The 69,889-nt window shown below is 33.9% G+C and overlaps 3 protein-coding genes across 3 annotated transcripts; all 3 read left to right on the top strand.

Annotated features, from left to right (window-relative positions):
- Positions 1-25,345: 25,345 nt before the first annotated feature.
- LOC100372585 (uncharacterized) lies at positions 25,346-36,269 on the top strand. The gene is made up of 3 exons (XM_006820582.3): positions 25,346-26,154; positions 33,238-33,425; positions 35,459-36,269. The coding sequence occupies exons 1-3, from the start codon at positions 25,510-25,512 to the stop codon at positions 35,532-35,534; spliced, it is 909 nt and encodes a 302-aa protein (XP_006820645.1). The 5' UTR covers positions 25,346-25,509; the 3' UTR covers positions 35,535-36,269.
- Positions 36,270-42,966: 6,697 nt separating this feature from the next.
- LOC102809012 (tripartite motif-containing protein 2-like) lies at positions 42,967-47,534 on the top strand. Its single transcript, XM_085504847.1, has 3 exons — positions 42,967-43,079; positions 46,379-47,490; positions 47,526-47,534. Exons 2-3 carry the CDS (start codon positions 46,402-46,404, stop codon positions 47,532-47,534), a joined length of 1,098 nt encoding a protein of 365 aa, XP_085360973.1. The 5' UTR covers positions 42,967-43,079; positions 46,379-46,401.
- Positions 47,512-60,890, top strand: LOC146737868 (E3 ubiquitin-protein ligase DTX3-like). The gene is made up of 3 exons (XM_085504259.1): positions 47,512-47,646; positions 56,100-56,284; positions 58,612-60,890. The coding sequence occupies exons 1-3, from the start codon at positions 47,563-47,565 to the stop codon at positions 58,685-58,687; spliced, it is 345 nt and encodes a 114-aa protein (XP_085360385.1). The 5' UTR covers positions 47,512-47,562; the 3' UTR covers positions 58,688-60,890.
- The last annotated feature ends 8,999 nt before the right edge of the window (positions 60,891-69,889 follow it).

The following is a 69,889-nucleotide window of genomic DNA, read 5'->3' as shown; positions in this document are numbered from 1 at the left end:
GTGGATCGTCCAACACGCCAACCAAGGCACGCTTTCTTGTTCAATTTATTGTGGACCATATGTAAATCAAGATGACACCCCTTTGTTTACACTGCTCAGTTCTTATTGGTCGAAACCAGAAGAATTGCGAGAAACTACCACATCAGGTGCGACAGGAATGTTATGCAAACTGACAGAAATGCAAAACCGAGTTTGTTGACCCGGCTAACCAAATTCACTAAAGTTTATTAACCTCAGATTCATCCTGATTCTCGGGAATCAAGTCTTCGGTACCATAGTATTTGGAGACAAATCTCACCCCGGGTAAATTCTTTGTCGTCCAATCAGGCTGCTCCCCTTGCGAAGAATGTAACAATTCGTGCATGCAATATATGTATTAAGTATTTCTTTATTTCTCCACCTATAACAAGTCACAAAGTATTCCCCTTTCTATGTAAATCATGTATGCATTTAAAAGCTTATAAGCCTAACAGGGAGGGCGTAATACTTGGAAATAAATTAAACTTTGGATTCCTGACACACGTCCCGGGTTTGAGAGGTTACTATGGTAAAACAATTTTACAATATGAACCTGCAGACAGCAGGGAGCACAAAGTTTAAGGCATCGATGTAAAAATGCATACATTAACCTATAAAACTATTAAGATGGACAGTCTTCCCTCAATCTACGGCATTTCTGCTAAGAAAGTCGGCTCCGATATTATGGGACCCTTTGATAGCAATAACACGATAGTTGAAGGACTGGAGGTACATTGCCCATCTCATAAGGCGTCCATTATTCATTTTCGATTTATTTAAATAAATAAGAGGTTGATGGTCAGTTTCTATCCAGAATTCTTTCAGAAGCAAGTATTGTTGGAATTTTCTTAGCCCCCAAATGACTGCCAGACATTCCTTCTCAACAACCGCATATCTAGATTCGGTCGAACTAAGTTTCCTACAATTTCTTCGTCGTACTGCAGTAAAACAGCCCCCAATCCTTCATTAGAGGCATCCGTTCTAAGAACAAATATTTTGCGAAAATTCGGGAGGTGTAAAATACGATCAGAGTTCAATGCTTGTTTTAATTTAGTGAAGGCAGTTTGATGTACATCTTCCCATTTTAATTGTTTTGGTTGACCCTTTTTTGTAAGGTAATGTAAAGGGGCGGCAATGGCTGCAAAATTTGGCACAAACTTCCTATAATAGGAGCAAAAGCCCAAGAAAGACCTCAGTTGGGTGATCGTTTTCGGTGGGTGCGTTTCCTTTACTGCACTAATTTTGTCAGGAACTGTTTGTAACAAACCTCGCCCAACAATATGTCCAAGAAATTCTAATTGATCATAACCAATGTAACATTTGGAGGGCTTGGCTGTAAGACCTGCTTGGTTCAAGCGTTTAAGGACAGTTTCAATCGTGCTAAGATGGCCTTGCCAAGTAGAATTGTACATCAAAATGTCGTCAATCAAATTAACTACATTGTCCTGCAAACCCTCTAGGATTATCCGCATCATTCTCGAAAAATTTGCAGGACTATTTTTGAGTCCAAATGGGAGAACTTTATAGTGCATGTTACCCTGGGGGGGGGGTCTGAAATGCCGTCTTTTCTTTAGCATTTAGTGACAAAGGGATTTGCCAAAAACCTTTTGTTAAATCGAATTTAGATAAATAATTTCCTGCATGTAAACGAGCGAATAATTTATCGGGGTTAGGCATTGGTTCTGCATCGAAAACCGTAATTCGGTTAAGCTTGCGGTAATCGTTGCAAAATCGAATAGTGCCATCTTGTTTTTTTACTAAGACCACTGGTGATGAGTAAGGGGAGTTGGATCTCTTGATAATGTCGAGTTCTAACATATCATCGACTTCCTTTTTGAACACATCTTCGGAGGCCAGAGGAAGGGGGTATTGTTTGGTAAAAATTGGTTCACTTGTGCTCAACTTGATATCGTACTCAACAACGTTTGTACGTCCTGGTACGTCAGTCAAAACTGTTTGATGTTTGTTAAGTAAACATGAAATATCTTGTTTTTGAGAGAGATTCAAGTTCTCGTACACGTGCACATCTTTTATAGACTGGTTACATATTTTGGGTAAAAAATCTATCAATTCAGTAAAGTTCGCCCCCGGGCCTTCAATCCCATGATCCAAAGGATGACTATCAATAAAGGCAACATTGACTTTCATGAATAGTCCGGGTGTGTCAGACTTATCTTTAGTCACAGAGGGCGCTCTCTCTTCGTACCGCTTTAACATATTAGCGTGGAAAAGTTTAATTTTCCCACCTTTGTTAATTCTATAGTCACAATCCCCCACCCGTTCCTTCACATCAAAGGGGCCCTGCCACTGTAAATGTAGTTTGTCGTGGGCTACTGGCAATAAGAGAAGAACCTTATCATTAACTTGAAACTGTCTATTCTTCTTAGTTTTATTAAAGTGATGTCTATATATATCACTAGATTTATGCAGCTCTTTTAAAGCCATTTCGCAAGTTTGTTCTAGTCTGTTTTTGAGGTCCAGAACATAAGTATATGTAAGTTTAGTTTCAGGTTCTACATTCTCATTAGTCCAGAGCTCGCGCAAGATTGCCATGAGGCCTCGAACAGTACGGCCATACAAAAGTTCAAATGGCGAAAACCCTAAGCTAGCTTGAGGAGCTTCCCTATACGCAAACAGGAGGGGGCTTATATAACGATCCCAGTCATTGGGCCTTTCTTCGCACATCCGGGTTAACATTCGTTTTAGAACACCATTAAATTTCTCAACCAATCCATTAGTTTGCGGATGGTAGGGTGATGTTGTCATCTGACGCACGGACAACAGTCGGGATACTTCCCTCATGACATCAGAAATAAACTGTTTCCCCTGATCTGTCAAAATTTCTTTAGGGATTCCAACCCGACTATACATGTTGACTAACTCCTCCGCGACAGTTTCAGCACGTATATTTTTGAGTGGAGAACCCTCGGGATATCGAGTGGCATAATCCACGAGTACTAAAATATACCGATATTTTCGGGGATTATCAGACATAATGGGACCCACCAGATCTACGCCTACGCGCTGGAATGGTATGCTGATTAATGGCATGTGTCCTAAAGGGACCTTGTCTACCCTTCCCCGGGGCGTAGTTTTCTGACATATGTCACAAGATTGACAGTAACGTTTTACATCAGCATGGAGGTTGGGCCAAAAAAACTGCGACATAATACGATCTAATGTTTTCCGGTGTCCCAAATGTCCTCCCATAATCGAGTCATGCGCAACTTTCATAACTTGTTGTCTATGTTTTTCAGGGACTACAAGTTGACTTGTTTCTTGGCCAAAATTTACTCTAGGAGATTTATAATAACGGTATAATAATTTCTCTTTCATTCTAAATTGAACTGTAGCGAGTCCACCCTTTCTATTTCGTTGAATTTGGTTCGACTTGCATAGTTTAAAAATTCTATCTAACGTTCTATCTTCCTGTTGGGCAGCTAAAAGCGTATCAGTATTAATTAGATTATCAAATTCATCAGTTTTAGCTACGACGAGAGGGCTCCGTTTCCGCTTTTGAGCAAAAATCTGGGCACGAGTTTCTACTGCACCAGCCTCGATTATACGAGAGCTCGATTCACGGGGGGTCTCATCCGGGCCCATTTGTTCAGACTGATTAATATTTTCTTGTGGCAACGAGTCACAACGGCGAGTCGAGCCTCTTTCAGTTGTAAACGAGTTAACAACTGGTATCATTTGATCTACACTCTTTGAACGGTGAGGGCGTTCCGTACCTTTCTGCGTGTTTTCGCAGGTCAGGAGGGCTTCTGACCCTTGAGGCGCGATGGAGGAGACTATCTCAGGATTTGGGATGTCTACATTCTTTTGGGAAGTGTCGGAGTCATTTTCACCGGCACAAGTTTCATTGATGACATCCGTCTCAATGGCCAAATTGCTATCGTACTCCACTGCGTCGTTTTCACAGGTAGATTTATTTATTGGAATTGCACCAGTGTCATTAGTTTTTTTCCTTGGAATCGCGCCAAGTTGAGCTGAAATCCTCGAAGGACTACTCTCATTTTGGGTTATAATCTTTTTTCCAGACTTTAGACTACCCAATTTATTATTTTGCATAAAAATCCTCCTGGGACTATGCACGCTAGTTTTAGCGCGATTGTTGTCAAAACTAGTCTTGACTGTAACCGGGGTATTACCACCATGAAAGTCTGCTTTTAAGACAGACGCTTCCATCTCACACTTACAAGGCAATTTAGCACCTGGGATTTGACCAATAACCAAATCACACACAGGTGTTTTAAGACACAACGCATTAACATCGCCAGAATAAAAAGGGGTGTCGACATATAATTTAGCCATTTTATTTTGTTCGCCTGTAGAACGATTCATAAACATACAGGACTTTTTCTCATCGGTAAATTGGTGGGGCTTAACCAAACTTTCACGAATTATCACACCATCGCAACCCGTATCTTTAAGGGTTCTAACCACGTAACCATTCACCTTGCCGATAGCTATAGGCATTCGGCTATTTCCAATTACCGGGTCGGCGGTAGTTACAGAAACCAGCGACGTAACAGGTACCATTTCATACAATTGGGTATCCTGCGTACAGGTCGCCTCTTGGGGAGGTCACTGTCCGACGCTTCGGGAACTAAAGACTCGCTACTAGACTCGGGTTCCTGAAGTTCATCCCCTACTTTTACTAGACAACTATTGCTCATGAGGGGTTTTCCCGTAACGGAATGACGTGACGCATATCATGCCCACGGCGTCCACACCGTCGGCATTGGGCTACACTCGGAACTTTGTTCGCAAATTGATTCTGATTCGCATTGCAACTATTTTGTTTCTGAGAATTAGATCGGGAAAAATTATTGGAAACTTTATTAAACGAAGAATCATATTTTCTTGCTTCTTCGTACATATCAACCTTTTTTACAAGATCTAAAATTGGAAGTTTATGGTTCTCGCGAAGTAAAACGCGGATCTCGGGGGGACTACAATTAAGCAACTGCTCTTTTAACAACAACTCGCGGAGGTTGTCGTACGTCTTTCCGATAAGTGACATTTCTACCCCATTCGTTGCATTCCCACTTGTTTTGGTTCGCATAAATTTCAAAGCGTCTCATATAGGAATCAAGATCTTCCCCCTCTTTGTATTCAGGTAAATTAGGGCGTTTTCCCGGGACATTATTGCGTCCGTTCCCCTGCAATTTGGCTTGTTTATTTATGCGTTCCAAGTCGAAATTATGTTTTTCGCGCTCATACCGAATATTCTCTTGTGCCGTAACTTTCGCTAACTCAATCTGTTCTCTCGCTCTGGCTTCCTGTTCTCTCGCTCTGGCTTCCTGTTCTCTCGCTCTGGCTTCCTGTTCTCTCGCTCTGGCTTCCTGTTCTCTCGCTCTGGCTTCCTGTTCTCTCGCCTTCGCTTCCACGCCTCTGCGTAAGGCTCTATTTTCACGGTCTACTTTCTTCCACTCTTTTACCTCCTCTCTAACATACCGATTTAAGTCCTCCCCCTCATAACCCATAGCCTTTGCTTCGTCAGTAAACGTGTCGATAGCTTCCAAAGCAGTTTTGGGTTCATTCCAAGTACAGGCGACAGATCTCCCAGGGGACTTAGGTTTTATCCCTGAAGTCATAATGACAACTACGATATCAACCCAAAGTGGAAATGACCAGAACACGGGATTGAAGGCCGCAAGGGGGAAATGGACAAAGCAAAAAGATTGAATTAGACCAGCGATGGCAACTTAAATAGTACTTAAAACTAGACAATACAAATTGTTTTAAAACAGAACCAAAGTGCAATTCAATAACCTGACGTAATAACGTTTTCAGAAACAGTGTATAACACGTGTTGTAAATACGTATGATAAAGTGTTCGTTATACAAGGGTAGTATCATTTGTGGATATTGTTTCTTTTTAACAATATCCCACCGCTGCCACCAATGTCAAGAGGTCTATATATATATTTGTATTAAATCTGCAATAATTCATACAAAGCGAATGGGAATGCCAAACAGTGATTCGTATAACTTAAACTATATAGATCACACTTGTTGTGGGTTCTTTTTACGGGCCATAAAGGCATTGGAAATCATTAAGATGGTTATCGTTACAAGACGACAATGATCTCAGGCCAATAACAATTGGACATCTAAGAACCATAGAGAATTTATAAATAAGGGAACGAACACATTCATCATACACGCACAGCACTAAATGACACCAAATTTGAATTAACTGCAATGTGCGTACGCACACTTTAATACAAGAGCAAAAGTTTGACAGTAAATACACAAATAGCTTCACAAAATCGGCTAATTAAATATTACTGCATTGCCTAAATATTTTAGACGGTTCCGATAAACGTAACCGCGGTCGAAATATGCAGGTAAGGCAAGGGGAAACTGAAACCTGGCTGTTTGTGCGTGTAAAGCAGATGTACTATACCGGACGTAACGATGTCGAACTGCAGCAACAAACGTGGCGACAAACTTCAGACGGTTTCCAGGGGTGGCTCACCTCACGAGGACGCTGTGCAGTACTATAGCTGACACCAGGACGACCAGAGAGTGAATTCTCAATCCGGAGTTCAATGGTGACGTTATCTGTGTTATACCGTACTTCTGGTGGATCGTCCAACACGCCAACCAAGGCACACTTTCTTGTTCAATTTATTGTGGACCATATGTAAATCAAGATGACACCCCTTTGTTTACACTGCTCAGTTCTTATTGGTCGAAACCAGAAGAATTGCGAGAAACTACCACATCAGGTGCGACAGGAATGTTATGCAAACTGACAGAAATGCAAAACCGAGTTTGTTGACCCGGCTAACCAAATTCACCAAAGTTTATTAACCTCAGATTCATCCTGATTCTCGGGAATCAAGTCTTCGGTACCATAGTATTTGGAGACAAATCTCACCCCGGGTAAATTCTTTGTCGTCCAATCAGGCTGCTCCCCTTGCGAAGAATGTAACAATTCGTGCATGCAATATATGTATTAAGTATTTCTTTATTTCTCCACCTATAATAAGTCACAAAGTATTCCCCTTTCTATGTAAATCATGTATGCATTTAAAAGCTTATAAGCCTAACAGGGAGGGCGTAATACTTGGAAATAAATTAAACTTTGGATTCCTGACATTATTATTATTTTTTTCAATTTTCACGAATTGTATCTTTAAGTTAGTAATAGTATCACTCTTAGTATCTTTCTGATACTATCCCTATTGTGATCTCACTACTTGTATCTTATTGATACTCACGCTACTAAAAACAATCTTATGTTTTTACTACCAGTGTCTGTAACGTATTTACACTTTCACTACTTGTATATTAGTGACACTATTACTATTATCTTCACGCCACTTTTCACTGCATGTTTTCTGGTAATACTATTACTAATATTATTGTAATACTTTACTATTCATAACGTCATTTTACTTCCTCTCTTGTATCTTAGCAATACAATTACTATCAGTATCTTCCGGATACTGTTACTCGTTACTGTTATAGTTTTATTACTAATTCTTTTTCAGTTAACTTCTAGTATCGTTGTGATAAATTTTCTATTAGTATAGTTTTGAAATTTTACTCCTCGTTTCATTGTGACATTTTACAGCTAGTAACTTTTTGAAAATTTAACGTTAAATATCGTCGTAGTACTTTGTAAAATAGTATGGTGTTACTTTTGCTTCTTGTAATGTTGTTATATATTTAGTTCTAACGTCATCGTGGTACTTATACTACTAACATTGTCATAATTCTTTACTACTAATATCATTGTGGTATATTTTCTTCTAGTATCGTCATGATTCTTTTACTACTATTACGTTAATTATATTTTCACTCCAAGTACCATCATAAATATTTTTACAACTAATGTCGTCAACTTCTGGTATCGTTGTAATACTTGCACTACTATTATCGTCATGCTTATATTACTACTAGTATCGTTGTGATACTGCTGTTACCATAATGACACTTTTCTACTAATATTGTCATGATACTCTCACTTCTAGTATCGTCAAGACACTATTTCTACTAGCATCGTAGTAATATATTCACTACTAGTGTTATTTTTATTACTTGTACCGTAGCAATTATGGTTTACGTCTAGTATTATTATGATACTTGTCCTACTTATATCGATGCAATAGTTTTAGTAATAGTATCGTTGTGATAGATAAGTGCTAGTAACTTCTTGATACCTCGTCTGAATATGATAATGACACAATCACATTTGTGATGAATAATACTGATAGTGAGGTTGTTAAACATATCACTTTGTGTTAGGCAGATGGTAATGTCATCAGAGAACATACTATTTACATTTTAATTATTTTGTGAATACATTGCATACTGACATTTACAATTATGAATCACATTATTGATATAACAGAGATGACTAAAATTAAACAAAACTGCTCACAAGACCACAATCTCAAATTTGGAAGAAATATTAATTGTATCATGTTATAACAATGGCAAACCTGTTATTAATATACAAACTGCTTCTACAAATGTTATGGAATTAGAAGAAACTTTCTGTTTTTATAATCAGAATGATTGTGTATTTTGTGTTAATAGATGTTATAAATGTCATCTATCTGGACATGTTCTTATGATTTCTACTTAATTATATCACTTACAATTATGCAATTCAGAATTGTATAACGATTTTTGCTATTTGACAAAATATATCAAAAACTATGAATAATATTACAGGAAAACTATTATTGGTATCATATTGTATATAAATATAGTTCATTTCATATTTTTTCAATGTATCACTTTCTTTCTGTTCAAATTATGAATATAACGTATTGCGGAAGCAATAGGCTTTGTGTCTGGAACGCAAGCGATAGTGCGCCATCAACGGAGCTGATGTGCGTAATGTGATGTCACTTCTTGTTGCGCGAGGTGTGACGTCACTCCATCTTCAAGGCGTCACAACAGAAATGTAAGTGGTCTTTCTTAGTGTGGTAAATTGTGGAAATAATATTCATTTTATATTGATCTCCGCTTCACTTGGTATACTTATCAACCTTAATACATCCAAGATTTGAATGAAGGTCGTTTGGTGTGGTATATCATTTGAATTTCATTCCTAGAAGCGTTTTGAATTTGTAGTCTGCGGCGGTTTCTCTTGCTTAATTCGACCGCCATTTTATTACGTGTAAGGTGAAGGATGTGTGCGGCAAAAAAAAAACAACCAAAAAAAAACAACAACCAACGGTTCTTATTTTAGGACACTCGTTTGTAAGGCGACTCAAATCTTTTGTGCATGAGGACCAACAGCAATATAATGTGTCACCAACTTTCGATTTGAGTCAAATGGTTATTTATTTCCATGGTGTTGGTGGACGAACGGTATCGTCGCTGGTAAACTTTGACCTTGGTGTGGTGAGCCGGGTTTCGCCGGATATTATGGTCTTAGAGTTAGGGTCCAATGATCTGTGTGACTTTTGCGTGGAGCCATTGCAAATCACATGCAAAATGGTAGACCTCGTTCATCAAATGCATAGGGAATTCAGGGTAAAACAAATAATTGTCAGGCAAGTCATGCACAGGATGAGACCATTTCATAAGTTTCATATTTACAATGCTAGGGTAGATATTTTAAATCACGCGTTAAAGTCTGCCTTAGAGGAACTTTCATTTGCCATGTTTTGGAAGCATATTGGCTTATGGAATTCTTCTCTAACTATAATGTTACCAGATGGCATTCACTTGAATAAATTGGGTAATTATGGATATTATCGAAGTGTTCGTGGGGCACTCTTGCAGGCATAGAGGTTTTTAAAGGCAGCACAGGTTTAACTGGTGGTGGTTAGGTAGTTGCTAAATGCAGACTGTTACATGAATGAGTTTCTGCTTTTATTTTAAATTTTGCAGACTGTTGATCTTATCTCTATTGCAATTAAGGGTTGAATTTCTGTTTTTATTTTTATTTATTGGACTGTGGATACTATCTCTATTACTTGAGTGTGATTTTTGTTTTTGTTTTTATTTAAAATTTCGCAGACTGTTGATCCTATCTCTATTACATGAGTGTGGAGTTTCTGTTTATTTAATATTTTGCAGACTGTTGATCCTATCTCTATTACATGAGTGTGGAGTTTCTGCTTTATTTATATTTTGCAGACTTTTGATCCTATCTCTATTACATGAGTGTGGAGTTTCTGCTTTATTTTATATTTTGCAGACTGTTGATCCTATCTCTATTACATGAGTGTGGAGTTTCTGCTTTTATTTTAAAGGTTGCAGACTTTTGATCCTATCTCTATTACATGAGTGTGGAGTTTCTGCTTTTATTGTAAAGGTTGCAGACTTTTGATCCTATCTCTATTACATGAGTGTGGAGTTTTCTGCTTTTATTTTAAATTTTTGCTGAATTTTGATCCTATCTTGATCACACGTGGGAGTTTCTGCTTTTATTTTATATTTTACAGACTGATATTGTAAATGTTGCAGACTTTTGATCCTATCTTTATTACATGAGTGTGGAGTTTCTGCTTTATTTTATATTTTGCAGACTGTTGATCCTATCTCTATTACATGAGTGTGGAGTTTCTGCTTTTATTGTAAAGGTTGCAGACTTTTGATCCTATCTCTATTACATGAGTGTGGAGTTTTCTGCTTTTATTTTAAATTTTTGCTGAATTTTGATCCTATCTTGATCACATGTAGGAGTTTCTGCTTTTATTTTATATTTTACAGACTGATATTGTAAATGTTGCAGACTTTTGATCCTATTTCTGTTTCATGAGTGCTTTAATATTAAAATGTTTTGCTTGATCCTAGCTCAGTACAAGTAGGCAGTTGATTCAACATCTTGCTCTAGTTTCTGCCTTCAAAATAATTGTTCACTAAGTAGTATCATCTGTTTATGTGCATCTCTGCACAGATTCATAGAGTATGTTTTGTAACAGTAATGCTGCTTAGTATCTTTATCATAGATCATGGCACCTGCGCGAAAGCGTAACACACTGAAAAAAGTTGTGTCACCACCACGGAAGCGTACCATGGCAACCAGGAGAGGGAAAACCAAGCAATCTGTTCCCATTGAAACAACAGCCATATGTGATGTTGGTGCAACACCAGTATCAACACAGGATGTGCCAGCACAGCCTTCTCCTAGTGTACCAGTGAGTCAACCAAGCACATCACAAGAATTAGCAGAAACAGCAGCACTTATTCAACAGTCTACTTCAGCATTACTCAAGGGTATTGAGACATTTACCAACCTACCAAACTCGATGCAAACAAGTCAAGCTAACACACATGGGTAATCGGTTATTGCAACACCAACAACTTGTACGAGCATCCCAGCTACTACAACAGTAGTTGAAAATGCTGTTCTGAATACAGTTAACGTAATAACAGGTTCCTGTCCACAATATTTGGTACAGGAGCAGGTGGAAGGAGGGAAAGTTAGTCATTTTACAAGTGTAACTGTTCCATTAGGCGCTTGGGTGCCAGACAAAGTTAAAAACAAAATTTGGTGTAATGAGTTTGTTGATTTGGGTAGTTTTTTGTCAAAATTTGACAAGGATCAGTATACATTATCAGTTATGAACCCTTCTCAGAGTGACAGTCCATCTTTCCGCCTGAGTCCTACTGAAATTGACTTAATTGCAATATGGTCATCTGCTTTTCAAATTTTCATAGCAATTTATTCAGCTAAGTTTAATTCTGATACACCTGGTTTTATGAAATACATGGATACTGTCAGGGAAATAGCAACTGGAGGAGGAGATTGGAAGTACTATGACACGAATTTTCGCAAATTACTTCAACAGGCAGCCTTACCTTGGGGTCAGTTGCACATTGAGTTGTATTTGAGAGCAAAACAATCTCCTCGCCAGTCTTTCCCAAACAGTTTTCAGTCCTTTCGTTCCCAGCGCTTCTTTCCAAGAGGAGCATGTTACAAGTACCAGAGGGGAAAGCCATGCTCCAGATGCAACTACCCTCACACATGTTGCTGGTGCTCTGGATCACACCCAGGTTTGGAATGCAAAACCCGCAAACGGGATTTGCAAAATGGACCTGGCGTTGGATATAGCTCAATCAACCCCAGTTTTCCCTATATGTCTATTACCCACCGCAATAAATATTGAGCAGTTACAACTAAGGTTATCTGGCTATGACCCTATTCTGGCTCAATACCTTATTGATGGTTTTAGTTGTGGTTTTTCAATGTATCACTTACTTTCTGTTCAAATTACGAATATATAGTTATAGAGGTGTATTTGAGTTTGAGTATAAGTAATCTGGATTTTACTATAAGCAGACATTGAGGCTTGCTTTCCAAGCGGGCTCGTTTTCTGATTTGTATGCGACGTTATTTGTACTTGCCTTAAAAGTCGTTATTAGTTACATTTAGTTCAACTATGATTTTTTCAGTACTTATGTATGTTATATCATTTGTGTTGTATTAGTCATTTACTCTTTTTACTCGCTCACATATTCTAGTTATAATGAACATTCTAACACAGTTCAACCATATCTTGGTATGCAGTGTACGGGACAGATACACATAAATAATTTAGATATTCATATTTCTCTATTAAGGTCAGAGTGAACATCCTAACACAGTACAACCATATCGTGGTTTGCAGTGTATAGACAGCTACACTTCAATAAAGCAAATATTCATATTTCTATATTCATGTCAGAGTGAACATCCTAATCCAGGACAACCATATCGTGGTATGCAGTTTACGGGATACCTGAAGAACGATGATGAAGGTCGGGAATTGTTAAGCTTATTGAAGATTGCTTTTCATCGTCGACTCACTTTTGCTATCAGTAAAGACAACACTGTCATTGGGAATTGTATTACTCACAAGCAGTATAATTCAGTGTAAGTACAGACACCGAGTCACGTGTCAATGTTATTCATCTGGTTCACCTTTATTTACATATATTAGATGAATTATATCAGTGTGTTCTAATAAAGACAATCATTGCAATAGATTGTTATACACTATTAAACAAGACAGTTACCGAATTATATTGTGGATTTAGTGTGAATCACGTATTACGCCATATACCGGCTATTATTATTAGTCACGTGAGAAAGAGGGTAAATAAAATAACCAAATTGTTAGGTTATACATGCGATACGTATTCGTCACTGGTAATCCAATAGAGAATAATTTTGATATATCATCTTTTCTCAATGTATGACAAGCTTGTCATGTGTTTAATCACATCACGTGGTTCCTTACGGTGTGAATATCCAGGTAAAAAATAACTGTATTTTAACAACCACTACATATTCCACTTTTGCTCATTCCAGTAGTCACATGTCCTAACACATCACATGACTGAAATGTCAGGTTATACATTCATACATACCGTAGATAATGAATACGTATTTATCACTGGTAATCATAGACACACTAATTCAGCATTTCTTTCATATAATTGTATGTTATGTTTACGAGATGCCCCAAACATCCACATTGCATCATACTATTTCGTAAATTAAGTTCTGGTCAATATTGCTAATAAAATGCAATACAATAAAACATTTCGATATAGTATACATTACGTTAGTGCGTATCAAGATCTTCTCTTCACTAATGGCCTGGCCTAAATGTACAAAACAGGATATATCAATATTTGCCGGAGTGCAATCCTGATAAAACCGCCTGGCGATTGTGATTGAACTTTCCTAAATAACCAATATCTGCCTGAAGTGCGAGACCTAATATAGATTTAATACTAGTAAATAAGGTAGCATTCATATATATACAAGTGAAGCTGATTTGTGAAATAATAACACATTGGGTTAATTATACCTATCATAAATTAGCTCGATCATTAAAAATTAATCGGAGATGCATGGACAGTATTTAGATCCTTCGGATAATTCTCTTTTCATAGCGCGTAGCTCAGTGTAATGATACGTGCTTGGGAATTTCAGCTTGGTTGTATGTATCCAACTTTTTTTGCTAAGTATTACAATTTTATTAAGTTGTGCAAATTACATCATAATGTAGAAACAGAAAAACGTTGGACAATTAACATATGTAGAAAAGGGAACTACAAATAACACTCAGTTTCATAGACATACACGTTGATTTAGATGAATCTAAACTGACAAATGATCTGTAATTTAGTAAATGAAAATAAATGAACAATATCCCTAACATAATAAAAAAAACACTAGTTAATCAGGCTCTGATGCATTACAAACATAGATACACTACACATGGCTTGCCCTTTTAAAGTGTGCTCAATTGATAACATTTACGAAAAGTCCAACATAATAAGGTAGTCGTAGAAAATTATAAAACGGAGAAAATTGTTTCAAAGAAAAAAAGCTCATGAAAATAATAGATTTTCTTATTCATAGAAAATGACATAATAAAAAAAGTAGTTTTCCAGCATTGCATTTGATCTCACAATTTTCTACATAAAAAAGGTCTTAACCAAAATGTTACGAAATTTTCCCATACACACTGTAGACACGAAAAGAAAAAAATCCCTCCAAAGTCTATACAGGTTTGATAGAGATCGTTTAAAGATTATTAGTGTTATCGTTTCTACAAGAAAAGTGTATAATGATGACATGCATTTTGCCAATAATATGACTTCACATTACGGCTAATAACCAAGATGAGTCATCCATTTCGCTGATAAGGAAAATTATTTAGATTACACATTGTGAATGTGCATTTCTAACACCAGAAACCCTCCTAAATAACATGGTCTAGTGTAGCTCAGTGTAGAAAGCTAAAGAGTGTGCCTTCCTTAGATATCATGGATGTTTGCTTTTTTTGCTTTCTGGTGTGCATAATAGCTTGCAATAACCTCTCACATCATTTGTTAGTAGAATAGAATAGAATAGAATAGAATAGAATAGAATCAGCAGGGGGCTCTAGAAGTCAGATTGATAATGAGCATGACCTTTTGACCCATATTAAGTTTGAATTGTTAGAATGCTTACCTGGAACGATAGCTACCTGTAGTAAAATTATTTTCCCAATTCCACACGAAAGTGAAGCATCTTATATTGATTCGAATGAGTATATGGACAGAGACCAATTGGTTATTAACTGGATACTAACTTGACAAAACCCATATATCACCCATTAATATTAATGGCCACACTCAATGCATAGGTGTGAATTGAAGTAAAACTACACAATCACACTCATATGGGTGAACACATATTGATGTGGAGATTTCAATGGAAATTCAAACATTCACTCATACTCATTTTTATACAATATAATCAATATTTAAAATTTTGCTATGCATGTTATCTCTTACAGTTGGTTCTCATCAACTGGTAAATGGAATGAGTACTGTAGAAAATTACGCGAACAACTTGCTGCTAAAGGAATCAAATAATCAACAGCCATGAGAAGGCGTTCTTTATCGACCATCAGGAATTGTGTTAACATATAAATTGAGTTGACCAAATGTAATATTTGCATAATAATTCCTATCATCGGATTAACACTGTGAGCGCTATCATTCTCCCACCAAAATGTTCATGTAACATTTTGCATATCTTTTATGTATTTTCATGGGAAAAAAATTCTATTGTCAACTGGTGTTGATCTTAATTTCGAAAAATTATTGGATTTATTTTGTGATTATTGACTAATAAGTACATTCTAAATTTCAAGTACACAATAAATTTGTGGATACAAATTATTATTTGATCCCCACAACGTCCTGCATATAACAACTTTCAATTAGGAAGGCATTATATATATTTGGTTGTTCGATAATATGTATGACAGTGTGAGAGGAATATAACTAATATTTAGTTTTGATTTTTGCTTGACAGATTCAAACAAATTTCGATTTGAACGATTGACATGCCTCAGTCATTTACGTGAGTGTATGAATGACTAATAGAGCAAATACATATCTGAATTTATCAAAAAAGGATACTGCCTTCTTAGGTTGATAAAATGTGCATTATTTTTCTTTCATATTAATGCACAAAGATAAATCATGAAATATAATAAAAAGGGGAATATGTAAGAGGAAGGTGAAATTATTTTGTAACGACTCAATACCTGTCAAAGATAAAGTAATATTTATTAGTCATACAAGGCTTGGGTCATTTACACATATATAATTTAGAGAGTGTGTTGTGCTGTGACAACAAAATATGAAAGGAAAACGGTGTGTTACTTTAGTCATTGCACATAGCAGTATATTAATATCTTGAAAACACATCTCCAATTGGCCAATTGGCCAACTGCCCCTTGGCCCAGTACTAACTTGACAAATTTTTGCAATCAAGTGATGTTTACAATCTTGGCAATCAGACAGAATCAGTTACTAGTATATTGTCAACAAAACAAAGTTACAATATATAAACATTATTTCACATGTGAATTTTTTGTGTAAATGTATACATTTTTTGCGATTTTATAATTAAACTTTTTGAATGTTACTATGAATCCCATATTTTAACTTTTACTAGATTTTACACTTTCACATGACTTTGCAAAATGTATTTTGTCCCGAAGTAAATTTAGTTTAAAGTGTGTAGCAACAGAACTGAAAAAGGTTTTGATGCCAAAAGAAAATTACCCACTTGCTTTGCCCCCGTATTTTATGTAGGCCCTGAGGCATGTATGAGCCGAGCTATCGATAGTGAAATTGACATAAACTACAACAGAACGTTATCCTAAAATACACGCGACTGGCCACCATCTATGTTGACGTGTACCCTTCAAAATTAACGTAAACCCTCCAGAAATAAATATAACAGAAATATTTTATAATAAACAAATGATAATCAGACGAAACACATCTCATTAGACTTTGATTCACGTATAATTTGGATTTTGGGAGGAATGCCATTTTATTTTGTAAGTACTGAGACTTGAGTACTCTTTTACGAAGGGGGAATTTAAACAACCTTCAGCTATTTAACTGAAATATCTCGGTAATATTTTTGATTTATGATAAATGCACACTACAGGTATTTTAGGTCAGACACTTTTTCACAATTGTATGTATCTGACCTACGCAGTTTTCGTTTGATTACTGGTGGTGGTTCTGTGTGTCTTCGAATTGAGAGAATGTCTTCTCGTCGAACAACATGCTTGCCACCAGATCTAGTGAATTTTGGAGACGGTACTTTCTGACAATCTTCTTTAGTACTTACGGTGATTAGGGTATGGGTAGATTAATTAATGTGATTCAACATAACAAAAAAAACAATGTGTGGTTATGGTCTCTGTGATTGCTTCACAAACCATTGCGTATAAATGACATTGACTTTATATTGTATTTCCTTCTACAAGTCACTTCGCCATGGGCGTCTTTCGCGGTCAGTAATATTTACATTACTATTTAATTCCGGCCCTACAATCACACAGTGGATTAAAACGTTATAAAATGTCTTAGCCGACAAAGACAAGCAACTCAGGAAAATATATTAAAGGACGGTTATTATTATCACGGGATTACAGATGGGAAAAGTAAAGATTAATTGATTTGAGATACAATCAGACTTTTAGCTTTTCACCAGTAATAGTGACAGTATTTGTGCGTCACGGTTTTCGATCTAAATATTTGAGTTGACTTTCTACTTCTTTGTGTTGATAAAATTTAAAATACATACCAATACGTACAGAAGCCGGGGATGTTCTTCGTGACTATGATAATCATATAGATAACATTGATAAATAGTGTATAAGCTCGTAATTTACAAATGTGTATTTGTATGTGGCCAACACTTGGTTACCATGCACATATCATGTCCCACATCACAACGACCTTAAAATTGTTTGTCTGCCCACTATCTTCTATAATGGATATAATATTGTTATCAATGACGCAGATGGATAGGCCCATACCTAATTTGCATATGTAGACAATAATGCAATTGTTATATTCAGGTCTGCCATACTTTTTTCAAATTTGAAAAAAATACTCAACAGCATCAACAAGTAGTGGAAAGCCTTCCATCAATTTGCATAGTTGTATAGACGAATTATTGCCTTAGTCACTTCACATACAAATATACAATTTTTGACATTCTAAAACAAATATTAGATATATCGAGTCAATGGTCTTTCATGTAGATTCAATTCTGAAATAAACTTACGGATCATAGAAACAAAATTAATAAAACTCGTGCCTTATTAGTTGTAAGCAACAAAATAATTGTCTGGAAAATGTCCAACATTATATAGACTCATTATCACAACTCACTCAAATAAATGTTATTACACTTTGATGGTAATTACATTTATAGTTGATCACATTTATTACATTTGTAGTCAGGGTATTACATTTATAGTTGATCACATTTATTACATTTGTAGTCAGGGTATTACATTTATAGTTGATCACATTTATTACATTTGTAGTCAGGGTATTACATTTATAGTTGATCACATTTATTCCATTTGTAGTCAGGGTATTACATTTATAGTTGATAACATTTATTACATTTGTAGTCAGGATATTACATTTATAGTTGATCACATTTATTACATTTGTAGTCAGGGTATTACATTTAGAGTTGATCACATCTATTACATTTGTAGTCAGGGTATTACATTTATAGTTGATCACATTTATTACATTTGTAGTCAGGGTATTACATTTATAGTTGATCACAATTATTACATGTGTAGTCAGGGTATTACATTTATAGTTGATCACATTTATTACATGTGTAGTCAGGGTATTACATTTATAGTTGATCACATTTATTACATTTGTAGTCAGGGTATTACATTTATAGTTGTTCACATTTATTACATTTGTAGTCTGGGTATTACATTTATAGTTGTTCACATTTATTACATTTGTAGTCTGGGTATTACATTTATAGTTGATCACATTTATTACATTTGTAGTCAGGGTATTACATTTATAGTTGTTCACATTTATTACATTTGTAGTCTGGGTATTACATTTATAGTTGATCACATTTATTACATTTGTAGTCTGGGTATTACATTTATAGTTGATCACATTTATTACATTTGTAGTCAGGGTATTACATTTATAGTTGATCACATTTATTACATTTGTAGTCAGGGTATTACATTTATAGTTGATCACATTTATTACATTTGTAGTCAGGGTATTACATTTATAGTTGATCACATTTATTACATTTGTAGTCTGGGTATTACATTTATAGTTGATCACATTTATTACATTTGTAGTCTGTGTATTACATTTATAGTTGATCACATTTATTACATTTGTAGTCTGGGTATTACATTTATAGTTGATCACATTTATTACATTTGTAGTCTGGGTATTACATTTATAGTTGATCACATTTATTACATTTGTAGTCTGGGTATTACATTTATAGTTGATCACATTTATTACATTTGTAGTCTGGGTATTACATTTATAGTTGATCACATTTATTACATTTGTGGTTGGTATTATATTTATGATTAAGAAGTTACGACAATATAGTTAGTATTACAAACACTACGATAAAAACTGTCCGACATTTTAACAAGAAAAATCATATTTACTGTAGTTAGTGTTTATACACGAGTTGTTGAACACACTACATAGTTTGTAATTTTATTCAGGTTCTTTCAGTCACAAATCAAGATTAAATAAAAGGCAACAATATGGAGAATATAGTTTCATTTAACATGTTTATTTAACATTGTTTGCGTGCATACTGTTATGATAGCGACTTCACGTTTGCACATTCGGTTCACACGCTGTTAGACTATTGTTTAGAATCAACAACTTGCATGGTTAGGGTGGAGATTATAAACATAGATTACAGGAATTTTATGAATAGATTTAATAAATAGATTGATTGAGATTTTATTTTTAGTATAGATTTTGTAAACGTTTGTATGGGGAATAGAGAACGGTAGAGCGATGGGTTACCTCGGCCGATTGATTGGGAGAATAAAGCTGGACTATCTGTAATGAACTTATAAGTATTCTTTTGGGTCGAATCTGGTACCTCTACGTGTAAGTGACATCAGCCAAGCGAGACTAAGTTCCTTGATCCCCGAACACAACGCCAGTGTTCATGACAATACCGTGCAGAGAACCGTGCATACCACACTTCGTATTCACTGTGATTTGATTGTATACATGATATTTTGTTTTTCATTCACTCTGTAATGCCACCCTAATCCCTGCAACATTATATTTATATTCACCTCTCATTCCATTGCTTTACGGTATTTTATTAAGATGTAGGGGCTAATATTGTAAGTGACAATAAGCATCAACTTCAATAAACCGTATCGGTAGAATGGGGAGGAATTAATCTCGGTATTTGTATATGAAATTCGGTATTTATATTATTTTGCAACTACCTCATTACTACAGTGACATTTCGATTTAAATGATCATTTCCATTTTGTACCATATGTAGAACCTTTATCACTGATTATTGTGATAACAGTGAAGAATGATAAAATCAGTTGTATGGTAACAAATTCTAGAATATGTGAGCATTGAAGCTCTCCTACACTGAAGCTAGTGTTGTTTTAATCATCAAATTAAATATACATTTTAATGTTATAATCAATGTTATTATGTGTATCCTTTCAATTAATTACATAAAATTTCTGACATTATTTTGATTTGAGCCAGTGATAGACGATGAAATAATACAATCTAGTAATATGAAACAAACATTCAAGGCGGAACATGTAGCGTGGTGAGGTCGTCTTAGATCAAGTGCGGCATCGCCGATGTACGTGAACACATTCGCCGGCAGTTGCTGATCAATCAGTTCAGGAAAAACAGAACAATACACGAAACTATTCAAACAATCAATTCGAGATTGGCGATATGGCAAAAAAACAAACATTGTATTAGGTTTTGGGATTTTAAAAATTGAGATATATATCATCCATATATTATTCGAAAGCGCAATTGACAATTCGTACTGTTTATCTCAACTACGGTAGTCATTCACGTGAACCAACGTAACAGTCTTTTCTACCAAAACAGAACGAAATCTAATTAAACAAACAACAGAAAATATTAATGAAAATCTAACAACGCGTGTGATATATATAGTTTGTTTACACGAATTACGAACACACACTGTTTTGTGATGGCCACCTATTTTATATGTAGTTATAATACGGTTACTCACGGTTGTCACGAATTGTACTGGGTAACAAATCCAAAAGTTGAGAACTTGAGTCTTAATAAAAAATGTTATGCAAAACTTTCACAACAAAAGAACGTATTATTCTTTCCGCTCTGATTTATTTGGTATAATGCCCGCACACGACTTTAAGGCAATTCAGACCACCTACTTGGGGTTAAAGTTCACTGCGTTACAGACTAGTACAACTGAACCTCACTGTACGTATACTGCCCTGGTTCCCGGCATAACAAATCTAACTTCTAACGACCATCTCAAGTCTTGTATTGCAAGGACATTGCGTATATAATAGTAGTTGATTTAAGGTAGGTATGATAAAATAAATGATTTTGTAAAACTATATAAAAAAGGATTGTACGATCGTTAAGTAGGTGTTACCTATCCCTGACGAGACCGCCATTTTGTGGTCTATTTTTGCGGTAAAATCCCGCGGTGTTGATTTCGTTTTTAGTGGAAATGAAATACGCATGAATTCAAAACAAATGTAATGGTAGTTAGTCGTTAGGGATACAACGATTTTAACAAATAATCAACCAGAAACGTAATAATTAATTTCAACGTGTCGAGTTTCTGACCTTATTTCCGGGTTCATTGAACTAGCTTGTATGTGGCTAGCATTCAAAGGTGAATACGGCACATATTTGGTCGCACAATCTGAGTATACATCGTTGTACACTCATGAATAAATTATGTACGTTAATTACAATTATCATATTGTGAACTGCCCATTATTGAAACGTCGCATTCTCATTGATCACGTGGTCACATGTTTTGTCACATGCGTCTCTTTTATCAGTGAACTGGACAGGTCTCAAGGTCAATACACGAACAGCCGAGCAAGATTGTATTTGAATCAACAATATCCAATGTTTTACAGAATTTGTACGCACCGAGATTTTTTTAAATAATTAATAAATCCTATTTATTTGGACAATCACGCAGCGTTTTTTCCCCATGTCGTTTGCCGGTGATCGTTCTATGCGCAACTGAAATACAAACGTCTACGACGCGCTAACCACACTATATATTCAATATTACAGCATTTCTTGGTGTTAAGGACTGCACGATATTGCATGATAGTAGGGCTTGTCGAACATGGATGTTAAATAACGGACAGTACTGCGCCTCGTCTATTATTGCCCGCATTCCTGCCCTGTTATCACGCAATATAGGCAGTACGTCGTCCTTTATTCTCTAAATATCCAATTACGTATATACTCACAACCTCAGTTTTAGGATGGGAGCAGTGTTTGATCACCAACATTTTCCTTGTCAATACAACCGCTCAATATTCCAAGTAATGGAGCTAAACCTTTGTGCATAATTCTCCATTATGCGATAAAATAAAATTTCGTAGAAAACAAAACGTATTCATACAATGGGCGGTATAAAATGCATTACTAAATTGTACACATACCTGTCATATTATAAACCTACACCCAATGTAAAGGCAGTATAAATGTCAAATGAAATATGGTGTATGTCGTATTGAGTACAGGGCAATTATTTTGCTACCGTTGCTATAGGGATATTTTATTAAAGTTGCACCTCTCACTAATCATTGTGATTACTGGAAAAATAAAATCTGTTGGTTTGGCAACATTTCCTGAAATATTGGAGCACGACCTCCAGTGTAGGCTTGCGTCACTGTTGTCTAGGCTGTCATGTCTAATCACTCAAGGTTGTGCCAGTATTTTCGAACGTACTTCTGAATTAGTTTCAGGATCTGAACTGTGCACAATCCAAACTCATTATGATATGAGAGTTAGTTTGAGATTTTCATCAAATCATACAAAGTTGAAATGCAACTTTTAATCTTTCACTCGTCAGCTAATTTATATAAGTTTCTGGATTAAAATAAAATATATTAATAATATCAATGATTACAAATATTTCATATTTTCATATGGTACATTATCGCATGAAGAACTGGTATCTACCAGTTCAGAAGCAACAATTTGGAGAGGAGCACGACATATGTACCAATTGAAACCAAAATACAACTGGTGATATAATATGAAAATGTGTGTTAAAAAAATCCGGCTAAATTGATGAAGAATATATTACCTTTGCGTTTCCGAGCAACGAAATCACAGATTTTTTAATAAACTTCTATGACTATACTAACAAGTATAGAGTTTAGTGATTAGATTATTATTCAGAAATACCCGAGAAAAAAAGATCATTCCAGATGAATTAATTACAGAAGATTTTTTAAAATTGTTTTGACTTGAACTATTGTTAAACGATGAAATAATTCTGACAAATAGTATCTGTTTTCTATGAAATAGTGCTTTAAAATGAATTCCTATGGTAATGATTCCATTAGTTTGCATGTTTCGGACAGCTTTTCACCTATAAAATTGTTCGTACTGGTTAAAAAATGCAAAAGTTGAGAACTTAAGTCTTAATCAACAATTGTAATTAATAAGTCTTAATCAACAAATGTAAATTAAATTACATCAAACTGTACCTCACTATAGGACTACTGTCCTTGTTCCAGGCATTTCAAATCTAGCTTCCTCGCGACCAGCACGAGTATTATATTGCAAACATATTACATGTAAATTGGGGATGATGTTGGGTAGGTGTGATAGATTTCCACGTTTTGAGTGGAACTGAAACACGCATGAGTTCAAAACAAATGATTTGGTAGTTAGTCGTCGGAGTTATAATAATTTTAACAAATATTCAACCAGAAACGTAATAAGTAATTTCTAGTGTCCTTATATTCTGGTTCTTTGAACTAGTCTATATGATTGACAATGGCTGTATGATTTTCAATGCCTATCATTCAAAGGTGAATACGGCACATACTTGCTTTCCACAATCTGAGTATACAACGTTGTATTAGACACCTATAAATAACATGTGTAAAAGGACGATGCTTGTAGCGTCATGTTCTATACATGACTCACAGCGATGTATACAATACATTGTTTTTTTACATGAAATTCAAGCACACGTTGTGCGACGAGCAACGCCCTTTAATTACAAATATTCTCATTAGTCGATCCTTGCCGATTAACAAGATTGTATTTAAATCAGCAATATCCATTGCTTTCCTATATTTCATATAGATTGTCCGTCTTCGACTGTCGTTCGTCAACAATTGTATTTTTCACTTTTCAAAATCTACCAAGCCAATTGCCCTGATACTTGTTATGCATGTACATTGGGTGGACATATGTCAACTTTGTTCATTTTCAAATATTTTTGCTAAAATTGATATTTTCGGCTAGCAGCCCGATTGCTTTTATATGCTCTATGTAAATACTTTGGTGTACCCATATCAGATTTGTTCATTTTCCGACGATATTCTTAATTTCTTATTTTTAGTCAATTCTTTTGTAATTTTTTAGTTAAAATTACATTTTTAACTTCTTGATAACTACTGCTTTGATATTTTGCATGCATACCTTGTGGACACTTATGTCAGATATACGTTATTGTGTGACGATATCTTCAATTCTCTATTTTCTGCGAATATTTTAGTCATGTTACGTTGTCTTAGATCTTCGATTGTTGTGATAAATCTTTCGGCTATGTGTTAACGTCGCCGTTAATTATAGATTGTGCTGTTTATTGTGTATGTTGGCCAAACATTGTTTATTTAGCATTTTTACAATGACGATTTCCTATGTGAGTTATTTGTTAAAAATTACAAATACCCAAAATAGTCGCTTCAGTTGTGATTAATGAATTTATGAATTTGTCAAGTAGATGATAGATATAAAAATATGAATCGAATTTTCCACTTATTTTTCCAATTTGCAGATTCAATTTATAACCAACTCATAATGGCAAGCAATATTGGAGCCACGTCACACAAGCAACTAATGGACGATATTGATGAAAAAATTCTTCTTTGTCCTATATGTCAAGAAAGATTCACATCACCAAAAATATTACCATGTGTTCATACATTCTGTGAGAAATGTCTGAAGTCGTGGATTGAAAAGAAATATGGTAAACTGACTTGTCCATCTTGTCGCAAACCACACGTCATTCCTCCAGGTGGTGTCAGAGAACTAAATAACAATCTGTTTATAAACGAAATGCTGGAAATGTTCTCTAAAGTCAAGATTGGTCAAGGTGTGTTGAAGTGTGATGTGTGTGCATCGGCAGCCTCGTTCTGGTGCAATGACTGCGTCGAGTTCTTTTGTAAAGATTGCAGTGTACAACATAATCGTATGCGAGTTACGAAAAACCACAAAGTGATCACAGTGGAGGAGTACCAAATATTAGAGAAATCCGATCAGCGTCATCTCACTCGACCATGATTCTGTAGAAATCACCCTGACAACCAGCTGGAGTTATTCTGTGATTTGTGCCAAGTTACAGCATGCATAAAGTGTAGTATAATCGATCATAAAGGAATCGATCATAAAATTATATCCATGGAAGATGCCGTGAATAAATACGCTCCTAATTTACGTAGTCTCGCAGATAAACTTGAGAGAGCAGTGACGTCACTGAAATCTTGTAAAGAAAAACAGGAACAAGCAAGAAAACAGCTCAAACGTAACCAAATATCAGTAGAACAAGAAGTTAAGCAACACGTAACTAACATTATTAAACGTGTAAAACAAGAAGAGCAGAGACTTCTTGCCAAGGTAACTGAGATATGTGGTAAGAGAGACAAAGAATTACAGGCGCAGATGGAACACATTGAGTTAGATTTAGGACGTGCAGAAAGTATGCAGTCTTACGCTATCAACTTTCTTCACCATGGCAACTCAGCTGATATTCTATCACAAAAACAGAATTTAGAAGTTGGACTGACAGAGTTAGGACATACATCCCTAATAACTCAGTATGAAATAGAGACGGACATTAAATTAACATTTCAGGAAAGTGTTTCACCACAGACGTTATCCATCGGCGAAGTAAACTGTGAACGTACTGAGAGTTCCCCTCAAGGAAAGGTTGAATGCAGTTCTAAAGTTATCACTCCGAACATGCCACATGGTACAATGAATGTGGGCGGTCATGGCAGTAATTTCATCACCATCAATTACAATATACCGGATGGTGTTCAAGGGGTAAGACACATATAACCAACTTATTATCACCATTACTACACATTCATTAAATGATGCATGGTTTCACAACTATCTTAATTACTTTATGTTATATTTTTCCCTGGAAACTTGTGCAGTACAATTCCCGATTCCTGACGAACACGATGTTTTGATTTTGCTCAACGTAAGACGCTATGACAAAAATATAAAAAATAAAATTACCCCGCCATTGTTATCCAACGTGTTATTTCCTTTACAGATAAACTGAGCAAATGATCTCTCTAAAATAATTACATTATAGACGCGGACATGTACGAGTACAATATTTCCACTGCTCTGTCATAGTTACGTATGTGGTAACAATTCTATTTTGTTATCATTATTACACATACACACACTCACATATACACAATTTATTAATATATATTTAATTAATATAGTATATTTAAATAAAAACACATTATCATTTAAGCCCTGACATATCTTTAAAGAGCTATAATATTTCTAACAGCACATCTCCACAAAACATCTCAATTCATAATTCAGAATGAAAGACTTTGTTGATGTCTGTCCTCATTGAGTGATAGTGTATTACGTATATATAAAATCCGTGGTAAATGACGGCCAATCTTTTATTACTGAATTTTCAGTAAATTAGACTTAATTATATTTAGATTTGTTAATTTTGGCTGGTTTAATGATAGCCAAGTGTATATTAAACCATATTTGTCCAACTAAATAACATCAATGTTCAATGACAAATCAAGACTTGCTTTTAGTAGTGTATATGTTTTATTATTCCAAGGTAGTAAATGACGACCATGTCTACACAGAAGTGTACATCTCTCATTTAAGATTCTGCAATGCAAGTTTTTTGGGACTGTGACATCGAGGAGCGTTATATTGCGCTTGCTCGGTTTATTGAAGGTATTATTCCACAAATTTAAACAACAATTAAACGGAGACAACCCTGTACTGAAAATAGACAAAAATATAATTATATTAAGTTGTATGAACTAGTTTATCAGTAATTTACTAACGTTTAATAATTTACCGATTAGAAGGTGAAAATATCGTAAACAGTGATGAGCTTTTCCTAGTAAATGATTATAAATAAGATGCATTTAAACTCATTGATATGGCGCCCTCTATTACATTACATAGTTGTATTAAAGCACTTGACGTGATCAATTTGCATCAATATAATTTACGATTCCTATCACCAGGGTGTGATGCTATCTAAAATGTTACTTATAATGAAATGGTTTTTGGTACCAGATAATCTGCTACAAGTAACATATTGATACTTTCACAATTTGTATATTAGTTATATTTCCACTATTTTAGTATTGCCACTTCCACTATCAGTATTGTCATAACTCCATCCGTACACTAGTATTGTCATGATATTTTAACTACTAGTACCATATTAATAATACTAATACTAATATTATCGTATTGTTACTTCCATTACTTTCATCTTAGTAATTATATTACTACTATTATCTGTATGATACTTTCATTAATAGTAACCCAATGACATTTAAAATACTATTATCATATTGACACGTTCACTACTAGCATCATATTGACGCATTAAGTACTAGTATTGAGTACTGGAATTGATACTTTCTTTACTTATGCCTGAGTAATTCTAAAAGTAACAGTCTTTGCCTGATACTTTCGGTAATGGTATCGTATAGATATACTAACTACTAGTATCGTGTTATTTATTTCATTACGTTTATTTTAGTAATACTATTCAATTAGTTGAGTTTGCAATAATGTTACTACTAGTAAATGTATAATACCTTCACTACGAGTGTCGTATGAACATTTACACGAGAATGTAGTTCATGCATGCTCGTATTGTATCGTATTGATAATTTCATTACTTGTATATTATTAATAATACTGCTAATAGTATTTGCCGGATTCTGTCATTAATAGTATCGTATAGATGTTTACACTATTAGTATTGAATTGATATTTTTACTGTATCTGCCGGATACTTTCACTACCAGTATTTTGTTGACACCCACACTAAATATATTGATTGGTATCGCATTGATACGCACACTACTGATATTGATACTTTTGCTATTAATATCGCATTGATAATTTTTTACTGTATCTGCCTAATACTTTCACTACTAGTATTGTGTTGATACACTACTTATATTGATACTTTCACTATTAGTATCTAATTGATACATTTTTACTGTGTCTCCCTGATACTTTCACTACCAGTATTGTGTTGATACTCACACTACTTATATTGATACTTTTACTATTAATATCGCATTGATACATTTTTACTGTGTCTCCCTGATACTTTCACTACCAGTATTGTGTTGATACTCACACTACTTATATTGATACTTTTACTATTAATATCGCATTGATACAATTTTACTGTGTCTCCCTGATACTTTCACTACTAGTATTGTGTTGATACTCACAATATTTATATTGATCCTTTCGCTATTATTATCGAATTGATACATTTTTCCTGTATCTGTCTGAAACTTTCACTAACAAAATTGTGTTGATACTCACACTATCTATATTGATACTTTCACAATTAGTATCGAATTGATACATTTTTACTGTATCTGCCTGACACCTTCAATACAGTATTGTGTTGACACCCACACTAAATATATTGTTACTTACACTAGTATCGAGTTGATAATTTTTTTTACTGTATCTGCCTGATAATTTCACAACCAGTATCGTGTTAATACACACAATATTTATATTTATAGTTTCACTATTAGTATCGAATTAATACATTTTTACTGTATCTGTCTGATACATTCACTACCAGTATCGTGTTAATACTCACACTATTTATATTGTTACTTTCCCTATTAGTGTCGAATTGATACATTTTTACTGTATCTACCTGATACATTCACTACCAGTATCGTGTTGATACTCACTATATTTATATTGTTACTTTCAATACTAGTGTCATATTACTATTTGGTACTATTTCAAATGATTTACTATATTGTATTACAGATATAGCAATGCTAGTTGTACATTGGTTAAACTATTATTATTATCTCCCTACCACTTCATTAATTGTATCTTCGTATTAGTTTTACTACTAGTATTGTATTTATACGTACAATTCAGGTAATGTGCCAAATACGACCAGTGAGAGCGGGTAAAATTTATACTGACATTGGCTAAAATAATACGTATATGCCCACTTTTGCCTTAATTTACAACAACCTTTCTCACTCAGGAAATGTTATACTCAGAGAATAATTAATCTATACAGTGAGTGGAGTCACGTGATTCCATGGCAATAAATGTATCTTCAGTGTTTAAAGTTACCAAAATATACAGTATTTCAGATGACCATATTTATGATATCTAACATACCTGTAGTCGGTCACTTTCTATGGCAATCAAACGTTTTCACATATGTATCATATCTACCCACCTGATATCTTTACAACGGTGACATCTAGTGTCTCCATTTACTGCAAGTATAGGTGTAGTTCTATGAACCCGTAGTAAGAATCGTAGTGCCTAATTTCAAACATTATCACATTGTTGAAATTAATAAACAAATCTTAAAGAAAAACATTAATTATGTGCAGGAATTGCAGCATATAGCTTTTTTAAAATGTCAACACCCTGATACCCTAAATATTTAAAGTTATTGAGAATTGCACCTCTCTACTTGCCTGATAATTGAGATGTTCGTTGAATACAACGCCCAAATAAGGGTATGGGTGAGCACAATCAATGCTTCTATCGCCTATAACTACAACAACTTTTGTTCTCACTTTCATTGCGAAAAATGATTCACAGTTGCCGTTTTCAGATTGGCAGATATGAACCGTTTCCTAAAACATGCGTACATTACTTCATTGATGTCAGTGACAAGACATTATGGTAAACAAGATCAATTGTAGATAAACTCTCCAAACAATTGACGCAAGTGCGAACATGTGATTTCACAATAACTTCCCTTCGAAACCAGTTTTGTTCATAAACAATTTTACCCCTGGTATCCAGAAAATTAAGTAATCGGTTATTTTATAATAAAACTATAAATTTTGAAAAATGTTGACTGTTAACTATTTGCTTTGTAATTTAATCCATTGCACTGCTCTCGTGAGTATGTAAAATAATCGCTAAACTTTGATTGCTCAATGTTATCAATGCAAACATCCTTTGCCGTTGTTTGCACGTCTCACAAAACCTATTTCATAGCGAATAATATTTACATTTATATTCGATTGAGTTTCATAAATGGGAGGAGCAATATTTTCTTCCAATGCCCTTTTTGATGATTCATTGCATTGTAGCAGTTCATGTCGGGTTCATCGACATCATTTGTTTCATTATTGAACATTCTGTTGAACTTTGGATCAACTTTGGATCGCAGTCGTTCGGTTAATTTTACTATTGTTTTCTAAGTTTATAAGCATGTCATTTAACATTCTAAGGTTGTATGAATGGACTTGTGGTCGCCCTTTAGATCTCAAGTCAAATAGGCTATTATGTACGATGTCTTAAATTTGTCGTTTGGTCTTTTTGAACTTTTCTTTCCCCACTGTTATCGTATATGCTTATGCTTAGTTGTGGTACTGTTTTCATCTCGTCACTTTTACTAATTATATCTTACATTATTACAACTAGTATCTTTCTGATATTGTCCCTACTTTTATATAAATACCTTCACTACTTGTATGTTAGTGACACTATTACTATGCCACTTTTTATTAATTGTATATCTTAGTTAATGTTATTACTACCAGTATGAGTTATTACACTGTCCGTATAGTGATATAATATTATTTTTTTCAATTTTCACGAATTGTATCTTTAAGTTAGTAATAGTATCATTCTTAGTATCTTTCTGATACTATCCCTACTGTGATCTCACTACTCGTATCTTATTGATACTAATACTACTAAGACGAATCTTATGTTTTTACTACCAGTGTCTGCCTGATACTGTCACTACATGTAACGTACTTCCACTTTCACTACTTGTATTTTAGTAACACTATTACTATTATCTTCATGCCACTTTTCACTGCATATTTTCTGGTATTACTATTACTGATATTATCTTAATTATATTTTTACTATTCATAACGTCATGTTACTTCACCTTTTGTATCTTAGCAATACAATTACTATCAGTATCTTCCGCATACTGTTACTCGTTACTGTTATAGTTATATTACTAATTCTTTTTAAGTTAACTTCTAATATCGTTGTGATAAATTTGCTACTAGTATAGTTTTGACATTTTATTACTCGTTTCATTGTGACATTTTACAGGTTTTTGACAATTTAACGTTAAATATCGTCGTAGTACTTTCTAAAATATTATGATGTCAATTTCCCTTCTTGTAATGTTGTTATATATTCAGTTCTAGCGTCATCTTGGTACTTATACTACCAGCATTGTCATAATTCTGTTACTACTAATATTATTGTGGTACATTTTCTTCTAGTATCTTTATGAAACTTTTACTACTATTACGTTAATTATATTTTCACTCCAAGTACCATCATAAATATTTTTACAACTAATGTTGTCAACTTCTGGTATTGTTGTAATACTTGCACTACTATTATCGTCATGTTTATATTACTACTAGTATCGTTGTGATACTGCTGTTACCATAATGACACTTTTACTACTAATATTGTCATGATACTCCCACTTCTAGTATCGCCAAGACACTATTTCTACGAGCATTGTAGTAATTTATTCACTACTAGTGTTATTTCTATTACTTGCACCGTAGCAATTATGATTTACTTCTAGTATTGTTATGATACTTTTACTTATATCGATGCAATAATTTTACTAATAGTATCGTCGTGATAAAATATATGCTAGTATCGTTTTGATACTTGAATACGATAATGAAACAATCACATTTGTGATGAATAATACCAATGATAGTGAGATTGATGAAAATATCATTTTGTGTCACGCAGATGGTAATGTCATCAGAGAACATACTATTTACATTTTAATTATTTTGTGAATACATTGCATACTGACATTTAAAATTATGAATCACATTATTGATATAACAGAGATGACGAAAATTAAACAAAACTGTTCACAAGACCACAATCTCAAATTTGGAAGAAATATTAATTGTATCATGTTATAACAATGGCAAAGCTGATATACAAACTGCTTCTACCAATGTTATGGTAATTAGAAGAAACTTTCTGTTTTTATAGATAATCGGAATGATTGGGGAAACATACACTATACAATGAATGATAAATAAATAATTCATTGTGTATCTTGTATTAATAGATGTAATCTACCTGGGCCTGTTCTTATGATTTTTACCTAATTATATCACTTACAATTATGCAATTCATAACTGTATAATAATTTTTACTAATTGACAAAATATATCAAAAACTAAGAATAATATTACAGGAAAACTATTATTGGTATGGTATTATATTGTATAGAAATGTATTTAATTTCATAATTTTTCAATGTATCACTTTCCTTTTCTGGAAATATCTTCAAATTATAAATATATGGTTTTAGAGGTATATTTGAGTTTGAGTAAAAGTATTCTGGATTTTACCCTAAGCAGACATTGAGGCTTGCTTTCCAAACGAGCTCCGTTGCTTAACGTCATCGTTTTCTTATTTTTATGTGACGTTATTGACATTTGCCTAAAAATCACCAAAATTGGTGTACTATTTGACTATTTATCGTGTGTCATAATTTTGTTATAATACCATCATTCATTTTTCAAACAATAACAAGTCGTTATTAATTACATTTAGTTCAACTATGATTATTTGCAGTACTTATGTATGTTATATGATTGTTGTTGTACTAGTCATTTACTCTCTCCACTTGCTAAAATATTCTAGTCATATTGATCAATCAAACCCAGTACAACCATATCTTGATATGCAGTGTACGGGAGAGATACAATTCAAATAATTTAAATATTCATATTTTTCTATTAAGGTCAGAGTGAGCATCCTAACACAGTACAACCATATCGTGGTATGCAGTGTATGGACAGATACACTTCAGTAATTCAAATATTCATATTTCTATATTCATTTCAGAGTGAACATCCTAACCCTGGACAACCATATCGTGGTATGCAGCTGACGGGATGGCTGAATAACAGTGATGAAGGTCGGGAATTGTTAAGATTATTGAAGATTGCTTTTGATCATCGACTCACTTTTACCATCGGTAAAGACAACACTGTCATTGAGAATGGTATTACTCACAAGCAGTATAATCCATTGTGAGTACAAACACCGAGTCACGTGCCAATCACATTCACCTGGTTCACCTTTATTTACATATATTAGATGAATTATATCAGTGTGTTCTAATAAAGACAATCATTGCAATAAAATTGTTATACACTATTAAGCAAGACAGGTACCAAACTATATTGTGGATTTGATGAGAATCACATATTACGCTCTCTACTGGCTATTATTATTAGTCACGTGAGATTAGGGTAAATAAAATAACCAAATTGTTAGGTTATACATGCAATGCAGCTAATTATACGTATTTGTCACTGGTAATATAATACGGAATTATTTTGATATATTATCTTGTCTCAATGTATGACAAGCTTGTCATGTGTTTAATTGCATCACGTGGATCATTACAGTGTGAATATCTAGGTAAATAATGACTGTTTTTAACAACCACTACATATTCCCATATTGCTCATTCAAGTAGTCACATGTCCTAACACATCACATGACTGAAATGTCAGGTTATACATTCATACATACCGTATATAATGAGTACGTATTTATCACTGGTAATCATAGACACAATAATTCAGCATTTCGTTCATACTAATTGTATATTATGTTTATGAGATGCCCCAAACATCCACATTGCATCATATTATTTCTTAAATTAAGTTCTGGTCAATATTGCTAATAAAATGCAATACAATAAACAATTTCGATGTAGTATACATTACGTTAGTGCGTATCAAGATCTTATGTCCAATAATGGCCTGGCCTAAATGTACAAAACTATGACAAAATATATCAATAAGTGCGATTCTGATAAAACCACCTGGCAATTGTTATTGAACTTTTCTGAATAACCATTGTCTGCCTGAAGTGCGAGACTTAATATAGATTTCATACTAGTCAATAAGGTAGTATTTATATATACAAGTTGAACTGATTTGTTAAATAACAACACATATGGTTAATTATTCCAATCATCAATTACCTCGGCCATTACAAAACTAGATGTATGGACAGTATTTAGATCCTTTGGATAATTTCTCCTTTTATAGCACGTAGTTCTGTACAATGATACGTGCTTGGGACGGTGGTTATTTCACAGATTAGTCATTTGCATATGAATGTGTCAGACACAAGGTCACACAGCCACTGAAAAAAATCATTGATTTTGGTATTTTCATCTGCCGATTTTATCGAACTACAGCTATCCCATTCCTTTATTTTTTGGTTTCCAATAGCCGTACACATTTGGATGCCCCTGCACATGTTAAAACAGACCTTGGTGGGAAAACAAATCGATTGTGCCGATAAACAAGCTTGAAAATCTTTGCTGTGACTTCATCAACGTTTCTATGAGTTTATGTTTTTTCAAAATACAAGGTCTTTAACAAAAAAATAACGTATACTTATTGTCGTCAGATTAACACCAAATTTTCACAGCTTTAAGGTCACAATGAGAGGAACTTCAGTGTGTCCAGACAAACAATTTCATTGATTATTTACCAATGTGTTGTGGTTTGAGTTGGGGGCAATGCTACTAAAACAGAAATTAAAATTCAGGACACTACTTTTCAAAACGCGTTGCTTGAATAAAACTGACCAGACACATTCAATTTACCAGACTATTGATCAACTAGGAAAAGTTAAAAAAAACTTCTTATCACCAGCATAAATTTTTACAAAAAAAGTAATACGGGCATGGCTAACACGCCTTTGAAAAGCTTGAAGTCTGGCGATTCCAAAAATATATACTTTCTTCGGTCTATTTGTAGTCATTTGATCACAATTAGAAGATGAAAACAAGTATGCAAATAATAGTTCCGCTATCTTAACTGGATACTAACTTGACAAAACCCATATATCACCCATTACTGTTAATGGCCACACTCAATGCATAGGTGTGAATTGAAGTAAAACTATACAATCACACTCATATGGTTGAACACATATTGATGTGGAGAATTCAATGGAAATTCAAACATTCACTCATACTCATTTTTTTATACAATATAATCAATATTTAAAATTTTGTCATGAATGTTATCTATTACAGTTGGTTAACATCTGGTGGATGGAATGAATACTATAGAAAATTACGCAAACAACTTGCTGTTAAAGGAATCAAATAATCAACAGCCATGAGAAGGCGTTCTTTATCGACCTCCAGAAATTGTGTTAATATATAAATTGAGTTGACCAGATATAATATTTGCGTAATATTAAATACTAATTATTCAGTATCTATAATTTGATGATTTATATGTTTAAGTTTGTAATTTTATGGTACTTTATATTTAATAATTCTTATCATCGGATTACACTGTGAGCGCCATCATTCTCCCACCAAAATGTTCATGTAACATTTTGCATATCTTTTATTCTTCTGGGAAAAAATCCTATTGTCAACAGGTGTTGGGGTTTATTTTGGGATTACTGACAAATATTGACTCTGATGTTTAAACGGTTAAACAGCAATAATACTAATAATTACATTCTGAATTTCAAATACACAATACATTTTTTGATACAAATGATTATTCGGTCCCCGCAACGTCCTGCATATATCAACTTTCAGTTAGGAAGGCATTATATATATTTGGTTGGCCGGAAATTTGTGTGACAGTGTGTGGGGAATATACTTAATATTTAGATTTTTGCCTGACAGTTTCAAAATATGTTCGATTTGAACCATTGACATGCCTCTGTCATTTACGTGGATGTATGAATGACTAATAGAGCAAATACAGTATGTGACTTTATCAAAAATGGATACTGCCACCTTGGGTTGATAAAATGTGAATTATTTTTCTTTCATATTAATGCACAGATGTGACTTGTACATCTGAATAAACGTTTCTGCTCGAGTAATCAGCCCACTTTTGTTCTCTGTACAAGGTGTTGCATAATAGAAGCATGCTTGAGCGAAAATTCTCAAATTAGGCAAATGTACATTACCAATAATTAACAGCTATATGTGTACTCTTGCTCAGATAGAAGTCTTCAGTGATGCATGTGCACTGAATGTACAAGAACCCTAATGTTTCCAACTACATTCATTACCTGTATATTTGTATACAACAATTTACTGATAGACTATAAATTCATGAGGGCCTTATTTTTTATAATCACATTAATTTTCCTGTATGTTTGTATATATCAAACTATTAGTCCACAAGAACCTTAATTTCCAAAACCAAATACATTAGACTATTATTCCACGAGAACTTTAATTTTTATACCCACATTCATCACCTGTATATATGAATACATCATATTATTGTTAGACTATTAATCCGTAAGCCTTCTAATTCAGCACATTCATTGAGTGTTTTCAGTATACATAATAGTGGGATAAAAATAGATTTATTTCTGGTCCTGGTGCCATGCCATGTGAATTTTGCTGTCATTTTTATGCAAATAAAATTCATGAAAACTACCTTTCAAATAAAAATACATGCTGACCAGAACCAAATCAATTATTTTGTCCTTATTATTTAATATATACTTGCCTTCTTTCAATTGCTTTTGCTCTGTAATTTAAAACAATGAATCAAAGTGTAGACTTGCATAGAGTCTCCTGTTTATTTGTTGTTGTTTTCTCAATAAAATAAAATGTGTTGGAGTTACCGCGAATATCGTCTGTATGCAAGTCTAATCAAAATGAAATAATGAAAAGTACGGTAATGAAATGTATGTATTAATACAAGATTTAATGATATTAGTACCAATGTTTCATCATCTGTCCATGCATGACCAAGATTTGGTTCTGCAATGACAGGTATGCTCAATTTTGATACACTTTTGATGCAAACAAATGCATGTGCATGTGTACGATATGATGCATGTGTGTAGTTGCAACATAGTCCAGCAAGTCATATCTGAGATTGACGCACAGACAGTTTCACAGAACTAAAACCACAATTTTATGTTTCTGATTATGTCTAAATAGGGAGCAATAATTTCATTTACCAAGCAAGTTCAACGTCATGCAATCTGACTTAAAAATTATTCATCAATATCCTCCGCAAGTTTGAATGATTATACCAATTAATGAAAATCTAAATGTGAAACCAAGACAGTCTAGAAAATAAAATATACAAAATTAATTAAACTGCTTGAACAATTAGAGATTGTTTTTTACCGGATAATAAAATACAACCTAAATAATGAAAATATTTATTATATTTTCAAAACCTTTTTCATAAATACCTTATTTAGAATCACGAATTTAACAAAAATTGCATTTATTATAATAATAAACTTTATTAAATCATATTCCCATTTGGATCTTGATAAAGTTGTACAAAAAAAGGAAATAGAAAAAAGACAAAACACACACGCTAGAAAAATAAATGTAGACAGTAAAATATGACTAAAACAATACTTCAGGCTGTATCACAGTACATTTCTATCAATCATTTGTTCGAGAATTAGTGACTGTTAATTATACAGCACCATAGCGCACAGACATCAAATCACATGATTTCAGCCAGTTAACGATTGCAAAAACCTTCAGACCAAGGAGGTGAAATAAAAGCAATTATTACAGGCATTAATTAACTTAATAGCATTAGGAAGCAAAATGGCATATCATAGTATGGGAAATGATAGTCGGGTATTTATGCTAGGCCTAGCAAAAGTCCATCTATCACAGATAAACTGTGTTTAAGCACATAATGGAAATAATCACATTCAATAATCCAAACACAATAATCAGATAGTGGTTTATGTACCTGGATTAATTACAATATGTAAATTAACCTAAATACTTACCGCATCCAAACTGTCTATTGTCAGTGGATGCAAACGTTTTGGCAGCATGTGATAATAACTGATGAAAACAAAATAAAAGTTGGTTATTTGGTTCATTGTCATAGACGTTTAAGATAATACAGATAACACATAAATAATCACCTCTTTTATGGTTAGTGGTGTACTTCCCTGTGCTTCTCTGATAAACTAGAAACACACAATTTATAGAATACGGGATACCTTTTACCACTAGTATCACCTCTGGTACAGTAAATTAGACCGACAACTGAGTTTACGGGTATTATTTAAAAAACAACCTGTACATGTATTTGTTTACTTATACACCCTTGACCGAACTGCGAGCAGGAAAAAAATATTTCCGCACTTGCTTTAGCCCCGTATTTTATGTACACCCTGAGGCATGTATCAGCCGGACAACCGATAGTGAAATTAACATAAATACAACTACAACAGAACGTTATCCTAAATACACGCGACTGCCCCCCATCTATGTTGACGTGTACCCTTCAAAACTAACGCAAACCCTCCAGAAATAAATATAACATAAATATTTTATAATAAAAAATGAACATCAGACGAAACACACCTCATTAGACTTTGATTCGCGTAAGATCTGACGGACAAGTGAACTAATCGTCCACATTTTCTTGGATTTTGGGAGGAATGCAATTGTATTTTGTAAATACTGAGACTTGAGTATGCTTTTACAGCGAGGGAATTTAAACAACCTTCAGCTATTTAACTGAAATATTTCGATGATATTTATGATAAATTTACACTACAGGTATTTTAAGTCAAACACTTTTTTACAATTGTGTGTACCGACCTACGCAGTTTTTGGTTACTGGTATGGTTTTGTGTGTGTCGAACCACACGCTTGCGACCATATCTACTGAATTTTGCAGACGGTACTTTCTGACTATGGCCTTTAGTACTTTCGGTGATTAGGGTATAGTAGGTTAATTAGTTTGATTCAACATAACAAAAAAACGAATGTGTGGTTATGGCATCTGTGATTGCTTCACATACCTCTGCTTATAAACTCAGTAAATGACATTGACTTTATATTATATTTCCTTCCACAAGACACTTTGCAATATGCGTCTTTTGCGGTCAGTAATAATTACGGAAATTGTTGTACACTATCTTATAAACTGGCTTGGCAATTCCCATCACCAATTAGACAATGTCACAGAACTTTCTCAACAAATCCAAAATCACTATCAATATTTGTTTTACTTTACATTTGTACTGTGAGTCATTTGAATCTTAATAATTAGCCAGGTAAAGATGAGCTTGTTCAATTTCCTAAATCATGTTTAAACTCTATGGGAATTTAGTACATTGCAACGCTATATTGTTTTAGATCATAACATTCTAATAAGTATTTAGCAAAACGATTTAAACTAAATCTTCTAAGCATTAGTAACGAGACCCATGTTTTACAAAGGATTATATAAGTGCTATTGATTAGCTGACATTACTATTTAATTCCGGCACTACAATCACACAGTGGATTAAAACGTCATAAAATGTCTTAGCCAACAAAGACACATAACTCAGAAAAATATATTAGGGACGATTATTATTATCAGGGGATCACAGATGGAAAAAGTAAAGATTAATTGGTTTGAGACACAATCAGGATTTTCGCATGAAATTTATATAAGAATAATTCTCATCATGTTGAGATTAATCGTGGTACAGAGATAGTAAAAATAGAGGAGTTATTATAGATTATAGATGACGCAGAATACACGCAAAAAAATGGGTAATGTTGCTAAGTCTCAATGAATATGTGATGCAGTCGATTACCCTTCTTGCAACCTTCGTGCTGGGTATTTTTGGAGATAAATATCTGTCAAAATGAGCGCCTTGTTTCAATGATTCTGTGCACAATGGTGAATTATCATCAAAATAATTAATAACAATTAAACAACGCCTACTCCCCTGTGTGGGAAAAACGGTCGTTTAATTGGTGGACTTATTTGGTTCATGTGATTGAATTCATTATGGTAATCAGAAGGAGATGATCTAAAATATTATATGTCTCATTTTGAAAAAAAAATTCTTCTAATGTGGTTAGTGGAATACTTAATAATGGAAGGTTGAGCAAACCCATGATGATGATATGATTTTGTGCGCGTCGTACTTGTATTGTAAAGTTTTTTAAGAAACGCACATTTAAATCAAAATATTTACAGGACTAACCTCGTCACCGAAACAATCACTTTAATCATGTAAACTTATTGCACGATAACATTGTAATATGAAATTTCATTCACTATTCACCAGTAATAGCGACAGTACTTTGATGATGTGCGTCACTGTTTTCGATCTAAATGTTTGTGTTGACTTTTTACACCAGTGATTAAATATAAAATGTTTACCAATACGACTGAAGCCGGGGATGTCCCTCGTGACTATGATAAACATATAGACATTATACAAATGTACACCCCAACAGCGGTGGACATACAGTTTTAGCGAATCTGTCAACCGAGGCAAAACAAATATTAAATATATCGTGTCAAGGGTTTTTCATGTAGAAACAATTCTGAAATAAACATATGTATCATATAAACAAAATTAATAAAACTCACTCACCCACTCAAATAAATGTTGTTACACTTTGATGGTTATTACATTTATAATTGATCACATTTATTACGTTTGTAGTCAGGGTATTACATTTATAATTGATCACATTTATTACGTTTGTAGTCAGGGTGTTACATTTTTGATTGATGTAATTTATTACATTTGTGGTTGGTATTATATTTATGATTAAGAAGTTACGACTCTATAGTTAGTATTACAAACACTACGATTACAACTGTCCGACATTCGTTTTCGACATTGTGAAATTCTTTCGTTTTTATTTAGAAAATACAGTTTTTTACTAAGAAAAATCATATTTACTTCAGTTATTGTTCATAAATGAGTTGTTGAACACACTACATAGCTTGTAATTTCATTCAGGTTCTTTCTGTCACAAATCAAGACATATAAAAGGCAAAAATATGGAGAATATAGCTTTATTTAATATTGTTTGCGTGGATATTGTTATGATAGCGACTTTACGTTTGCACATTCGGTTAACATGCTGTTAGACTATTGTTTAGAATCAACGACTTGCATATTTAGGGTGAAGATTATAAACATATATTACAGGAATTTTATAAATAGATTGTTTACTTATTGTATCTAGTAGTGGTAGGCTTTAGCTGTGAGACACAACCCTGGTAATCACGTCGTGCCAACGACTGCAGCGATTGGCTGGTCGCATGGTTACTCTGCCACGCCTTAGAGATTTTACTTTTAATATAGAGTTTGTAAACTTTTGTAAGAGAAATAGAAAACGAGAGAACGGTACAGCGAGGAGTTACCTCGGCTGATTGAATGGGAGAATAAAGTTGGACTATCTGTAATGAACTTATGTGTACCCTTTTTGGTCGAATCTGGTACCTCTACGTGTAAGTGATATCAGCCAAGCGGAACGAAGTTCCCTGATCCCTGAACACAACGCTAGTGTTCATGACAATACCGTGCAGAGAACCGTGCATACCACACTTCATATCCACTGTGATTTGATTGTATACATGATATTTTGTTTTTCATTCACTCTGTAATGCCATCCTAATCCCTACAACATTATATTTATATTCACCTCTCATTCCATTGCTTTACGGTATTTTATTAAGATGTAAGGGCTAATATTGTAAGTGACAATAAGCATCAACTTCAACAAACCGTATCGGTAGAATGGGGAGGAATTAATCTCGGTATTTGTATATGAAATTCGGTATTTATATTATTTTGCAACTACCTCATTACTACAGTGACATTTCGATTTAAATGATCATTCCCACTTTGTACCATATGTAGAACCTTTATCACTGATTATTGTGATAACAGTGAAGAATGATAAAATCAGTTGGATGGTAACAAATTCTAGAATATGTGAGCATTGAAGCTCTCCTACACTGAAGCTATTGTTTTTTTAATCATCAAATTAAATATACATTTTAATGTTATAATCAATGTTATTATGTGTACCCTTTCAATTAATTACATAAAATTTCTGACATTATTTTGATTTGAGCCAGTGATAGACAATGAAATAATACAATATAGTAATATGAAACAAACATTCAAGGCGGAACATCTAGCGTGGTGAGGTCGTCCTAGATCAAGTGCGGCATCGCCGATGTACGTAAACACATTCGCCGGCAGTTACTGATCATTCAGTTCAGGAAAAACAGAACAATACACCAAACTATTCAAACAATCAATTCGAGATTGGCGATATGGCAAAAAAACAAACATTGTATTAGGTTTTGGGATTTTAAAAATTGAGATATATATCATCCATATGTTATTCGAAAGCGCAATTGACAATTCGTACTGTTTATCTCTTTTCTACCAAAACAGAACGCAATCTAATTAAACAACCAAGAGACAATATTTATGAAAATCTAACAACGCGTGTGATATATATAGTTTATTTACACGAATTACGAACACACACTGTTTTGTGATGGCCACCTATTTTATATGTAGTTATAATACGGTTACTCACGGTTGTCACGAATTGTACTGGGTAACAAATCCAAAAGTTGAGAACTTGAGTCTTAATACAAAATGTTATGCAAAACTTTCACAACAAAAGAACGTATTATTCTTTCCGCTCTGATTTATTTGGTATAATGCCCGCGCACAACTTTAAGGCAATTCAGACCACCTATTGGGGTTAAAGTTCACTGCGTTACAGACTAGTACAACTGAACCTCACTGTACGTCTCCTGCCCTGGTTCCCGGCACTACAAATCTAAATTCCAACGACCAGCTCAAGACTTGTATTGCAAGGACATTGCGTATATAATAGTAGTTGATTTAAGGTAGGTATGATAAAATAAATGATTTTGTAAAACTATATAAAAAACGATTATACGATCGTTGAGTAGGTGTTATTCCTGACGAGACCGCCATTTTGTAGTCTATTTTTGCGTTAAAATCCCGCGGTGTTGATTTCGTTTTTAGTGGAAATGAAATACGCATGAATTCAAAACAAATGTAATGATAGTTAGTCGTTAGGAATACAACGATTTTAACAAATATTCAACCAGAAACGTAATAATTAATTTCAACGTGTCGAGTTTCTGACCTTATTTCCGGGTTCATTGAACCAGTTTGTATGTGGCTAGCATTCGAAGGTGAATACGGCACATATGTTCACATGTTCGGTCTATTGATCTCGTTTATCAGTTAACTGGACAGGTATCAAGATCAATACACGAACTGTCGAGCAAGATTGTATTTGAATCAGCAATATCCAATGTTTTACTGAATTTATACGCACCAAGATTTTTTTAAATAATTAATAAATCCTATTTATTTGAACAATCATGCAGCGTTTTTCGCATGTCGTTTGCCGGTGATCATTGTATACGCAACTGAAATACAAACGTCTACGACGCGCTAACCACACTATATATTCAATATTTCGGCATTTCTTAGCGTTTAGGACTGCACAATATTGCATGATAGCAGGGCTTGTCGAACATGGATGTTAAATAACGGACAGTGCTGCGCCTCGTCCATTATTGCCCGCATTCCTGCCCTGTTATCACGCAATATAGGCAGTGCGTCCTCCTCTATTCCCTAAATATCAAATTACGTATATACTCACTACCTCAGTTTTAGAATGGGAGCAGTGGTTGATCACCGACATTTTCTTTGTCAATACAACCGCTCAATATTCTAATTAGTAATGGAGCTAAATCCTCTGTGAATAATTCTTCATTATGCGATAAAATATAATTTGGTAGAAAACAAAATGTATTTGTACAAGGGGCGGTATAAAATGCATTAATAAATTGTACACATACCTGAAGTCAAATTATAAACCTACACCCAATGTAAAGGTAGTATAAATGTCAATTGAGATATGGTGTATGTCGTATTGAGTATTTTATTTGCACTATTACAAAGTACAGGGCATTTATTTTGCTACTGTTGCTATAGGGATATTTTATTAAAGTTGCACCTCTCACTAATCATTTTGATTACTGGAAAAATAATAAAATCTGTTGGTTTGGCAACATTTCCTGAAATATTGGAGCACGACATCCAGTGTAGGCTTGCGTCACTGTTGTCTAGAATCAATGCTGCACTAAAGCTCGACTACACTGAAGGCCGTCATGTCTAATCACTCAAGGTTGTGCCAGTATTTTCGAACGTACTTCTGACATCTATTCAGAATCTGAACTGTGCACAATCCAAACTCATTATAATACTTACAGGATTAGTTTGAGATTTTCATCAAATCATACAAAGTTAGAATACAACTTTTAATTTTTCACTCCTAAGCTAATTTCAGCTAAATTACTGGATTAAAATAAAATATAATAATAATATATCAATGATTAAAAGTATTTCATATTGTCATATGACTACATTATCGCATGAAATGACATCTACCAGTTCAGAAGCAACAATTTGGAGAGGAGCTCGACATATGTACTAATGATTGAAACCAAAACAAAACTGATGATATACTATGAAAATGTGTGTTAAAAAAATCCTGCTAAATTGATGAAGATTATATTGCCCTTGCGTTTCCTAGCAAGGAAATCACAGATTTTTTAATAAACTTCTATGACTATACTAACATGTATAGAGTTCAGTGATTAGATTATTATTCAGAAATACCCGAGAAAAAAAGATCATTCCAGATGAATTAATTACAGAAGATTTTTTAAAATTGTTTTGACTTGAACCATTGTTAAACGATGAACTAATTCTGACAAATAGTATCTGTTTTCTATGAAATAATGCTTTAAAATTTATTCCTATTGTAATAGTTCCACTAGTTTGCATGTGTCGGACAGCTTTTCACCTATAAAATTGTTCGTACTGGTTAAAAAAATGCAGAAATTGAGAACTTAAGTCTTAATCAACAATTGTAATTAATAAATCTTAATCAACAAATGTAAATGAACGACCTTAAGCCAACTCATACAACCTACTTGGGGTTACAGTTTACTACGCTCCCAACGAACACATCAAACTGTACCTGTACTGTAAATATTCAACCAGAAACGTAATAAGTAATTTCTAGTGTCCTTATTTTCTGGTTCTTTGAACTAGTCTATATGATTGACAATGACTGTATGATTGACAATGCATATCATTCAAAGGTGAATATGGCACATATTTGCTTTCCACAATCTGAGTGTACAACGTTGTATAAGACACCCATATATAACGTGTGTAAAAGGGCGGTGGTCGTTATGGGACTCATAGCAACGTATACATGGCTTGTAAAATCATTGTTGGTTTACATGAAATTCAAGCACACGTTGCGCGACGAGCGGCGCCCTTTAATTACAAATATCATTCTCATTAGTCGATCCTTGCCGATTAACAAGATTGTATTTGAATCAGCAATATCCATTGCTTTCCTATATTTCATATAGATTGTCCGTCTTCGACTATCGTCCGTCAACAATTGTATTTTTCACTTCTCAAAATCTACCAAGCCAATTGCCCTTATACTTGGTATGCATGTACCTTGGCTGGACATATGTCAACTTTGTTCATTTTCAAATATTTTTGCTAAAATTGCTATTTTCGGCTAGCAGCCCGATTGCTTCATATGCTTTATGTAAATTAGTGTAGCTCTATCAGATTTGTTCATTTTCAGACGATATTCTTAATTTCTTATTCTTAGTCAATTCTTTTGTAATTCTTTGGTTAAAAATAAATTTTGAACTTCTTCTTGATAACTACTGCTTTGATATTTGGTATGTTGCTACCTTGGGTACACGTATGTCAGATATACGTCATTTTGTGACGATATCTTCAATTTTCTATTTTAAGCGAATATTTGTATCATTTTACGTTGTCGTAGATGTTCGATTGTTGTGATAAATCTTTCGGCTATGTGTTAACGTCGCCGTTAATTATAGATTGTGCTGTTTATTGTGTATGTTGGCCAAACATTGTTTATTTAGCATTTTTACAATGACGATTTTGAATATGAGTTGAAATCAGCGATTAGACAGGTTATTTGTTAAAAATTATAAATACCCAAAATAGTCACTTCAGTTGTCATTAATAAATTAATGAATTTGTCAAGTAGATGATAGATATAAAAATATGAATCGAATTTTCCACTTATTTTTCCAATTTGCAGATTCAATTTATAACCGTCTCATAATGGCAAGCAATATTGGAGCCACGTCACACAAGCAACTAATGGACGATATTGATGAAAAAATTCTTCTTTGTCCTATATGTCAAGAAAGATTCACATCACCAAAAATATTACCATGTGTTCATACATTCTGTGAGAAATGTCTGAAGTCGTGGATTGAAAAGAAACATGGTAAACTGACTTGTCCATCTTGTCGCAAACCACATGTCATTCCTCCAGGTGGTGTCAGAGCACTAAATAACAATCTGTTTATAAACGAGATGCTGGAAATGTTCTCTAAAGTCAAGATTGGTCAAGATGTGTTGAAGTGTGATGTGTGTGCATCGGCAGCCTCGTTCTGGTGCAAGGACTGTGTCGAGTTCTTTTGTAAAGATTGCAGTGTACAGCATAGTCGTATGCGACTTTCAAAAACCCACAAAGTGATCACAGTAGAGGAGTACCAAGAATTAGAGAAATCTGATCAGCGTCATCTCATCCGACCACGATTCTGTACAAACCACCCTAACAATCAACTGGAGTTATTCTGTGATTTGTGCCAAGTTACAGCATGCATAAAGTGTGGTATGATCGATCATAAAGGAATCGATCATAAAATGATATCCATGGAAGATGCCGTGAATAAATACTCTCCTAATTTACATAGTCTTACAGATAAACTGGAAAGAGCAGTGACGTCACTGATTTCATGTAAAGATAAACATGAGCAAGTAAAAAAACAGCTCAAACGTAAACAAATATCAGTAGAACAAGAAATAAAACAACACGCAGCTAACATTACTAAACGTGTAAAACAAGAAGAGCAGAGACTTCTTGCCAAGGTGACTGAGATATGTGGTAAGCAAGACAAAGAATTACAGGCACAGATGGAACACATCGAGTTGGATTTAGGACGTGCAAAAAGTATGCAGTCTTACGCTATTAACTTTCTTCACCATGGCAACCCAGCTGATTTTCTATCGCAAAAACAGAATTTAGAAGTCGGACTGACGGAGTTAGGACATACATCCCTATTGACTCAGTATGGAATAAGAACAGACATTAAATTCAAATTTCAGGAAAGTGTTTCACCACATACGTTATCCATCGGCGAAGTAAACTGTGAACGTACAGAGAGTTCCCCTCAAAGAGAGGTTGAATGTAGATCCAATGTTATCACTGGAAAAATGCCACATGGTACATTGAATGTTAAAGTTGTCAGTCTTGACGATATCATCATCGATTACAATATCCCGGATGGTGTTCAAGGGGTAAGACACATATAACCAACATATAATCACCATTGCTACACATTCATTACATGATGCCATGTTTCACAACTATCTTAATTACTGTATGTATTATTTTTTTCTGGGAAACATGTGCAGTACAATTCGCGATTACCGACAGACATGATGTTATGATTTTGCACAACGGGCGAGTGTATTACAAAAATTTAAAAAGTCAAATTACTCCGCCATTTGTATCCAACGTGTTATTTCCTTTACAGATAAACTGAGTAAATGATCTCTCTAAAATATTTAAATTATAGACGCGGACATGTACGAGTACAATATTCCCACTGCTCTGTCATAGTTACGTATGTGATAACAATTCTATTTTGTTATCATTGTTACTCATACACACACTCACATATACACAATTTATTTAAATTAACATATTACCATTAAACCCCGACATATCTTTACAGTGCTATAACAATGTTCACGTCACATTTCCACAAAACATATCAATTCATATTTCAGAATAAAAGACTTTGTTGATGTCCGTCCTCATTTCTCTCATTTGAGATTCGGCAATGCAAGTTTTTAGCTCCGCTGTCGACTTTGCCGAGCGGAGCTTATCATATGAGTGATTGTCCGTGTCAACATTTTACTTTTTCGACTTCTTCTTGAAAACTACAAGCCTGAATGCTTTGATACTCAGGATATATGTACCTTGGGTAGACCTCTCTCAGATGTGTTCATTTTGTAATGATATCTTTAATTCTCTAATTGTTGGTGAATATTTTTGTCATTTTTGGTAAAAAGTGATATTTTTGACTTCTTGTTCAAAACCGCAAGTCCAATTGCTTTGATATTGCATATATAGGTACTACATGTTGACCTCTCTCAGATTTGTTCATTTTGTGATGATATCTTCAATTCTCTAATTTTGGTGAATGTTTTTGTCATTTTTGGTAAAAAGTGATATTTTCAACTTTTTGTTAAAAAACGCAATTTCAATTTCTTTGATATTACATATATAGGTACTACATGTGTACCTCTCTCAGATTTTTTCATTTTGTAATGATATCTTTAATTCTCTAATTTTGGTGAATATTGTTGTCATTTTTGGTAAAAAGTGATATTTTCGACTTCTTGCTGAAAACCGCATATCCAATTGCTTTGATATTACATATATAGGTACTACATGTGGTTCTAACTCAGATTTGTTCATTTCATGATGATATCTTCAATTTTCTAATTTTGATGAATATTTTTGTAATTTTTGGTAAAAAGTAATATTTTCCACTTCTTGTTGAAAACAGCAAGTCTGATTGTTTTCATACTATACATATTGTTCATTTTCTAATGATATCTTGTGTTCTTTAATTGAAATGTACATTGATAACAGCGGAGCTATCTCAGCCGAGAGGCTGCTTGTTATTTGTATATCCTAGTTAATACTATTATTACTAGTATAATTATTACACTGTCCGTACTTGTATATTACTACATTCACTACTTGTATGTTAGTGACATAATATTATGTTCACGCCAAATTTCACGAATTGTATCTTTAGGTTAGAATAGTATCACTCTTAGTATCTTTCTGATACTGTTCCTAATGTAATTTCACTACTTTTATCTCATTGATACTAATACTACAAAAACAAATCATGTTTTTACTACTATTGTCTGGCTGATACTGTCACTACATGTAACGTATTTAAATTACTATCAGTATTTTCGGGTCACTATTACTAGTAACTGATGTCTTTTTATTACTAGTTGTTATTACTAATATCGTTGTGATATATTTATTGTTAGTATATTATTGACATTTTAATACTCGTATCATTGTGGCATTTTTCTAGTGTCTAGTATTTTTCTTCTGAAGTTACGTATCGTCGTAATGGTGTTACTTTTGCTTCTTGTAACGTTGTTGTATATTCAGTTCTAGCGTCATCATGGTACTTATACTACTAACATTGTCATATTTATTTTACTACTAATATCATTGTGGTATCTTTTCTTCTAGTATCGTCATGATTATTTTACTACTATTACGTTAGTAGTATTCACACTCCTAGTTATTTTAATTTTTTTTATTTACGTCTATCGCCCCTCCTGGGACATAGGCCGTCAACCAGGTTCCTCCAGGCAGAGCGGTCCTGAGCCAGCGTCTCCAGTTCTTTCCATGTGCGGCCCATCTTCTTAACATCTGCCTCCATGTCTCTGCGCCATGAGTTACGAGGCCTTCCCCTCTTCCCTTTTCCTTGAGGATTCCAAGTCAATGCCTGTCTAGTAATATTCGGCATTGGTTTCCGTAGGGTGTGGCCAAACCACCGCCATCGTCTCTGCAAGAGCTCTGCCTCAATGGGTTGCTGATGAGCAATCTCCCGCAAGTCTTGGTTACTAATTACCTCAGGCAAGAAAATACTTTTACAACTAATATCATCGTGGTACTACTGATATCTTCGTAATACTTGCACTACTACTATCGTGAAGCTTATATTACCACGAGTATCGTTCTGATACTACTGTTACCATAAAGATGATTTTAATACCAGTAGTGTTATGATACTCCCACTTCTTGTATCATCAAGACACTATTTCTACTATCATCGTAGTAATATAATCGCTGCATTATTTTTGTTACTTGCACCGTTGCAATGATTTACTTCTAGTATTATTATGACACATTTACTATTTATGTCGATGCAATAATTTCAGTAATAGTATCGCCGTGATACAATACGTGCTAGTATCTTATTGACAACTTTTCATATCAGTACAGTAATGATACTGTCACTACTAGTGTAGTAGTGATTCTTTCACTTGTAGTATTAATTTGATAACTGTATTTGTCAAAAACAAATGGTACAACTCCAATATATCTGTTTATCATATTCTGGCCTGAATTTGTGATGAATGATACACATAATAGTGAGATTGTTGAAATTGTCATTGAGGCTTGATTTTCAAACGAGCTCCGTTGCTTAATGTCATCGTTTTTGTAGAGTGTCTGATACTCGATAGTGCAGGATGGCACTGGATAATAATTCACACACACACAGAATTTAATCTAGTTAGCCATGATGGATTTTTAATAATAAAGCACGCCCTCTACTGGCCATGTATATTAATTGCAGGTCAAAGGTCATATGACATAACAGGACACTACATCCCTCCTTCTCTCGTTTTAATGCATCAATAATAGATGTTGTAGTCTGACTGATGATTATTATTTTTTTATTTTTTTTTTTTAACAAAACTCGAACCATGAACTACTAACAGTGTCCTCACTGATTTGTACATTTACTACAATGTTCAAGTCTATTACTACTGTTCTACATTCATTATTACTATTTCCTATTTTGCTCAGTTCAGATATAAACCAGATTGTTCAGAGTTCAGCCTCTTTTGTAGTACGTTCATCAGGAGTTAATATTTATAACAAAAGTAGATGTCTAACATTTGAACACTTTATGCAAATCTGCATTTTATAACGAAATTGACAATCAAATTTGAATAAGGGCAGCGATCCGCCTACACCCTTTTCTGACGTATGTCAGATATTAAGTCATCACATAATCATCATATTTCTTAGGCACATGTTTAATGCGTGTTGGTCTAGATGAAACTTGCAGCTCAATTGGATCACTTTGGATAGGCTCCTTAGCTCTCACAGTTTCTTTCGTGGATTGGTTCCCTTCATCATGAGTAGATTCTTCTTCAGGTTGCACATATTTCTTGACGTGAGTACAGTTTCTCTTGTATTGTACTCCTTCTGGTGATTCTATCACAACGCTATTTCCATTTTTGCTGAGTAGTTCATATGGTTCACTGGCAAATGGGGTTGATAGTTTATTTTCACGTTTCTGTCTGACGAGTACTTTGTCTCCTGGTCTTAATTCGGATTCGACTGCATGTCGTTTATTGTCTGCGTTCAGTTTAGCTCTGGCTTTCATCTCTGTATCGCGGTCACGGACTTCACTGACTTTGTGGTTCTCGCTCAGATTCGGAAGTTTCGTGCGAATTTGTCGTTTATACATCAACTCAGACGGACTAACTCCCGTTGTTTGATGTGGCGTTGCGCGATATGCGGATAGATATGCTCTTATTTCCTTCTTCCAATCTTTGTGTTCAGCTTGGGCGATTCTCTTTCGTTTAAGTAATGACCGGTTTTGTCGCTCAACTTCCCCGTTGGCCTGAGGCCACAATGGTGTAACTCGACGATGTTCGATTCCGTTGTCTGCTAGATATTTTGTGAAGCCTTCTGAGTTGAATGGTGGTCCATTGTCACTTGTTATGGACAGCGGTAGGACAGAATCTCTCCAGGCTCTCGATCACTCGCTCTGTTGTCGTAGATTTAATCACACTAATTTCGTAGAACCTACTATAATAATCTACCAAGACAAGTACATAGTCACTTGATGGCATTGGACCTAGAAAGTCTATAGCGAGATCCTGCCATGGTCCCTGCGGTAATTTGGTACTTTTAGTCGGTTCCGGTGGCGTTGGTCGACTTACCAGTTGGCAACTGTGACAACTTTTACAAAATTTCTCAGCTTGTTTGTCGATTCCGGGCCACCACACTTTGGTCCGTAACGTCTGTTTCATGCCCACGATTCCTAAATGTCCCTCGTGCGCTAGTGTCAATACACGTTGACGCAGTTTTCACGGTATGACAAGTCTGGTACCACGGAGTACCAGTTTCCCGATTACGCATAATTCAGAAGACGCTGGTATATATGGCTTGCAGCGATTATCTTCCCACTGACCGAATTCGATACAATGTCTTAGTGCGACTAGCTCTTCATCATCTGCTGATGCTTCCTCGACTTCTTGGGTTGTCATTGCGTTTGGTGTAGCAGATACAGCAACAAATTTGACGTAGTCGTCGGTTGGCAAGTGTATTCGAACTGACGGTTGATTCTCTGATGAAATAAGTCGCGACAGGGGGTCTGCGATATTCGCCTTGCCAGGTATGTATTTCACCTTGAACTCGTACGGTTGCAGTCTCAGAACCCACCGTTCGATCCTAGCACATGGTTTAGACTAGCACATGGTTTAGACTTTGTCGAATAGATTACTTCAAGTGGTTTGTGATCAGTACATATTACAAACTCAGTTCCATATAAATATGTATGAAACTGTTCACAAGCCCATACTATGGCTAATGCTTCCTTTTCGGTTTGTGAATACCGACGTTCAACATCTGTCAGACTCTGTATACACCTTGCTGCTTTTGCACAAGGACCGCACCTAGTCCAACTGGGCTGGCATCTGCTATGATTTGCGTGTCCGCATCTTTATCAAAGTATCCAAGGATTTCAGCACTTGCAAGTCGTTGTTTGAGCTCATTGAACGATGCTTTCTGTTGTTCGCCGAATTTGAATGGTACACCTTTCTTCGTCAACTGCCGTAGCGGGTCAGCTATTGTTGCGAAGTCAGGAATAAACCTAGCATTGTAGTTGGCTAGCCCAAGAAAACTACGAACTTCGGTTGCAGTTTCGGGTTCGCGTGCATTGAGTACTGCGTTTACTTTCGCGTCGGTTGGTCCGATTCCGCGTTTAGTTAGTAATAACCCCATGAAGGTTAATTGTGACATGTAAAACTCACACTTTGCTTTGTTTAATGTCAGATTTTTCTCTCTCAGTCTCTCGAGGACTTGCGCTAGTCGTTTATCATGCTCGGTTTCATTTTTCGCATGCAGGATTATGTCGTCGGATATGTTGGCAACACCCTCACATCCATGTAGTACTTGTTGTATTACGTGTTGATATACTTCGGGTGCTGCATTGATCCCGAACATAAGACGCTTATATCGGTATAGTCCACGATGTGTAACAAAAGTAGTAATACTGCGCGATTCAGGGTCAAGCTCAAGTTGGTGGTAACCCCATCTGAGGTCAAGCTTGCTGAATATAGTACTTTGGTTTACTTCATGTAGAACTTCTTCAACCGTTGGTATCGGGTGGTGTTCGCGAATATTTGCTTGGTTCGCCTGACGCATGTCCACACATAGCCGGATTTCCCCATTTGGTTTGGGTACAACGACAACCGGACTCACCCACGGTGTTGGGCCATCAACTGGTTTGACGATGTCCATGTCAATTAATTCGTCAATCTTAGCCTTGACTTTGTCACGCATGCTGAACGGTGTACGACGCACTGGTTGCGCTACCGGTCTCACTTCAGGGTCAATATGTAGTTTGATTTGGTAATCGTTCAGCTTACCGACGCCGGTGAAAACATCACTATATTTATCGGTTATTGCTGATTCACTCCTAATGGCCTTAACGTTCGCGCCTAGTTTCAAGACTCCTAGTTTGACTGCAGTCTCTTTTCCGAGCAAGGGCTCTCCCTCTCCGTTGATGACTATGAATTCAGCTTTAATTTGTGTGTCTGCAATTCGTGTTATTGCAGTGAAGCTCCCTTTTATTTCTAGTGGTTTACTGCATTCATATGCGTACAATTTCTTGGTTGAGCTTTTTGTACAGTCAATACATTTTATTTTCAGCTTCTTCAGCTTTTCCCATAGATCACTATCAATTATGTTGCTGCTGGCTCCGGAGTCGATTACCATATTAATTGGAATACCCTCTACCATCACTTTGATTTTCTCAATGTTGCGTCTCTGTTGGACTTCAAATGTATATTCATCCTCAGACTCATCAGCGCTGATGTAATTTATGGATGGTTTATTTCTCCTTTTCCCTCTCCATTTGGGTTTAGGGTTGGTTGTTTTTGTTTTACACTGTGCTGCGAAGTGGTCTGGTTTACTGCACTTGGAGCAGATTTTCCCTCTGGCCGGGCACTCAAGATCTCGACCATAATGTCCCACTTTCCCGCACAGGTAACATGTAGCAGCAGATTTTGCACTGGGGTTGTTTCCTTACGAAACGTTTTTCTCCCTGTGTTTTTCTCTTGTACACGGTGAATGGGCAATTCGGTATTCTTAGTAGCCATACCCTCAAGTTGAATTTCGACAGCCTCATATGCAGCAGAAATTTCTAGTACCTCCTTCAGTGTCAGTTTCTGCCCCTTCTCAAACAGTTTTCTACGTAAACCTGTTGATCGGCAGTTTTCAACCACTTGATCACGTATTTGTTTGTCAGACTGGGCCCCATAATCGCAATCTTTCACAACTTGTTTCAGCCTGGTCACAAATTGGGCAACACTTTCACTTTCATGTTGTTTCATGGCTCGGAAAATGTGGTTCTGGTAGGTAGTGTTTACTTGAGTTTTGAAATAATTGTTCAAAGCCTCCTCTGCCTTCTCATATTCTTTGGGACTACCAGTATCGTCCAGTGTTTCAAATATTGTTTGTACATCCTCACCTGCGGAATGGAGTAGCAATGCTCTTCTCTGTTGTTTGTTGGTCTCTTCACCAGCTGTGACAATCAGTCCCTTGCTATCAGCGTACATGGAGAAACTTTTCACCCATCTTTTCCATCGTGTGCCAACACTGTTTGGGTCTCCATTTGGGTTGAATGGTTTCACTACCGTGATGTCACCAATATTGACTCCAGCCATTTCTTATTTTACCAGAATGTTCCTTGATGATTATTTTTGATCCTCGTCGCCAGTTGTAGAGTGTCTGATACTCGATAGTGCAGGATGGCACTGGATAATAATTCACACACACACAGAATTTAATCTAGTCAGCCATGATGGATTTTTAATAATAAAGCACGCCCTCTACTGGCCATGTATATTAATTACAGGTCAAAGGTCATATGACATAACAGGACACTACAGTTTTCTGATTGTTATGTGACGTTATTAGTACTTGCCTAAAAATCACCAAAATTGGTGTAATATTTGACTATTTATAACATGTCAGAATATTGTAATAGCATTTATCATTCATATTTCAAAAAATAACAAGTCGTTATTAATTACATTTAGTTCAACTATGATTTTTTGCAGTACTTATGTATGTTATATCATTTTTGTTGTATTTGTCATTTACTCTTTTTGCTCGATCAAATATTCTAGTCATAGTGACCATTCTAACACAGTACAACCATATCTTGGCATGCAGTGTACGGGACAGATACATTTAAATATTCACATTTTTTTTTATGGTCAGAGTGAACTTTCTAACACAGTACAACCATATCTTGGTATGCAGTGTACGGGACAGATACATTTAAATAATTTAAATATTCAAATTTTTTATTATGGTCAGAGTGATCATTCTAACACAGTACAACCATATCTTAGTATGCAGTGTACGGGACAGTTACATTTAAATAATTTAAATATTCACATTTTTTATTATGGTCAGGGTGAACATTCTAACACAGTACAACCATATCTTGGTATGCAGTGTACGTGACAGATACATTTCAATAATTTAAATATTCACATTTTTTATTATGGTCAGAGTGAACATTCTCACACAGTACAACCATATCTTGGTATGCAGTGTACCGGACAGCTACACTTCAATAATTCAAATATTCACATTTCTATATTCATTTCAGAGTGAACATCCAAACCCTGGACAACCATACCGCGGTATGCAGTTGAAGGGATGGCTGCGTGGCGATGATGAAGGTCGGGAATTGTTAAGATTATTGAAGATTGCTTTTGATCGTCGACTCACTTTTACTATCGGTAAAGACAACACTGTCACTGAGAATGGTATTACTCATAACAAGGAACGATTGTAAGTACAAACACCGAGTCACGTGTCAATCACATTCACCTGGTTCACCTGTATTTACGTATATTACATACATTTTATGAGTGCGTTATAATAAATACAGTCATTGTTATAAAATTATTATAGATTATAAAGCAGACAGGTACCAAACTATATTGTGTATTTGGTGTGTATTACATATTACGCCCTCTATCGGCTATTGTTATTTGTCACGTAAGATAGAGGATAAATAAAACAACCAAATTGTTAGGTTATACATGTAATGCAGCTAATTATACGTAGTCGTCACTGGTAATTTAATACGGAATTATTTTGATATATTATCTTTTCTCAATGTATGACAAGCTTGTCATGTGTTTAATCACATCACGTGGTTCATTTCGGTGTGAATATCCAGGTAGACAATAACTGTATTTTAACAACCACTACATATTCCCATATTGCTCATTCTAGTAGTCGGATGTCCTAACACATCATACAAATGAAATGTCAGGTTATACATTCATACATACCGTAGATAATGAGTACGTATTTATCACTGGTAATAATAGACACAATAATTCAGCATTTCTTTCATACTATTTGTGTATTATGTTTATAACATGCCCGAACATCCACGTTGTATCATAGTAAATCGTAAAATAAGTTCTGGTCAATATTGCTAATAAAATGCAATACACTCAACCATTTCGATGTAGTATACATTACGTTAGTGCGTATCGAGATCTTCTGTTCACTAATGGCTTAGTCTAAATGTACACAACTATGACAAAATATGTTAATATTTGCTGGAGTGCAATTCTGATAAAACCACCTTGCGATTTTGATTTAACTTTTCCTGAATAACCATTGTTTGTCTGAAGTGCGAGACTTAATATAGATTTAATATTAGTAAATAAGGTAGCATTTATATATACAAGTTGAGTTGATTTGTGAAATAACACATTGGGTTAATTGTCCCAATCATCAATTAGCTCGTCCATTAAAAATCAATCTGATATGTATGGTCAGTGTTTAGATCTTTTGTATGCCACCATTTTTTGGTTAAGTATTACAATTGATTCTATTAAGTTAATATCCTAATGTGGACTACAAAATCAGTGAAATACGTTGGACAATGTCTCACTTAATCATATGTAGAAAAGTAATCTACAAATAAGACTTACAGATCATGGAGAAACAGGCCGATCCTTAATATAAGCAAGAAACGCTTGTTAATAGAGCTCTGACATAACATAGTTAAACTACAATGGCTTGCCCTGTAAAGTTTGTGCTCAATTGATAACATAATATGAAATTCTGAAAGGAAGAAAATATATTTAAAAGAAATAACAGATGAAAATAATAGATTCCTTATTCAAAAGACATTATAATAAGAAAGTAGTTTTCCAGCATGGCATTTGATCTCTAAATTGTCTACTTAATCACAATGCTATGAAGTTCTCTTATATACACTGTATACACGTAAACAGATTAACTCCACGTTTGATAGCCAAATATTGTTGGTGTTATTGTTTCCACAAGAAAAGTGTATAATGATGACAGACATTTTGACATTAATATGACTTCACATTACGGATAATCCAATAAGAGCCAAGATGAGGCAGCCATATCGCTGATAGAAAAAATTATTTAGATAACACTTTGTGAATGCGGATTTCTCACACCAGAAAGCCTCCTAAATAACATGGTCTAATGGAGCTCAGTGGATGGCTAATGGCTAATGAGTCAACCTTCCTCAGATATCATGCATGTTTGCTTTCTTTGCTCCCTGGTGTGCATAATTTGTAGCTTGCAATAAAGTCTCACATAAGTATTCCTTATTTTCTATAAATAATGTAAGGTTATAATGACAGGCTGTCCTGGCACATTAAACGAGTGCTGAGAATAGAATAGAATAGAATAGAATAGAATAGAATAGAATAGAATAGAATAGAATAGAATAGAATAGAATAGAATATTTCGTGATATTTCATGGTTTTGTCCCGTAAAATTGTTTTCCCTATACCACACGAAAGTGGAGCATTCTGTGATAGTTCATATGATTTAAATGCGTCAAACACCATAGAGACATTCACCAATTGGTTATCAACTGGATGTACCACCTTTTTGAGAAGATATTTTATTAGGTTTTTTTTTGTGTTTTTTGTGTCATTCAATAAACTTGACAAACCCTGTATATCGCACAATATTATTTAATGAACTTATAATTACTGAATGCATATGTGTGGATTGAACTAAAACTATACAATTTATGTAGAGAATTCAATGGAAATTCATACATACATAATCAATATTTACAATTTTGCTATGTATCTTATCTCTCACAGTTTTTTACTAGGTATAAGATGGAATGAGTACTGTAGACAATTACGACAACAACTTGCTGCTAAAGGAATCAAATAATTAAAAGCCGTGAAAAGACGTTCATTATCGATCACCAGGAATTGTGGGAACATATAAATTGAGTTGACCAGATGTAATAGTTTCATAATATTAAATACAAATTATTCAGTATTTATAATTTGATAATTTAATAAGTTTGTACTTATAAATTGTATGTTTTTTCTTATTTCATAAAAACTGTTTATGTAACAGTTTTCATTTTTTCATGTATTCGTCTAAAAATCATACGTATTGCAACAGGTGATGATCTAAATTTAGAAAAATGTGGGTTTTATTTTGTGAATACTGACAGACATTGACTTTGTTTATTATACGGTTAAACAATTATACTAATAATTACATTCTTCATTTTATTTTAAGTAAATAATAAATCTTTGGATACAAATGATTATTAAATATTTGGTCCCACTACGTGCTTTGTGGTGATATCCTGCATACATAAACTTTCATTTAGGAAAGCATCGAATATATTTGGTGTACGGAAATATGTATGACATGGAATAAAATTATAACCAATATTTAGTTTTAATTTTTGTCTGACAAATTTGTTCGATTTGAATCATTGACATGCTTCTGTCATTTACGTGAGTGTATGAATTACGAAGAGAGCAAATACAGTATGTGACTTTATCAAAAAAGGATACTGCCACCTTGGGTTGATAAAATGTGAATTATTTTTCGGTCATATTAATGCACAAAGTTGTTTATTCTTGTGGTCGAAATAACGATTGTCAGTGGGCGAAACATGCTTTTATACTTTTCACTTTCGAAGAACCATGAAATAGAATAAAAAAGTGAATATATAAGAGGAAAATAAAAGGATTTCATGAATTTATTATATATAAATTGTAAATAATACCGAATATTATTAATTAAATTGGAAAAAACTGTCCTGCATTATTTTGTACCGACTCAATTCTTGTCAAGGATAAGGATTTATTTATTAGTCATACAAGGCTTGAGTCCTTTACAAATAAATAATTTACAGAGTGTGTTATGCTGTGACAACAAAATATGTCAAGAAAAAATTGTCTTACCCTTGAAAGGCAAACACACTGTGTGTTACTTTAGTCATTGCGTATATCAGTATATTAATATCTTGAAAATACAATTCAAATTTGTACTATGTCCATGTGCTTCACATTGTCAAATAACTTCTTGACTGTATATTCTCAGATTTCTGTAAAGTGATTAGTTGATCTTGTAGTTTTCTATTTAACCAACAATGTGAATTAAACAAATATTGTATTATATTAAGGATATTTGAATTTACAAAAATATTATTTGTTTTGCTGTTAATGGGTCATTTTATTTTCTTCATTGTACCCAGTGCTAAATATTTACATGCCAAACATTCTATTCTATTACAATTTTTCCAATGGTAGATGGAGACTTTATTCTCACATTTTAAAAGACATAAATGGCGTTTCTAATTCTAGCTGTTTTTATATTTTATCTATGGTGACGTTTACTTTCAGAATACGTTTTTAGATCAATGTGAGGTTGACTCAACTGAATAATCTTATCAGGTGGAAGTTGTGCTGAAGCAATGACAGGTCTATTATGACGCCTACACAAATCAGATGTCACTTGTACATCTGGATAAACGTTTCTGCTCAAGTAATCAACCCAATTTTGTTCTCTGTACAAGGTGTTACAATCCTAATATATATAGCCGCTTTCATTTCTTATACGTATGTATGTATCATATTATTGATAGACTATTAATCCATGGGAATCTTAATTTTTATAACCACATTCATCACCGATATATATGCAAACATCATATTATTGATAGACTATTAATCCATTAGAGCCTTCTTATTCAGCACATTAATTGATAAAAGGGTTTTATACTTAATAGTAGGCTAAAATAGATATATTTCTGGTCCTTATGCTTTGCCATGTGATTTTTATTGTTATTTTCTTGCAAATATAATTCACGAAAACTACCTTTGAAATTTAAATACATGCTGACCAGAACCAAATTGTTTTGTACTCATTATTCAATAAATACTTGCCTTCTTTCAATTGCTTCTGCTCTGTAATTTAAAACAATGAATCCAAGTGTAGACTTGCATACAGTCCCTTGTTTATTTACTGTCGTTTTCTCAATAAAATGAAATGTTGTGGGAGTGTAAAGCCGAGTTTTTGCGAAAGTCGTCTGTATGCAAGTCTAATAAAAATGAACTAATGAAAGGAATGAGTACGTTAATAACATTTATTTATTAATCCCAGATTTAGTGATATTTGTACCAAGGTTTCAGTTTATGCATGACCAAGATTTGGTTCTGCAATGACAGATATGCTCAATTTTGATGCATTTTTAACATTAAAATGCCCACAATTATTAAAATTTATCATTAAAAAATGCATGTGCATGTGTACGATATGATGCATGTGTGACGTTTCCACATCAAAGCATGTCTGAGATAGACAAACAGACAGATGAACAGAACTAAAACCACAATTTCATGTTTCGGAGCGATAATAGACGATTTCATTTACGTAGCAAGCAGTTCAAGGTCATGCCATCTGACTGAAAAAATATTCCAATTGTCCTTCTAGAGTTGAAAACAAGTATGACCTGTCAATCACCTTTATGACAGTTTTCACACGGCAATACACATCTTTTCTTTACATGATTCCATGTACAATTGTATTTGAGGTAAGGAGGTTGAGGATAATAACATAGAATAAAGGATGCTGACAATGAACATGATTAACATATTTCTTTAATTTTGTATTATAATGATTGATGTGATGGGCGGAGGCCCTGACATTTGAATAAATTATTATTATTATTATTATTATTATTATTATTATTATTATTATTATTATTATTATTATATTTTCATAATATTATTCATGAATACCTTATTTAGAATTACAATATGTAAATTAACCTGTATACTTACTGCATCTGCGCTTTCTATTTTGCTATCAGTGGATACAAACGTCTTGACAGCATGTGATAATAACTGATGAAAACAATAATGGTTGGTTATTTGGGTTATTGGCACAGACGTTTACGATATTAAAGATAACACATAAATAATCACCTCTTTTATGGTCAGTGGTGTACTTCCCTGTGCTTCTCTGATAAACTGGGAACACTTAATTTATAAAATATAGGATACCCTTTAGTTTTTGTTTCAACACTGGTACAGAAAGTTAGACAAGCAACTGAGTTTACGGGTATTATTGAAAATGAAATATAAACTGTAAAACATATTTCCGCACTTGCTTTGCCCTCGTATTTTATGTAGATCCTGAGGCACGTATCAGCCGTGTAATCAATAGTGAAATTGACATAAACACAACAGAACGTAAACGCGACTGCCCCTCCCCCTACATTTAAACTACATTCAACTGGAAAACTTGACATGGCACAAATAGATTTAAAAAACAGGGCTATGAAAGCAAGTTTCAAAATTAAACAATTACTGATTTCTGAAAACAATTTCCCTATAAAAATATATTTGAAAATGTTTGATACAATCATCAAACCCATTCTTTTGTATTGCAGTGAGATATGGACATCCAACTTCATCAATTCAAAGAAATTTATGTTAGACACCTCTTCTCCAAGGGAGAAACTTCATGTGAAGTTTTGTAAATTCCTATTGAAGGTAAACTGCAAAGCAACAAACTTTGCATGCATGCTAGAATTGGGCAGATACCCTCTGATTCACTCTAGCATAAAGCAAATGCTAAAATATTGGCTTAAAATAAATAAAATGCCCCATAACACACTGGTGGCAGAAGCATTCAGTCTTGGAAACCATTTAGATAGTCAGAATACCCAAAATTGGGTCACCGGCGTTAAAAACATTTTCAATCTACTTGATGTAGATGCCAATGATGACAATATCATAAGCACAGTGTCTGACAAATTAAAAAGTATGTACACTGAACTTGCTAAAAATGAAATGCATGATGACAATAAAGGAAAAAATCATAAAAACAAACTCCGTACATACAGGCTACTAAAAACTGATAATATTTTTGAAAAATATTTAGAAGTTGTTAAAAACACATCACATAGAGCTGCAATGACAAAATTAAGAATCAGTGCGCACGTTTTACAGATAGAAACAGGAAGACACAGCAACATAGATATATCCAATAGAAAATGTCCCATTTGTAAAACTAATGAAGTAGAGGATGAAATACACTTTCTTCTAAATTGTAAATTATACATAAATGAAAGAAACGATATATTCAAAAAATTAATAATACACCCTAACAATACCAATAGACAGAAATTAGAAACTCTTCTAAATAACAAAGATAAAAAACTGATTCTCAAAATATCAAAATACATTCACAAATGCTTTCTTATGAGAAAAGAAAATATACAGAGATTGCCAGCTGCCCTGAAAATATAATGCATTCTTACATTTATATGTAAACTATTTATTTACTACTTTGTCAAAGACTTTTTTTTATTAGTTATTTTTTCTTATTCGGTTATACTTTTATTTATTGTTGTTGTATTTTAAATTTATATTTTCTGTATCTTTTAATCTTAATTGTATGTTAGTCCAGATCTCAATGGAGATAGGTTGACAATAAAGTTATTATTATTACTAATTGTATATTATGTTTATGAGATGCCCCAAACATCCACATTGCATCATATTATTTCGTAAATTATGTTCTGGTCAATATTGCTAATAAAATTCAATACAGTAAACAATTTCGATGTAGTGTACATTACGTTAGTGCGTATCAAGATAGTCTAGTCACTAATGGCCTAGCCTAAATGTACAAAACTATGACATAATATATCAATATTTGCTGGAGTGCAATTCTGATAAAACCACCTGGCAATTGTTATTTAACTTTGCTAAATAACCATTGTCTGCCTGAAGTGCGAGACTTAATATAGATTTAATATTAGTAAATAAGGTAGCATTTATAAATACAAGTGAAGCTGATTTGTGAAATAACAACACATTGGGTTAATTATACCTATCATAAATTAGCTCGGCCATTAAATATTAATCGGAGATGTATGAACAGTATTTAGATCCTTCGGATAATTTCTCTTATCATAGCACGTAGCTCTGTGTAATGATACGTGCTTGGGAATTTGAGCTTGGTTGTATGTATCCAACTTTTTTTTGCTAAGTATTACAATTTTATTAAGTTGTGCAAATTTACACCATAATGTAGACTACCAAATCAGGGACTATGTTGTAGAAACATAAAAACGTTGGACAATTAACATATGTATAGACAAACAAGTTGATTTAAATGAATCTAAACTGACAAATGATCTGTGATTTAATAAATAAAAATAAATGAACAATATCCCTAACATAAACCAAAAACACTAGTTAATCAGGCTCTGATGCATTACAAACATACACACAATACACATGGCTTGCCCTGTAAAGTGCGTGCTCAATTGATAACATTTACGAAAAATCCAACATAATAAAGTAATCTTAGAAAATTCTGAAAGGGAGAAAATCTTTGTAAAGAAAAAAAGCACATGAAAAAAATAGATTTCCTCATTCAAAGAAATGACATAATGAAAAAGTAGTTTTCCAGCATGGCATTTGATCTCTCAATTTTCTACATGAAAAATGTTTTAACCAAAATGTTATGAAGTTTTCCCATATACATTGTAGACACGAAAAAAATCCCTCCAAAGTCTATACAGGTTTGATAGAGATCGTTTAAAGATTATTAGTTTTATTGTTTCTACAAGAAAAGTGTATAATGATGACAGGCATTTTGCCATTAATATGACTTCACATTACGGCTAATAACAGCCAAGATAAGCAATCATTTCGCTGATAAGGAAAATTATTTAGATTACACATTGTGAATGTGGATTTCTAACACCAGAAACCCTCATAAATAACATGGTCCAGTGTAGCACAGTGTAGAAAGCTAACGAGTGTGCCTTCCTCAGATATCATGGATGTTTGCTTTTTTTGCTCCCTGGTGTGCATAATAACATGCAATGACCTCTCACATCATTTACTAGACTAGACTAGACTAGACTAGACTAGACTAGACTAGACTAGACTAGACTAGACTAGACTAGACTAGACTAGAATAGAATAGACTAGAATAGAATAGAATAGACTAGACTAGACTAGACTAGACTAGACTAGACTAGAATAGAATAGAATAGAATAGAATAGAATAGAATAGAATAGAATAGAATAGAATCGAATCGAATCGAATAGAATCAGCCGGGGGCACTTCATTGGATTTCATGGATTTGGCTCTGGAAGTCAGATTGATAATGAGCAAGACCTTTTGACCTATATTAAGTTTGAATTGTTAGAATGCTTACCTGGAACGATAGCTAGTAAAATTGTTTTCCCAATACCACACGAAAGTGAGGCATCTTGTATTTATTCAAATGAGTCTATCGATAGAGACCAATTGGTTATTTACTGGATACTAACTTGACAAAACCCATATATCACCCATTACTATTAATGACTACACTCAATGCATAGATTGTGGATTCAAGTAAACTATACAATCACACTCATATGGTTGAACACATATTGATGTAAAGAATTCGATGGAAATTCAAACATTCACTTATACTCATTTTTAGCTCTGCTGTCGACTTTGTCAAGCGGAGCTTATCATATTAGTGATTGTCCGTCGTCGTCTGTGTCAATGTTTTACTTTTTCGACCTCTTCTTGAAAACTACATGCCTGAATGCTTTGATACTTGGTGTATATGTACCTTGTGTAGACCTCTCTTAGGTTTGTTCATTTCATGATGATACCTTCAATTCTCTAATTTTGGTGAATATTTTTGTCATTTTTGGTAAAAAGTGATATTTTTGACTTCTTGTTCAAAACCGCAAGTCCAATTGCTTTGATATTACATATATAGGTACTACATGTGGACCTCGCTCAGATTTGTTCATTTTGTAATGATATATTTAATTTTCTAATTTTGATGAATATTTTTGTCATTTTTGGTAACAAGTGATATTTTCAACTTCTTGTTGAAATCAGCAGGCCCAATTGCTCTGATATTACATATATAGGTACTACATGTGAACTTCTCTGAGATTTGTTCATTTTGAAATGATATCTTTAATTTTCTAGTTTTGGTGAATAATTTTGTTATTTTTGGTAAAAAGTGATATTTTCGACTTCTTGTTAAAAATCACAAGTCCAATTGCTTTGATATTACATATATAGGTACTACATGTGGACCACTCTCATTTCTTTTCATTTCATTTCATGATATCTTCAATTATCTAATTTTGATGATTATTTTTGTCATTTATGGTGAAAGGTGATATTTTTTAATTCTTGTTGAAAACAGCAATTCCCATTTCATTGATATTATGCATATTGTTCATTTTCTAATGATATCTTCTGTTCTTTAATTGAAATGTGCATTGCTAACAGCGGAGCTATCTAAGCCGATAGGCTGCTTGTTTATACAATATAATTAATATTTAAAATTTTGATATGCATCTTATGATGGTTCGCAACTTGTAATTGGAATGAGTACTCTAGACAATTACGCGAACAACTTGCTGCTAAAGGAATCAAATAATCAACAGCCATGAGAAGGCGTTCTTTATCGACCACCAGGAATTGTGTTAACATATAAATTGAGTTGACCAGATGTAATATTTGCATAATATTAAGTACTAATTATTCAGTATCTATAATTTGATGAAATATATATTTAAGTTTGTAATTTTATGGTATATTTAATAATTCTTATCATCGGACTAAACTGTGAGCGCCATCATTCTCCCATCAAAATGTTCATGTAAAATTTTGTATATCTTTTTTGTATTTTTCTGGGAAAAATTTCCTATTGTCAACAGGTGTTGATCTAAATTCCGAATAATTATGGGATTTATTTTGGGATTACAAATATTGACTGAGATGTTTAAACGGTAAAACAGCAATAATACTAATATTTACATTCTGAATTTCAAGTACTCAATAATTTGTTGAATACAAATGATTATTTGGTCCCCACAACGTCCTGCATATGTTAACATTCAATTAGGAAGGCATTATAAATATTTGGATGGCCGGAAATATGTGTGACATTGTGTGGGAAATATACTTAATATTTAGTGTTGATTGTTGCCTGACAGTTTCAAAATATGTTCGATTTGAACCATTGACATGCCTCTGTCATTTACGTGAGTGTATGAATGACTAATAGAGCAAATACTGGATCCTTGGGTTGATAAAATGTGAATTATTTTTCGTTCATATTAATGCACAACGTTTTTATTTGTGTGGTAGAAAAAAAAATTGTCCGTGAAAGAAACATGTTTTTGTACTTTTCAGTTTCGAAAAACCATGCAATATGTAAAGGAAAAATGAAATTATTTTGTAACGACTCAATTCCTGTCAAAGATAAAGATGTATTTATTAGTCATACAAAGCTTGAGTCATTTAAAAATATATAATATAGAGAGTGTGTTGTGCTGTGACAACAAAATATGAAAGGCAAAGGCAACTGTTTCTTGGCCCAATACTAACTGGACAAATATTAATTTTTGCAATCAAGTGAGGTTTACAATTTTGGCAATCTGGCAGAATCAGTTATATTGTCAACAAAACAAAGTGACATTATATAAAGATTATTTCACATATGAATATGTTTGTGTAAATGTACACATTGTTTACGATTTTATAATTAAACTTTTTTAAAGTCACTATGAATCCCATATTTTAACTTTTACTAGATTTTACACTTTCACCTGACTTTGAAAAATGTGTTTCTGTCATGAAGTAAATTTATTTAAAAACTAAAAAAAGGTTTTGATGCCAAAACATTGTCCGTGTGCTGCAATTTGTCCAATAACTTCTTGACTGCCTATTCTCACGATCTCTGTAAGGTGATTAGTTGATATTGTAGTGTTTCCATTTAACCAACACTGTGAAATAAACAAACATTGTATTATATTAAGGATGTTTCAATTGACAAAAATTAATTATTTGTTTTGCTGTTAAATGGTCAAGAAATAGAGGTGATGTATTTTTTAAATGTGTAACTGTTTTAGTTTTACTAGATTTTTTTATAGTTCTTTTTTGTGTTTTTTTCTCTTTTTTCTTTGTTTTCTTTATTGTACCCTGTGCTGAAATTTAACATGCCAAACAAAATATTCTATTCTATTCTTTATAATAAGATTTTTTCTCACATTTTAAGCGACATATATAGCGTTTCTTGGTCATTAATCTTCCTAACGTTCATTAAGACCAAGGTTTTCATCTTCATCGCATATTCAAGAGGCTGGTCATCTTTCTCATGGTGACTAACCTTGAAATTTGTCACTCTTGCTCAAAGCCTGCCACAACTTTGGCCTTTGGCAGTCTGTCCAAAGGTGCCATCCTGTCAAATTTTATTTAATTTAAGTTCTAGCCGTTTTTATATTTCTTAATTATATTTTGCGATGTAACATTTTTTTATTTTTGTACATTCTTAATCTGTGGTGGTGTGTAATTTCAAAATATATTTTTAGACTAAAGTGTGGTTCACTCTACTAAATGAGCTTAACAGATGGTTGTTGTGCTGCAGCAATGACAGGTCTTATATGAAGTCTACACATATTAAATGTGACTTGTACATCTGGATAAACATTTCTGCACAAGGTGTTACATAACAGATGCATGCTTGGGAGGAAATTGTCAAATTTGGCAAATCTACATTACCAATAATCAACAGTTATTTTTGTCACCTTGCTCAGATACAAGTCTTCAGCGATGCATGTGCACTCAGTGTACGAGAACCTTAATTTTTCTAACCACATTCATTTCCTGTATGTATGTATGTATGCATCAAGTAATTGATAGAATATGAGATTCATGAGAAACTTTTTTTATAACTACTTCATTACCATTCATGCAACAAAATACTGATAGACTATTATTCCATGATGATCTTAATTTTTATAATCACACTCATTTTTCCTGTATGTTTGTATATATCAAACTATTGATAGCCTATTAGTCCACGAGAAACTTAATTTCTATAACCACATACATTATATGTATATATGTATGCATAACAGTATCGATAGACTATTAATCCATGAAAACCTTCTTATTCAGCACATGCATTCAAGTGTTTTCAGTATAATAATAGTAGGCTAATTTATTTCTGGTCCTGATGCCATGCCATGTGATTTTTGTTGTTATTTTCTTGCAAATAAAATGCATGAAAACTACCTTTCGAATAGATGTACATTCTGACCAGAACTAAATCAATTGTTTTGTACTCATTATTTAATATATACTTGGCTTATTTCAATTGTGTAAGTGTAGACTTACATACAGTGTTGTTTTGTCAATAAAATAAACTATTATTAAAATTTATCATGAAAAATGCACTTGCATATGTACGATAGTCCATCAAGGCATGTCTAAGATGGACGCACAGACGGATACACAGAAGTAAAACCAATTTTTTTTATGATTATGCCCAAACGAGGAGAAATTGTATTATCATTTAAGTTTTGTTTTTTGCCTTTGACATATGAAGTCGTGTGTGCCATATACCAAATGCAACAGTTTGTATGTGACCTACTTAAATACAAATAATTCACCGTATAATAAAATACAACCTAAATAATGAAAATAATTAATATATTATCAAAACATTATTTATGAATACCTTATTTAGAATCACGAATTTCATTAATTCTAATAATAATCTTTATTGAATCATATCTACATTTGGATCTTGATAAAGTTGGACAAAAAAGGAAATAGGAAAAAGACAAAACACACTAGAAAAATTAAAAAAAATATAGAAAATAAAACATAAATTCAATAATACTTGAGGCTGTATCACAGTACATTTCTATCAACCATTTGTTAGAGAATTAGTGACTGCTAATTATACAGCACCATGGCGCACACACTTGAAATCACATGATTTCAGCCAGTTAACGATTGCGAAAACCTTCAGACCAAGGAGGTGAAATAAAAGCAATTATTACAGGCATTAATTAACTTAATAGCATAGGAAGAGTAATAGCATAGCATAGTATAGGAAATGATAGTCGGGTATTTATGCTAGGCCTAGCCAAAGTCCATCTATCACAGATAAACTGTGTTTAAGCAAATATATAGATACAAGCCATGCATGGCACAGTCCCAGTTAGTTATCGAATTTAAGATATATAGTTTTGTTGATAGTAATATAGCTGAAACATAAACATGTCAGGA

The sequence above is a fragment of the Saccoglossus kowalevskii genome, chromosome 10 (assembly GCF_978046115.1).
Source record: "Saccoglossus kowalevskii chromosome 10, keSacKowa6.1, whole genome shotgun sequence".
Lineage (NCBI taxonomy): Eukaryota > Metazoa > Hemichordata > Enteropneusta > Harrimaniidae > Saccoglossus > Saccoglossus kowalevskii.
This window is presented reverse-complemented; position numbering and strand designations above follow the sequence as displayed.

Bases quoted from the DNA above. Each gene is read 5' to 3' on its own strand.
- LOC100372585 (XM_006820582.3), top strand. From the start codon at position 25,510: ATGGAAGATGCCGTGAATAAATACGCTCCTAATTTACGTAGTCTCGCA. The intron at 26,155-33,237 runs GTAAGACACATA...TATTCATTTCAG, and splicing joins TACCGGATGGTGTTCAAGGG to AGTGAACATCCTAACCCTGG. The intron at 33,426-35,458 runs GTGAGTACAAAC...TATCTATTACAG, and splicing joins CACAAGCAGTATAATCCATT to TTGGTTAACATCTGGTGGAT.
- LOC146737868 (XM_085504259.1), top strand. From the start codon at position 47,563: ATGCCACATGGTACATTGAATGTTAAAGTTGTCAGTCTTGACGATATC. The intron at 47,647-56,099 runs GTAAGACACATA...TATTCATTTCAG, and splicing joins TCCCGGATGGTGTTCAAGGG to AGTGAACATCCAAACCCTGG. The intron at 56,285-58,611 runs GTAAGTACAAAC...TATCTCTCACAG, and splicing joins ACTCATAACAAGGAACGATT to TTTTTTACTAGGTATAAGAT.
- LOC102809012 (XM_085504847.1), top strand. From the start codon at position 46,402: ATGGCAAGCAATATTGGAGCCACGTCACACAAGCAACTAATGGACGAT.